Genomic DNA, 72,089 nt, shown 5'->3' on the forward strand with positions numbered 1-72,089 from the left:
CAACAGAATTCTTCTAGCTGGCTGGAAATTACAGCACATTGGCATTGCTCAAGAGAACAGTAGGCCTAACGCAAGTGGCGCTGACAGACAGACACGTGTTTTTGAAGCGGTTTCGCAGGTAAATGGTTGGATGACAGTCAGATTTTTATCACAGAATACCTCAACCTGGAGCAGTCGGAAGTCCCGGGGTTTTCGTTGTTACGAGGTAGAAATATTTGGTTTGTGCAGTTTGAGCGCAGTTATAATCAACCCCCGATAATAAAAGGGTGGTTGAGATGAGTTGTTGATATTCAGATTTTGCCTAAAGATTTTGACTCCAATTTCGTGGTGTCAGAGTTTGAGTAAAACATGTTTAAGAGCAATAATCCCGCAATTACATGCAGATGCAGTTTTTAAGAAGATAGCCTACATCTAAGCAAACTGATTTTGGTGAACAGAAGGATTGATAAAAACAGGTTTAAAAGAGGAATTGTGCCAACATTCAGAGGTCATTAATTTTGATATTCTTTTTTTTTCATATTGAGGAACTCAATCATGAGTTTCCGATTGGATAGGGAATAATGTCAACTGGCTATGATTGCCATTATATTCCAAAATGTATTGTTTTATTTCTAATGTTTCAGAGATCGAGCTAAAGAGCAAGATTTTAGCTTTCGATAAGTATTCAGATGTCGGTTCAAAATGTATAAAGAAACAAATAAGCGCAAGTGCGTGAAATGCCAAATCTTTTAAGATCGTTTACTTGATTCATTTCATTTTCTCGAGCTTAAAGTGGTCAATGTATTAATATTGATTACAAGCAGGGTAGTCGTCTAGTCTTGTCAGCAAGACTTCAGGCTTTATCATAAACATAATGACATCTACGGACCCGATCAGATAATGTCATAAAGATAAATAAAGATTACTGAGTTACAGTTACTGGAAATAGGTTGTAGTCATTTTTTAGAATAAGCTTCCAAAATATGCAATTTGTTTTGTCGGGTTATCAGAATTCCGTCACATTGGCATAAAGTCTCAATATTAACAGTTATTGAGTTTTAATGAGAATCTTTAAGCTCAATAAGTTATGTATCATTCTTTTTATATTGATTTGATAAAATTGATAGCATTGCGAATATAATATCAGGCTTCTTTATGTTAACGGTTTTTGTTTGGGATCTCATATCTGCATAAATTACGTTTGTCAAAGTTATCATCATTGGTTAAGTTCCGGAGAATTTAAGGATTGCTCCTCGAGTTTGGTGGAGCCCCGTATAGATTACTTCTCCACTGGGAAGAGTTCAAAATGTTGAGATTGTTAAGATTATATGTTTCTTTGTTTTTCTAAATTCCCCGCGAAGAGATTGTAGATGGATATAAACGAGACGTAGGATTTAGGTAATTGAGCATTGAACAGCTAGTGGTGAGTTTTCTTTCGCGTAAGGATTCTGATTTTGGTTTTCACAGGGTAGAGTAGATTCAATGTTCTTCTATGAAGATGAGAATTATGCTTGTCGTATTCTTTTACGTCAAGAGGGAGTAAGGCTGAGTTACATTCCTTCAGGTGCATTCCCTGGTTTCCAGAGCTGGTGAGTGTAGGCGATGCCTGCATAGCTATCTGGTAATCTGTTACAATTAGGCTTTTCAGTCTAGTTTGCATAGCATAGCCTAATATCTGTGCTTTGGGCTAAGTGCGGTCCCGTCATTAATGTCATACATAAGTTAAGGGCAATCTTGGTTAAGGGAGAAATGGAAGTTTTTTCTTTCAAGCGCAGTTACGCGGTGGCCCGTTTCCGTTTAGTATAGCACATAATGTAGTAGTTCGGATTAAGACAGAACGGACAATGATGCTGTTTTCACTGGATATAAATATCACGAATGTGTTTCTAAGAGGAAACATGAGCGCAAAATCAGAATTATTGAAAAGGTGTTCACGTATGCCTTTCCAGGTATATTCGGTAATGGTTCTCTTTTTGAGACTGCCTATATTAATATAATATGAATGAAACATCGGGTTTTCTGAAGTTAATTGAGTTCCAGAAAGGAGTTGGAGTGAAATAATGATTTTTTTAGGAAAATTCGGTAATTAGTTATTATGGAACGAGAAGCGTTGATAATGGTAACCAAGTTGAGGTCTTAAGAGGAGCCAGAGAAATGGGTCGGGCATACTTGATAATATGCAAGGGTAAAGTTAATTGTCAACGAAACAGGGAGCTAGCGGACAGTGTAATTATGTCCACTGAATTTAAATTTGAATTTAAATGCTATGAAGCTGAACCAGAGGGTAGAACATGATTCGAAAGCGGATTTAAAAGTTCATTGGCAGAATATTGGCTGTAAATGCCATGAGTGCGACCCAAAAGGAAACAGAGGGTATTATAAGAGTCTGAATGGACAGCGGGATTAATAGTCCATTGGCTGTACACGCCATGATTGTGTTCCTAAGAGGAACCAGAGCGTAATTATGAGTTATGGAAAGTACATTGGACTTATAAAAACTGGCACTGAACGCCACGTATAGTAGTGCCTAAGAGGAAATAGAGCGTAAATATGAGATTCTGGTAGTTTCATCCACTGGCTGAGAATGCCCCGAATACGTGTGTTCCTAAGAGGAACCAGAGCGCAATGAGTACTTAAATGGAAAGAGGAATTTCCATTGCTGAGGTATGAATGAATGAGTTCCTAAGAGGAACCAGAGCTTAATCATGAGTAATGATTTTCTGATCAGACAGCATAATTAAGTTTATTGGCTACGAATGGCATGAATGTGTTCATGAGATGAACCAAAGCTTAATCGTGAGTTACTGATTGGTAAGCGCAATTATGTCTATTGGCTACGAAGGTCATGAACGAGTTCCTAAGAGGAACCACGGTGTAACGGTCTTTATAAATTCGTTACAAAATGGAAATAGTTATTGTTCGGGATATTTTCTAAGAGACGTCTACAGAGCATGTATACTTATCGTAATCGATATATAAGGAATAATGAAATTTATACTCCGAGTGAGAGTAGATAGAGCAAAGTAAAAGCCAGAAATATTTAAAATTTGCTTATGTTATAGCAAGCGTTTTTAATCAAAGACGTGTTCCAAAGAGGAGCCAGAGCTTAACACAGGAATTTGATAATTAGTGATCATTCTGCGTTTTTTCTTTAAAAAGAAACAAGATATAAAAATATCATTTTGTAAGCGCACAAAGATGCCTAGTGTTGAGAAGATAATCATAAATACGCCTAATATCAGCTGAAGGCCGGTCATATTATATATAGGCCTATACATTATTAGCAAGTCAAGGCGAAATCCAAAATTGATATAGCAGCAGGAGGTTTAAGATTGTCGGCCAGAAATCTAACGATTCAGAGATCAATAGATATTTAAAGACGAATATACTGGCATTCAGGCATCAATATGCACGCTGTGATTTCAACTAGTCAACAAATCCGCTACTAAGCTGTTCCCCATTTCGGTTTCGTATTCTGTTGCAGCTATTCGCAATGACTTCACCTAGCTGTGCGAATTTCGAAAAAAAAAAAATTATTATTCTCTTGAGTAGACTGATCGTGTCTTTCCTTTTTTTGTCGTTACCGTTCCGGCCATCCGAGTCATATTAATAACACTTCGAGAACTTAGGCCTAAATCATCAGTGTTCTACGCATTAAAATATGGGAATTGGCATTATGATGTTGATATCTTTAATACTAAGCTTTTAATAAGCCATGAGATTTCAAGCAGTGTTTTTGGCTTGGAAATTGGTTTGCTAAAGAGCATCCGGCAAAAAATTTCATGGAGATGAATAGCATTCGTATAATGCCTTCGGACGTTTTGATTTTAGCAGGTTTCTTCAGCGGAATTTAAGCTTTGAAGAGATGCGGTATTCAGATTTTTAATGATGCTATTCACAATTGCAGAGAGTAGCAAATAAGGTTTTAAGTAGGCAAGGATTTAATTCTTCAGATCAATTAAGCTTTTGCGGGTTCTCATTCATAAATATATTTTTGAGGTAGTAATGTTATATAAAGGAACACACGTGTAGGCCTATTTAGAAAGCTATAGGCTAGTTGCTATATATATATACATTATTGCATGCTGCATGCCCACGCTGGAATTTTGAAGGATTTTTTCCTATAGTAATAGCTCAAGATCTGGAGGAATATGATTATGCGGCGGCCCAGTCAGGTTGTGAAGTAGCAAAGTGTTTGCTTTCACAATATGCCAAAGATACGGTTGTGTTGAAGATATTCTTCAAGCTCGTATACGTGATTAGGCCTACATGGATTAATGTCTTGTATCAGATCATGTAGAAGTTTTCTCTTTAAAATGAGACCAGTTGCGATTTCACTATTTGCTTTAACATTTAGAGAATTGTTTAATCGGTTTCACGGTTCAATGTAGGGCCTTTGCATATTTATAGTAAATTGAGCCCTTTTCTCGATAAGCCCGTTCTTTGGTCTTTACGGGAGGAGCTGCTGCGACAAGGCGTCATATCCCATGTGAATGTTGTTTTTGTGTGTATTTATTATGTTTAGGGAAACAGCGGCAGCGCGTATGAAAATGTTTTATTCGCGTTTAAGCGTAGCGCATTTAGCGAATAAATGTATTTTCTTACGGAGCTATCAGCTGTTGAACAAAAGTTGTTCAGCGATTGTATAACAATATCGCATTGATCGATTGGTTATTCAGGCGTTTCATTGAAGAATGAAAGTGATCACTTTTGATTCACTTTACGCTTGGCGGTCGCCCTGGACAGACCTGTAAATTGTCAAGATTTCAAGAGAAAAGGTTAGATTTTGTTTTTTAAGAATGCTTTTTCCTAATTTGGAGTTTGTTGGTAAATTGATCTAATTTTTCTCTTGGTCTGGTAAGTAGGCTTAAGAGTAGGTTTTTTCCTGGAATTAGTACAGCCAGGACATACCGGTAGATTTTCCAGATCCCAACAGAACGAGGTTCGGTTTTGTTTTTAACATGTTTAAGAACGCGTTTCTCAATGTCGTGTTCGTCGGTTAAGCTAGCATAATTTTATCTTTGGTCCGGTACCGTACGCAGGCCTAAGGATAGGCTTTTAGCATGTATCACGTAATTCAGCACAACACCAAGTCCAGAGCTGCTGCGACAAGGCGTCATATCCCATGTGAATGTTGTTTTTGTGTGTATTTATTATGTTTAGGGAAACAGCGGCAGCGCGTATGAAAATGTTTTATTCGCGTTTAAGCGTAGCGCATTTAGCGAATAAAACATGTAGAAAGCGATTGGAAGGAAAATGATGTTACGCAGATTAGATTTGCTCTAAATTTGAACCTTTATTTATACTTCAGTCGTTAGTCATACACCTGTGGCCTGTGCACTTTAATAAATAATTATTGTTAACTGTTGTAGGCCTATACTTACTTTCAGCTTTTGGTAGACATTGATTGACAGTACATTGCGTTCTCCTGCTTTAAATCCACCCACGTTTTGAGGATTAAATTTAGCTTTGAGTACAGTTTTTGCGTCGAGCAATTACTCATGTTACTGGCTGCTAATGCTAAAATATTCGAACCCATTTCGTTACAAACTTAAAAAAGTCGGTGATGTCAAAACTATAACTATGCCCTATCCCGAAATAGCATTATACTACACACAAATCAAAATTAAACGCTTCGCCATTTTGTACATTTTTAGTGCATATCAACATTTGATGGAACCCAAAAGCTGTTTACTCCCCTGGGTTTTTTTCCTTTTGACGAGGTTATTTTTGGCAACAATAGAAGTATTTTTTTTTCATCATAATATAAATAAAATAGCTGTAGGAATACAACCGCGAATGTCACATTAATAAAGCATGCAGTAGAAACGATTAGAAAAATGTGTGAGTGATTTCAAGTGAAATAATGAAGTTATATTGTACTTTTATACACGTTTTGAACCTTTTTGACACTTAATGTGTGTTTTTATTGTTTCATTATTGTCATAACGAATAGTCGGGCACGAGGAAATCTATTTCTCTCATAGTACTATTATATAAAAAGCTGGAATTGAATTTGAATTCCAGTATTCCAGAATTCAAATAAATGTACATGTCTTCCATAGGACATTCGAGATTGTGATCATAAGTAAAGATCCTGTCGGAATTGGAGCATTTGTGGCCATTTTCCAGCCGGAATATCAACAAATGTCTTCTAAAGCACCTCGTGGACTTTTACAAATGATTTTCATGTTTAGTCTTTTACATGGTATTTAAGTACATTGTTGGGAATTACGATCATGCAAAGAGTAGATATTTGATCAAGATTGACGCCGTTGCTATGAGCAAAGCACACATTATGGCATTAAGGAAAATAAACATTTAAGCGGCAGTTTGGAATAAATTTTTGTTTGAAAAGGCTGAATTTATTGTCAAAGTACGATTTGAAATAAAAAATTTCTATTAATAATTATATTTCTAATTCATTTAAAACTTGCAAAGCAATATCGGGATATGCCAATCAAAACTGTTCAAACTTTTCTAAAGTGAACACGTCTTGTGCTTCTGAATCCGAAAACCGGTTTCAAATAAAACAACCCCAAGTTTATAAAATAAATAATCCAACAATCACTTAAAATAACAAGGACTATATCATTTCATTGCGTTGATTACTTGTATAATCACCAATGTGCAAAATGGTTTTTACTTTTCTATGTCGACATTTGATAGCCATTGATGAAATACGAGTTTAGATATCGATAACCTTACTATTCCAGTATCAAAGATATACTTTCCTATTTATGACTATTATGCTCTGTCATATGCGGATTGCATACGTATCAGCGAACTATATAATAAATGATAACATTAAACGAAAAACACTCTATGAATATCAAGTTCAAAACACATCGGCGTCTTTTTAACTATTTGGGTAGTATCAATTAATGATATCAAGTCACATACACACATGTGAAGTTATGTGCATCAATTACACCTCACAAATGAATTGGTAATTGAATTTCAAGTTAATTAGGTGGTTCTATATATTAAAATCTAATTGAATGAAACACTCAAGTAACAGGTTTAATTATACATGAATAACTAACACCTTTTAACTAAAGAAAGAAAAATTTAAACAGAAAAAACATAAATAATAGATTCAAGATATGGAAGACTACACTTACGTATTGATATTACAAAATATTTCATTTCATGAGTAGTACTTAGTTACGGTATATATTTCAGATGCAATATTATATGGAATTGTCAAGATCTTCTATAATCCATTTAGTATATACTATCCTATAACAATTCCAAATCAAAAATAGCTCGCATTTATGCATTTTACTTTACCATGTCTCTTAGATGTACAATAATGCTTGTCATAAATGATTTTATAAAATACATTTGGAAATAAACAAACTGCTATTAGATGAGCCATGTGCTTGGGTTTGCAATATGTGAGCAACAGTCCAACAGACCACTTATTCATGTAATTTATCACTTCGTGGGTTAATTAGAACATGTAGAAAGCGACTGGAAGGAAAGTGATGTTATTCAGATTAGACTTGCTCTGAATTTGAACCTTTATTTACTTCAGTCGTTAGTCATACACATGTAGCCATAATTCTATATTGCTCACGAGGATGCAAATAAAGTCTGCACAAAAAGTAACGCAGCTGTTATAAATACGCCTATAGCTTCAGAACTAATAATTGTTTCCACAATATTTCTACATAGAAAGAAGGATGATTTATTTACGCGCATTTGTCAAATGCCGTTCAATATTTAACCACAGTAGTGCTTTTAAAGAAAAATACCGGAATTTAAAAGTTCAATCAGTGGTTATTACGCAAGCATTGTGGCACGTAAAACCCCTCATTAATGTTCAATGTTTAATGTTCAATTTATCTTCGCTCGCGCTGACTTCATATCAATACAAATAGCTGCAACTTGTAAATGCGGGCATTAAAAAAAACACTGCGGTATTATTAATATTGAACGAAAATGGGCAAATGGGGTTTCAAAATGTGCATAAATATAAAATCATCCTTATTTCTATGTTGAAAAATTGTGAACACAGTTATTAATTCTGACGCTATGGGCGTATTTATAACAGCTGCGTTACTTTTTGTGGAGTCTTAAGGACTTTCTTGAAGATATTCATCAGGACTGTTCATAGCAGATTATTTTTTGTAAATTCATACAACTAGTTCAATAAATTCCACTTACAGGCAGACGTTTTGTAAACTACCAATTTACTTTTTCGATGCTATTGTTGCACTGACGATCTGTGTACAGCTGATGTTTTCTGCTGCTGAATATCTTGATAGAACATCTGGCCATTAATACTGCTCCATTGGAATGCTCCATTGGAATGCAAACCAAAACTGTGGAAAAGATATGTGAATGATATCTTGGAAATCGTGGCTAAAGACGAAGTCAACAATCTCACCGACCATTTGAACCGCGTAGACGACACCAACTCGATCAAATTCACCTTTGAAAAGGAGGAACACGGCAAGATACCGTGAAAATTATTGGTCTATCGTAAGTCAACTTACACTGACCAACACTTGAACTTCAATTCACACCAACAGTGAAACTCGGGGTCGTGCGCACTCTCTTAGATAGAAAGAATAAACTTGTCACCGAAGATCAGGACAAAGAGGAAGAGGAAAAACACATCAAAGACACGCTTCAAAAATGTGGCTATCCAGCGTGGAGTGTTGAGAAAGTTATTCATCAGATGGCTAAGCCTAAACCTAAGAAAGAAAGGACTAAGAAAGATGATGCTAAAAAGTCGAAAGGTTTGGTTGTCATCCCATATGTGGAAGGGGTGTCGGAGCGGGTTTCCAGAGTTTTCAAATCGTACAATATCGCCACACCCATTAAACCATAATGTACCTTGTGCAATCTTCTAGTCCATCCTAAGGATAAGCCTAAGGGAACCCCATAACTCAACAGACGTCATCTATTCTATTCTATTCTATTCCGTGCAAAAACTGTGATTTGTCATATATCGGGGAGACGGGCAGAAAGTTCGGAAAGCGTTTGGATGAGCATAAAACTGAGGCAGAGAAAATCGGTGACAATATAAAAACTAGAGCCACTAGAAAGGCATCCCAGTCTGTTGTCTTCAAATCTGCCATTACAGATCATGTGGTAAAAAACAACCATGTCATCGACTGGGAGGAGGCTAGGATCGTAGACAAAGAGAGTAACAAATAATGGATCAAGGAAGCAATCGCCATTAGAAAGCAGGGCAACACCATGAACAGAGACGAGGGGCAATACAAGTCACGTATTTGACGATCTGATTTCTGAAGGAAAACCAACTGGCAACTCTGTTGCTAAGCAACAGAAAACATCAGCTGTACATAGATCATCAGTGCAACAATAGCATCGAAAAAGTAAACGTCTGCATGTAAGTGGAATTTATTGGACTAGTTGCATTTACAAAAGTACTATTGCTCCATTTTCGGTCGCCTGAAGGCGACTGAAACATTGTTCCAGCTACAACGAAGAAAACATTGTTGGCATAATCTGGCACACTAAATGTAAATCATCACCCTTCTCCGTGATTTCAATATTAATGAAAGAATTTTTAACACTGAGCTCTCCAGTCTCCTTAACATTGATTGAAAGAAAACATATTGTCAAAGGACATCATGTGTGCTACTTTATTTCATTGATTGTAGATTTTACAATGGATTTATAAAAAAAAAACCCGATACTATTTTATTCAAATTTAAATAGCATTTTTTTTTCAATCATTTTGATCAAAAGCAATGTAAAATAGTATCACAAATGATCAGTAGCTTCTGACAATTAAAGCAGGTCACGTGACTAAAGAGCTATAACTGAGACAGTCATGTAATACACATAAATAGTGAAAATAAAACCACTTTTGATAACAAGTTCAAAGGTTTATCCATCTTTCATTGCATCCAATTTTTCTGGGTGTTTTTGAAAAATAAAACAAAAAGTTCAAACAATCGGGCCAAGCGAGAAGAGAAGCTGCACCCATAGTTCAAGCTTGTATACGACAGTGAGCCGTTTAACATTTATTGCAAGCGGCATTCAATTTATTGTCTCAATTGTGTATCTGAAATGAAGTTTGCATTTTTTACTCCAGTTTAAAATTTTAATAACATTAAATGTTTTCGTTTAAAACGTTTTAGTTTTGGCGCACGTTTGTATTAAATTGCTTTAATCTGCAATATGTTGATACAGAAAGTGTCTAATATTGATCAAGTATTTTATGTTTAATAACACCATGTTACTGATTATAATTACCCTCAACACACAAAGAAGAAGGAAGAAGACGTATCAGGCACAAGAGCCTCCTAAGCTAGTAGTACAAACCTTGAGAACACCCAGACAAGCTCTGGAGTGACGTCTGCTTTTTTTTAATTATAAAGGAAATGAAACATGTAAAATTGCAAGGTATTCGAGTATTGTTGAAGCAGCATTTCTATATGAGGTGACACCAATGAGGTCCTATCGATTTTCTAAAAACAACTTTGATTTAAAACCTCACATACAATCTGTATCCAAAACATGTGGAAACCAGATTCCATTAATAATAGACAAATATACAAATGCAACATGTAACATTAGATCCATTACTAGAAATTAGTAACTTAGCGTATGTGCATGTATTGATTCTCTGAATCCATTACGATTAGCAAATACCTCGATCATCATGCCGTATTGATGTGCTTATGGTAAGGTAAGATATATGAGGTTAAGGTCTGCTCACACGTAGCCATCTTTATTCTCCTTGCCGTATAGGCCAGACGCCCCAGAATTAACTTGTAGGAGGTTCGTCACTCCTCCTAGTTCAACGAGTAGGACCTTTCGTTTTTCTTAGTTACCAGACTATACTCAGCTAAGACTATAATCACTATCTCACATGGCTAAAGAACGACTCCTCCCGCACGGTACTTTGTTTTACTTTGTTTTACTTTGTTTTAAGTGTGGTGGTGAGAGGTATGTTTCGGTGTGCGTTTGATTGTTTGTTTCAAATATTTTAACATGCATAAAATTCAACCGTGTTTGAAAATTCTGATCCTTCTACATTTGGTGCAAAAGGAAAGGTGCCAGATGTTGGGATATGTGAAACTAAAATAGCAGCAGAACATCTATCCATCTAAACTGTCAGTGCCAAAGATATTATTAGAAAATTGTCGTGCATTTTGATTGGTTAGAAAGAAACTCAACGGAAAGCCACTAATCCCTTCAGTGTCCCTTGTATTTGTCTCTATATAAAAGATATTATGAAAGCCTATACAATTTTAAAAGGCCCAGACCTCCCCAAAGATCATACTGATATGTTGTATAGGCTACAACATTTATTCATCTTTTGAATAGATTGCTCAATCCCCAAAAGGGAGAGCGTATAAATATATAGGTTAAATATAAAAACATGTTACAGACGTATTCACCGAAATTGAACAGCAAATCACCTGTGGACCATTTAACAATCAAAAATAAATATGCCACTTGATCAAAAACATTTTGCTGAAGAGCATCATCTTGAAAGAAAAGAATTAGAGCACACGCCAGCCATGTTCTGTCATGTTCGTGAATTGAAATTAACTTTTGTATGAATCCTGTTTCAACCTCAACACGGTTTTGTTAATCAATAACATATATAACATATTCAACCGCCCTGCATCGTGTTACAAGTTTCGCCTTACAGGTTCCTCAACAAGCTATTCGGAACGCAAACAATATCAAGAGTGAGACCATACGCATTCCGTTCAAATGTGTGGAACCTTCAGGCGAGGAAAGTACTTGTAACGGTCTATCAGGATGCCTCGAGGGCAGACAGTGACATGAGAAGAGGAGATCGCTAGGAACTATTTTGTCGTGTATGTTTAAAGCTAGGGCGATAGGTGAGATGAAGTAAATACATGCAAATATTTCATAATGTATAGAGAAATTGGTCCTTTGAATAACAAATGCACCAAGTATACAATAATATATACAAATGTCTTACTAAGTCGAAACTCGAAATATTAGCTAGATTCAAATAACATATTAACTGGCATTACAGTCCTATTAAATAACCTAAATGACCAATTAACAAAATGATTAAACTTTACGCAGTGAGCTATGATTTTTGATTACAATCTTAATGGCGTACAAGGTGGAGTAACAATTACGATAATTGCATTAACCAATATATTTGATAATATAGACATAAACAATGAGACTTAAAAAGCGCATTTTACAAACTAGGCAAAGCACTAAAAAGACAGGACAAGAAAGGCTACACAGTGGGAAAAAGGTGGGTCTTTCAGAAGGTTCTGGAAGATGCTGATATTTTCTTGATCTCGGACTACAGTTCAAAGTTAAAGTTAAATAAGAGTTATTTTGTTTTTGATGTGCTGATAGCATTTATTTATTTACTTATTTATTTGGTTTATATATTTATTTATTTATATATTTATATATTTATTCAACATGGGGTGTCCAATCAATGCACTGCCACTCTTCTCTCTTGGTTCCCAGGTAGCATCAACGAAGTATTGTACATAAGAAAATTGCTTATCTTGCATGAGATAAATTCTCCTATTACTGTACGCGTAACACAAAGCTGTCAATATCGCCAGTGCGTAATACATGCAGGCAAGCCAATGCACACCACTAGACTCCCACGTGGAAGTATTTGATTCTATTTTGAAACACATACAATTGATATCCAGCATGTATAGGTGTGACCTTATGTATTAACAGATGTGTGAGGATTCCTTCTGAACTTTATCAAATGGCATTTCAAAATAATATAGAGTATCAACCGTATTACATGATCATAGCGTTTAATGATTTGCATGTACCATATTCCAAAATAATTGAGGCTCATCTTTCCAAGCGTCGATTCATGTGAACATACCTGTTCACACCTTGATAAGTGGAATCGTTCAAGTCAATCTGATACTCTGGTTTTTGGTTCCTGCATTATGGGTAGGTACTGTTGGTCGAAGCAACCAAAAAAAGTTTTTCATTATCTAAATCAATATATTATTGAAAAATAACACTTTGATGTATTTGCAAAAGTTCATTCTACAAATCATATGCCTTGAAAACTTGTTTGATTTATTGTTGTTAATGAGTTATGTACGTTTTACAAAAGTGTTATTGTTTCAGCCCTCTTTACTACATAACTCAAGAACCAAAGGACCTTCAAAATATATCTGTGATATTTGAATTCTTCTACACGCTCGCTATGAAATGACCAATGCAATTTTTGCAAAAGCTCAGTACTATTCGCAAGATGCTGTAAACTACCAAATTGCAACAGTTTAAAATAGTTGCTAACCATAAGGCCACAAAAGGCATTTTGGAATTTCCATAATTATTTTATATTTCACAAAACGCAAGACATTATTGACAATTACTTGACCGTAGCGGCTGCATTGAGAGGATGTAGTATATTAATCAATATTAAAATACATTTCAATCCTGAGTTTGTTTGTTTTTTCTCTTAATATTGCCATATAATTCCTCGAGCCCCCAAAACGTCATAATAACTTTAACTTAAACTACTCAAATAGCTGCTGTCAAGTAATGTTGGCATTTTGACACCCGAAACATACATCCCGGGCAACACATCTTTGTCAAGCATAATCGAGTGGCCCAATATAAAAGCGGACTGTACCACATTTGGGTGAAAATAGAGGGCGCTGCTGAAAATGTAAATTTCAGTAAAGGTCATTATAACACACATGAAAGATCATGAATGTACCTTATTAAACTTATAAAATCAACATTTTAAGAGGTGAAATTGTTATGTATTGTATTGAAAATTAGCACACAAAAGTCCAGTTTTTTCAAAATTACCCTAATGTGGGATATTGAGCCACTCTTAATTTATCATCAAGACCACCGACATCCCTGCCAACTTTCCCCTTTGATGGCCTTTTCATCAACCCAAAACTGGGACAAAGGTGAGAAGCTCAAGGTAAACATTACGTTGCCGATCCCTTAAGGAATTCGTCCGACTTTTAACCCAAATAAAGGGATGGATACTAACTCATTTAACCATTTACTTACTTACCCCATACTTGACGGCAGCCTACAACTGTCGTCAAGTAATATTCTTTGTCAAACATAATCACACAAGCAATCGCTATCCTTGCCAACCCTAGTATAATATCATTCCAGCGCGCATTTCCTTATAGCCGTAACATCGCAAAATGGGAATAAAGGTAAGCAGCTCAAGGCTAACATTGTGTTACAGGTCCCTTAAGGAATTCGTCCGACTTTTTAACTGAATAAAGGGATGGATAATAACTCATTTAACCATTATCTGACCACTGATGCAACTAGTTCCTCAGGCGAAGGCCACTTTCTTGGAACCTGTACTACCACTGAGTGGACTGACACAGATGCCTAATGTAACTAAACACATATCTGTCACGTACTGCCCTGGCCTGGCTATGTGTTAAATTGTGAATTGGTCAGACAGATAAAGAGTTTTTGACCTGAAGTATTAATTTGTCAAAAGAAATTGTTTGAACTTTTAAGGGCGTCGTAAAGCAAATACCTTTCGATCGGTGTGAATTTGTCAACTCCTTGTTTAAAATAAATGTTAGTCAGTGGCTCCATTTTAAGCACAACTTACTCTCGGTCATTAAACAATCCTGATAAAACTGAAAGATCCAACTTGAACTATTCTCTTTTCTATTGACCTCATTACTTTTATTTGCCACGTACAAATTAAGTAAAATAATCGAATTAAAATGACATTTATTCACATTAAAGCTTAATACCCATAAGCATATAAAACAGGTACTACTCGGGTTTTGACTGCGAACTTTTCAGAATTGTACATATGTATAACCGAATGGCCATACCATGCCGGTCAAGCTTTCCGTGTCATAATATATGCTTTCGCATGATGACGCAATCGCATCATTGCTATAATTTATATACCTATTTCCTTGACCTAGTTAATGGAACTTTGTCTTTATTAGCGTCTTAATATCTTACTCTTACGCAGCTGATGGGAATGTAATTAAAGCAAAGACTAAAGAAGTCGCAAACCACTGTTTGTGCTGTGTATGATTATCACATGTATTAGTACAGAGTTCAAAATTGGCAAAATAGTAAGCATTGATTTTCATACCCCTTGTCTCTAATTGTTTGCTATAGGTATGGTAAAATATTATTTGTTTAACTTTGCATCACTGAACCTTGGAAGGCCATATTTCATGTCTGAACAGGCTATATGATTGCTACTAAGACTTCCTCTTCATTGACCTCATTTTATGATATTCTAGACCGATCACCACTAATGTAAAGGATTGCGACATGACTCGTTACAGATATTTCAAGACATGCAACAATTAAGTCGGATACTAATGATATTAATGTTAAACCTGTTGTATCGTATTTACATGTCATACATGGGCACACACTTCACCCAAACTACTTTGTTATACAGGGTGTATCAAAATGATTGACCCATCAATATCCAATGACTATGGACAAGACTGCCACATCAAAATGCAGCATAACATCTACCTTATTTGTAGATTTATATGATAACGGGTCATAATGAAGCTATATGAATTGAAGTTTTTTGAAGCTGATATAATGTTGAATTGGGAAGAAGCAGGTGTTTCATTAGGCCCTAAAGCTAATGGGTACCAATCATTTAGAAAATATCCTGTAGACGAAGCATTACATAAGAAAGACGTTGGACACATTTTGTCGCCCAGTGCCATCCCGGGAATGCCATATCTGTCACTTTCACGGTAGTCATTGTTGACATCACATTGACAGATGTCTAAATGCACGCAGCAAGTCAATCACAATTGGAAGTGACAAACAGAAATATATGTAGTCTCCACCTCCTAAAACTCAGTCAACATTGTTGATAAGAATATCAAGCTAACACTCATGTAAGCGTATATCGTTCATAGTGAGGGAGCTTATACCAAAATTTGAAACAGCAGTCAGATATGAATATTACAATATTAATTGACTGATTGAAGTCCATTTGATCTTGCCGCTACTTCATCGGCATTACTTAAATGACATGAAAACACCCCGGTACTCAATTTTTTTAAATACTTTCTATCTTCTTCTTTCAATCTGTTCAACTGTTTGAATTAAATACATATAACTGTTGGCATTTATAAAGCACCATTTCTACAAGAGCATTGCGCATGACAGCAAATTACAAAAGCATCACATGCAAATATACAAATAAACAATTATAAAACAAGCTAAATATCGTGCTGTTTTCAATTTTGTAACAACCAAGACGTAAATATTTACGCCGACAGACGATATAGCTATGTAAATTCCAAAAATAATTAGATTGCATTTCCTTTACATGAAGGTAGATTACGTTTGATTATGTTGCGTTTTTGACATACTTCGCTACTAATATGTTTTGTAGTCGGCTTTTTTCCGTTTCAATTGGACTTGTGGTGCATCAAAATCTACAGTACTTGTTGCCTCGAGTGGAAGATATGAAGAGCTTTGTTGCAAAACCCCTTACATTCACTTTTGACTTTTTGAGAAAAACAGCTTTTTTTAATTGTGCAAGTATTACTTGTTCGATTTGATTCAATTTGGGTTTGGATAAAGTGTTGATGAATAGAAACTAAAAGAATATGTTTGGTACAATTTTCAAGCCTTCCTATTTATTTTATTATTCCTTTTATATCGCACCTTTTGTGGATGTAAGGGGTTTTGCAACAAAATAAAATTAACCCTTTTCTAGAAACCACCTTTGCAATCAAATTTGAGCCCATTTGTTTGCACTACATTATGTAACTTGACTAATGCTTTGAAATTCAAAAAGAAAAATTGAAATATCTCATTTACTTTTTTAATTATGAATTTTTAATTAAATTCGGGAAAATAGCATTTTTTGGGTATTTCCGAAGCTACACATTTTGTTAATTAAAATGAATTTTTCAAACATAGTGACCCAAAAACAGTTCCTTTTGGTTTTAATAGGTAAATAACATTCCAGGCTACTATTATGCATCAAAAATATTAGCACAAAACAATTCTATATTCATTTTAAGTTCAGATTTCCGGAAATTCCCTGAGATTTCCGAAACGGGAAATATAGGATACCTCCGGAAGGAAGGTAGTATGAAGGTCAAACAACCACCAAAATGTGTATTTTTACCCACACTATAATACCATGCCAATAACTCAATTTCAGCCAAAAGTGGATGTAAGGGGTTTTGAAACAAAGCTCTTCATATCAAAAGCATACTTTAGCAATGCATTTGGGGTGGGGTGGGGTGCGGTGCGGTGCGTTGTTTACGTAGGTTTAGTAACGACGAGCACTCGACCAGCCTGGTAACACCATGCTTTGTTCGTATGATTTGTCCAAGTCGTTTTTAAAAATGTTTAAAATAAAATTACATGAAGAATAATATTCATCCGTAACCTAAATCTAGCATAAGCAAATACACGTATTGATTTTCACCTCGATGTATCGCGAGATCCAGATCGTGTACTTACCATTTACACCGCTGTTTGTCAAGATGAAAGGGTTAAGTATTCCAAAAATCTCGGTCAATAGATATCAAATAAACTCGACGTGGCTTCCGTAAATCCTTCCGATTGACATATTGGTATCATCATTAGCAGATCTGACACAGCCCCACTTCTTTCCGTGTGATCTATGGCTAACAGTTGCATCTCACAAACGATGTATTCAATGTCACAAGAGAGAACGTCTGGAGAAGGCCGGAAGATGATATCACATGAGTTCCCATAATGCATCGCGCTGTATCAGCTTACGTTTAAATATAGTACACAAGACCTGGTGACCACAAGACTAGATTTAATATTCTCATTTTTCAGGGTCAATTGTTCTCCAAACCGGTGGTTTGTTTTTGTGTCAAAATATTAAATACAATTTCAACTTTCTTATTCTATTTATTTTTAAGCAAAATAAACACGTGTCCATTAGTGCTTAAAGGAAACCGTTATACAATAGGAAACAATCTATATATAAATAAATTTAGTATAAACGCAATTTGTCGCTCATGGTAGCAACGGCTATAATCCTACTTTAAAAAGCAATGAAATGTCCTTACTTTCCAATAAATAGCAAATGCAATAATGTATTAGCATTTTCAACATCAAAAGAACACTATTTTAAGAGCTTTTACTTAATCACGATAAGTTGAAGGCAAATACCATTAACAAGTGTGCTAATTACGTTCTGTTTCGCTGTGTTTGCCTTAATGCCCAAATTACACACAATCGTACAATGGTCCCTTTATGTCTATAGATCACGGCATCATACGTTTCGATATTAATATCCTTTCTCATATCTTGTCTTTACCTTACTGTTACGTGATATAAAACACGGTAAATCGATATCTTGCAATTTTTCAACAGCAATCCCTATCTGTTTATGTGCTTATCAATTTCAATTTTGGCGTGGATTACTATAACGAAACGTTATATTCTATGTTAGTACAAAAATGAATTGTAGCATATTTCCAGCAGCAAAGAAGGACACCTTTATGAAATTTCAATGAATAATAGTGATTTTTGTTTTGATGAAATTCTAGTCTCGTAAGTAAGCAACAGATACAATGTATGTAAACAGATCTTACAAAAAGCGCCCATGGCCGAGATTTTATTACCAAAGTATTTTAATTTTTGTCAAGATTTTACCTGTATCTGTTCCTCTTGTTTTCTTTAACATGTTTGGAAGCTTTTACGCAAACTGTCAGAATATACTGTTCACTTCGTATTAATAAAATGATACCCTTTCTAGCAGTAATTCTAGCATTTTCTACGTTAGCTACTTGTATTTGCAACACGAAGACACCCCTCGGGTTATACTTTCCGGAATATCACTCTTTAGGGTACGATTTGCCTACAAAAGGCACTTCTTTCAAATTTAGATTTATGAAAAACATGGAACAGCTATTTAAACGAAATAGTTTGTTATATGACACAATTATTAACTTTATTTGATAACAAAATCTGATATTGAATACACTTTTGGTTGAAGTAGTGCAATAGACAATAATATGGCAACGATGCAACAAATTTATTTGCATTTTGTTTATTATAAAAGCTCATAATTGACAACAGCTTTCCAATTTACGCAAGGTACTATTTGCCTTTTGATTCGTTTATTGTTGCCTGGTTAATTTTCTTTTTTTAAATAATTCCTGGACTAAATTCAGCTCAGCTCAGTTCTGTTCAGTATTATTTGTCACATATCAAGCCATGTAGTACAGCACGGTATACCATCGATACAGAGTATAATAACGTACAAGATAACTCACTCAAAAAAGCTTTTGGAGTGAAATTCAGTAAGTTCTAATTTTCATTGGGGTTGTAGTCTAGAATTGCACTAATGTCCTCAGTATATGGTACACTTTCAAGAATGAATAAAACGAAACGCATCTCAATAATCATACACCTGTATGAAATCAAAAGTTATATCAAATGAGTTCATTACAAAATAGATTTCTTGTACTAATAAACTTAATTCACTGTATAATCGAAAAGCTCGTTAAGAGGGATGAGTAATCCAGCAATACTATTCAAAATCAAATTTTCTATTCATAATAATATTTCTTATTCTTCTAAAACTTACAACGCAATATCGGGATATGTTAATTCAAAACTTTTCAAACTTTTCTAATTTGAACATTTGTTTTGTTCATCTGAAACCGTAAACCTTTCTCTTATGTAACAGCACGCTTATAAAATGAGGTGTTAAAATGTGATGCGATCAAGCAAAATCAGTCGGAACTCGGAAATATTGATTTTGAGATATAGCCAAACAAAGGAAATATTTCCTTTTGTTTCCTCTTGTTTTGGAAACTCTTAAATTGCTCATATCTTTGGAACTGGTTGTTCAATTTCAATTGGGTTTTCTGCAAAATCCAGCTTTGTAAATGCTTTTTACTATCCTATAAGAAACTGAAAATTTATTATTGCCGAGTTCCGACTGATTTTGCTTGATCGCATCACAAATAATCCCGCTTTGGATTCGTTACAAATATCTGAAATAACAAGGACAATATCGTATCATTTCCATTGCGTTAATTACTTGTGTAGCCACCAATGTGCAAATGCAATAATGCAATGTTGACATATTATAGCTATTGATGATATACGACTTCAGATATCGATAACCTTACTATTCCAGTATCAAAGATATAGTTTCCTATTTATGAATATGCTCTGTCATATGCGGATTGCTTACGTATCAGCGAACATTACTTACAAATCGGTGGTAACATTAAACGAGGGCTGACAACACTCTATGAATATTAAGTTCAAAGCACATTGGTGTCTTTGACTATTTGGTTCTATTAAAGATATCAAGTCACATACACACCTATGTAATTGTGTGCATCAATTACATATCACATATGAATTGGTAATTGAATTTCTAGATAATTAGGTGCTATCTAATCTGATTAAATGGAACATTCAAGTAGCAGGTACTTATTGTAATAATATCTTTTCCTATCACGTTTCATCTTACTGCAGAAAGTTTACAAGAAAAATATATTTAAATTCAAGTTCGTTGAAACAGGTATACATCAGAACACTTCACTTACGCATTGAAATTACAAAATATTTCCTTTAGATGGCGCTTTCTCCCCGCTTTTTTGAATGATAAATTAATATGTTAGCGACCTTTAATGAGTAGACGAGGGTATCATTTTCATGTTATCTGTCAAACTGTCTTGTGTGTAATGTAATTCTCAACCAAATATAGCACGCAATAATGCCTTGTACTTGGTACTCTGTCACCTAGGTGCAGAGGAATGCTTGTCATAAATGATTATATAAATGCATTTGGGAGTGGAGTAACTGCATTAAATGAGCCGTGTGCGTCGATTTGTAATGGTGATAACTGTCATGAGCAACAGACCATTAATTCATGTGATTTATCACTTCGTGGGTTAATTAGAACATGTAGAAAGCGATTGGAAGGAAAATGATGTTACGCAGATTAGACTGCTCTGAATTTGAACCTTTATTTATACTTCAGTCGTTAGTCATAAACCTGTGGTCATGATGCTGTATTGCTCATGAGGATGCAACTAGGATTATCGTTTGATTATCGGTCGCTCTTTATAAGGCGACTGAAGTATGGTTCCAGCTACAATGACGAATAATATTGCTTGCACAATCTGGCATACCAAAATGTAAATCGTCACCCCTCTCCTCATTTCAATATTAATGAAAGCACTTTTAACATTGGGCTCTCCAGTGTCCTTAACATTGATTAAAGGAAAACTTATTCTAACTACTAGTATTTGTTTTCTCGATTGTAAAATTTAAAATAAATTGCTAGGAAAAAGAAAAAATATTGTTTTTGGTCAAATTTATATATCATCTTTTCAATAATTTGATCAATTCACCTGTATTCACCTGTATTCACCTGTCTTCTCGGGCTCTGATGGAGGCTATAAAAAGCCTATAAAATGCCCACCTTAAACATCTAAATTACACTGCATAGCCTAATAAATGAGTAGGAGTTAGAAAACTGACTGCCAATCGGGTCCATTTCCATATGTGCACTTGTTGTACCACTTGGAGAGAATCAAAGCATTGTAAAATATCATCAAAATGATGAGAAACTTCTGACAATTGCAGACGGTCATATGACTGAAGAGCGATGATTGAGACAGTCATGTGATGCACATAAATGTTGATAAATATTAACCACTTATGTCATCAAGTAACGATGTATGAAACAGTTCAAAGGTTTATCGATCTTTCATAACATAAAATTATTACAGTGAGTCGTTTAATATTTGCTGCCATTTAATTTATTGCCTCACTTGTGTATCAGAAATGAAATGCATTTGTACTTCTATTAGGCTTAATTTTATAGTTTGTTTTAAAGCCAAGTTAAAACACTTTCTTGAAGATGTTCATCAGGACTGTTCATGTTAAACTGGTATTTGTAATTTCATACAACTAGTCCAAAAATGTCCACTTACTTGCAGACGTTTCGGAAACTCACAGTTTCCTTTATCGATGCTATTGTTGCAGTGACGATCTGTGTACAGCAGATGATTTTTGCTGCTTAGCAACCGAGTTGCCAGTTGATTTCTCAGCTATCAGATCGTCAAAGACGTGACTCAAGTTGTATTGCCCCTCGTCTCGGTTCATGGTTTTCCCCCGCTTTCTGATGGTGATTGCCTCCTTAATCCATCTCTTATATCTATCACTCTCTTTGCCTACGATTCTGGCCTCCTCCCAATTGATGACGTGGTTGTTGTCTACTACGTGGTCGGTGATGGCTGATTTGTGAACTACCGATTGGGATGCCTTTCTAGTGGCTCTGGTCTTTATATTGTCACCAATTTTTTCAGCCTCAGTTTTATGCTCTTCCCAGCGTTTACCGAACTTTCTTCCTGTCTCCCCAATGTATGACAAGTCACAATTTTTACATGGGATTGAATATATCACGTCCGTGGAATGATGGGGATCTCGCTTGTCCTTAGGATGAACCAGGAGATTCCGCAGCGTACAATTGGGTTTCATGGCGGTTGAGATATTGTAAGATTTAAAAACTCTCGAGATGCGCTCTGAAACACCCTCCACGTACGGTATAACAACTAAGCCTTTAGACTTGGTGGAATCGTCTTTCTTTGGTCTGTCTTTCTTAGGTTTAGGCTTAGCCATCTGGTCTTTCACTTTTTCAATACTCCATTCTGGGTAACCACAATTTTGGAGAGCCCCTTTGATATGCGTTTCCTCCTCTACTTTGTCTTGCTCTTCCGTGACTATTTTGTTCTTTCTGTCAAGAAGGGTACGCACGACGCCAAGTTTCTGGTGGAGAGGGTGATGTGACCTAAAGTTCAAGTATTGGTCGGTGTGTGTTGCCTTCCGATATACCATTAACTTAACTGACCCATCATCGCGGCGAACAATCAATGTGTCCAAAATGGGATCTTACCATCCGCTTCCTTCTCAAAAGTGAATTTAATGGAGTCAGTGTCGTCAGCTTGATTCAGGTGGTCAGTGAGATTATTAACTTCATCCTTGCAAACAATTTCTAAGATATCATCCACATATCTCTTCCATAACTTAGGTTTACATTCCAAAGGAGCAGTGGCGATAGCAATGTCTTCCAGGTGTTCCATAAAAATATTGGCGGCCAAAGGTGAAACGGGGCTGCCCATCGCTGCGCCGAAAAGCTGCCTGTAAATATTCCCACGAAACGTAAAATAAGTGGTAGAGAGGATGAAATCAAGCAATTGCACTACATCTTCTGTTGTTAAGTTGAAGCCGTGAGATTTATTATACTCTTTCAACCAACCCTCCTTCTGTAGCCTTTCTTTAACAATGTCCAGAACTTTATTGATGGGCGTGCACGTAAACAAGGAAACCACATCATGGGAGTTTAATATGTCCCCTTCCTCTATCACTACATCCACTAACTCCTCAGCTAAAGACTTCGAGTTTAACACATGGTGAGTGGAATTTCCTACCATGGGGGCCAGGATGTCAGCGAGCCACCGAGACGTTTCATATCCTATGGTGGAGGTGTAATCAACTATGGGTCTAAGCGGCGCGTTAGGTTTGTGTATCTTCGGAGTACAGTAAAGTCTAGGGACATTCTCCGCTGTCGGATATAACTGTTTATACTTTGTCTTACTGATTTTCTCCTCATTGGTCAACCTAGTCAAGATGGCCACCAGTTTCCTCTTGTATTTTTGCGTGGGGTCAGACGGTAACTCTTCGTACGTTTTCTTATCGCTTAACAAGATTTCAGCCTTCTCATTGTACTCCTGTTTATCCAGGACTACCGTAGCCTTCCCCTTATCCGCAGGTAAGATAACAATACTGTCTTCTGTTTTGAGAACATTAATTGCTTTTCTTTCATGGATACTCACATTAGACTTCGGAGGTTTCGATGACCTAAGAGTGCTGGCAACTTTCGATCTCAGTTGAACGGCTTCAGGATACGGTAAGTTCTTACATGCTAATTCAGTAGCGAGCACAAATTCGTCGGGGCACACATCCACGGGAGACACGGCATAATTCAGACCTTTCGCAAGCACCTTGGTCTGAGTGTCATTGAGCTTGTATTTTGACAAATTAATCACCCATTTTTTCAACTGTGTACCGGTGAGATCAGGTTCCGATTCAGCGATCGGGTTTCTGTGCAAATGACCTTTGTTTTGATTCTTGTCTGCCAAATTCTGCAGCTTGCACACTTGACGACTTTTCGTTTTCACAAACGTGTTCTCGCGAACTCTCGCAAGATGGGACGAGATTTCACTTTCCAGAGGGGAGTCCGCGGGTATTACCGATTTTAGTTCACGTTCGAGAGATGATTTGTTATTCTTTAAACAATCCAATTTATTATTAATAACTCTTACTCGTTCGCGTAAAGTCCACGATGTGCTTGATTTATAATGTCCCTGGCTTTCTTGGTGTTGATCGGACACTTGAGTTTGAGGCTAGGAGGCGTGAGGTTTAAATCGCGGCATCTGAGAGTGTAGACAAGATGGTTACGGTGACGGGCAATTTTCTTTTCACAGTTCTCTAAGTCACGAAGATGTTTCACTGTGTTTTTACCATAATCATCACGTAAATTCTTGAAGATGTTCATCAGGAAAAAATTGGTGACAATATAAAGACCAGAGCCACTAGAAAGGCATCCCAATCGGTAGTTCACAAATCAGCCATCACCGACCACGTAGTAGACAACAACCACGTCATCAATTGGGAGGAGGCCAGAATCGTAGGCAAAGAGAGTGATAGATATAAGAGATGGATTAAGGAGGCAATCACCATCAGAAAGCGGGGGAAAACCATGAACCGAGACGAGGGCAATACAACTTGAGTCACGTCTTTGACGATCTGATAGCTGAGAAATCAACTGGCAACTCGGTTGCTAAGCAGCAAAAATCATCTGCTGTACACAGATCGTCACTGCAACAATAGCATCGATAAAGGAAACTGTGAGTTTCCGAAACGTCTGCAAGTAAGTGGAAATTTTTGGACTAGTTGTATGAAATTACAAATACCAAGTTAAAACACTAATATAATGTGGAATGCGGTTTTTTACTTTAATTGCGTTATCAAACTGTGGGTCAAGGAGGTTTTACTGTGGCCAAGATGTAGAATGGTATTGCGATTTACGACAACCTTAAAACATCCAGCAAGTCAAAAGATGTTCACGGCCTTAAGGGAGGTGTAATGAGCGAACCGTGGTTTGGATTCCAGAGGGAGGGTGTCTGTAAGAGGCACAGCCATCAGAAAATGAATAACTGAGATCGCGCGCCAAATAAACTTACTGCAGAAATTTTCCAAAAAAATAGGCATAGGTGGGAATCGAACCCGGCACCTTCCGTTTCTGAATCAACGGATAGTATCACTAAGCCAACTTTCTATCTGCACTAAAACCTCTGATATTAATTCTTGATAATGCTAATACTAATGTATACGCGATGTCATTCAAAATCAAATAGAAATCCCACAAGTAGCAATCGATAAATCTGCTCACTCAATCATCAAATAATCAATCGAAAAATAAATAAATAAATAAATAAATAAATAAATAAATAAATAAATATGTCCGTTCTCTTGAGCCCCAAAATGTCATTAAATAAATAAATAAACTAACTAACTAACTAACTAAATAAATAAATAAATAAATAAATAAATAAATAAATAAATAAATGTGTCCGTTCTCTCGAGCTCCAAAACGTCATTTAATAAAATAAATAAATAAATAAATAAATAAATAAATAAATAAATAAATAAATAAATAAAAGAAATTATAAATTAGTTTTTCTAGGCCCTAACGTTGGAAAAATAAAGCAGCATAAGAAAAGTGACAGACGCACGGTTTCGAACAAGCGACGTCCAGAATAGCAACTAGAAACCGCAACGCCTTAGACCGCTAGGCCATAGAATCACACAGTTTTTTCGAAGTGAAAGAAATGTTTGCGGGTAAAGATACTGCATGATAGAAAGGCGCATAAATAGTATAAGGGTCTATCCCTGAAGTTAATGGTCATTGACATGTAGCCAATTCTTTGTATACCAATGTATATACCAGCTACAGTCAACATATAAAAAGAAGTATATTGTTAGGCGTAGACGCAAACATCAATGCGGGAAGTATAAAACCATAGTCGCCACTCGTGCACTTGTTTGAGTCCACGTGCATTCAGAAAACAGCCTTCAACCCTGAAATCAGAGGTCGGTTTTGGGTTGTTACATGCAAATACAAACTAAATATATCATGAAAAAACCCACCAAGAGGACTACGAGACTTATTCAGAGCCAATCTACATTCTGTTATTTACAAAAGCCGACGATCAACGTGAAATTATAAAAGGAGCAAGACCAGATATCAACGTTAAATCACGGTAAGCCTAAAATCGCATCGAAAACGCCAAAATGCAGTCACAAAATTTATAATATTACTAAATCACCAAAACGAATTGTAACGTAGGTACGCAGAAAAGAGTTGTATTAGCAATAACAAAGTATGTGCAAAAGATTTGTCTTTGGCATGTCGCTTTTTGAAATATCACCAAAAATATCAAATTTTGGAAAAACGCCCCAAAATTTAAAACAAACACGAACCTTCAAAAATAAATATATATTAACACTCGGCGGCCAAGTCACTACCTGTCGCTGTGATTTGGGGTAACTCGTTGCTTCCCTTCTCCAGATACCTGTACTTCAAGGTCGCTCATACCCCACGCCTTAAATTTGCCAGCCCAACAATAATCAGCTTCTGCTACACATGACAAAACAAACAGGGATGTTAATCTCATAACAATAGGAGAAACGAAATCAGAAACAAAATATTAATACTGATATGAAACCCAGCAAACACAAAACGTTTTCGACATCAATCGCAAAAGGTTATAAAAGGTTGTCAGAAAACGTTTAAATGTCGGGTTATATAAAGGGTATATTAAGGGTATAAAACGTTTTCATAACATTAAAAAACATTTTTGATAATCTACTGCCCAGCAAACACAAAATGTTTTACAGAAAACGTTTAATGTCGGGTTATATGAAGGGTATAAAAACGTTTTAATAACATTCCAAAAACATTTTTGAAAACTTGATAAAAAACATTCTAAACAGAATGTTATTTTGCGGTTGAAAAAATATTTTGCGAAAAATGTTTGCCCAAAATATTTGCAATAACGTTCTAAAAATGTTTTCATGACCTTTATATAACCCGACATTTGCTGGGTGCAAATATTTTAACATAATGTTATTTAAGTGTTGACAACATATTTGGCAAAAAATGTTTGCAAAAATAGTTTACAATAGCATTTTGAAAACATTTTAAAAATATTGCTGTAGTGTGTTTTCATACAAAACGTTTTAAATCGTTTTCATGACCTTTATATAACCCGACATTTTAATGTTATTAAAACGTTTTTACCTAAACCAAAAGCCAAAAAATAACTTAATTAAAACGTTTTTAAAACGTTTTTGTGTTTGCTGGGAAGATTAAAAAAAAACGGTTTATTTTTTATTACAAATCATATAGTTGTGTTTGTATCTAAACCTACAAATATCATATCTTTGTTTCTTTAGCAGCATAACAAAACATCACTTTTATCTCTTCAATTGTCTATTCACTAAATTTGCGAATCCGCAGGATCGTAACAATCATAAAAAAAAATCAGATTTTGGCGCCTTCATTAGTGTCACGTGATGTGCTAACATAGCCTGCTATTTGTTAAACCGAAAGGCGTGTATTAAAGACAAAATAAGACATTTTACATGAATTTGCAATTTCTCTACTTAAAGGCCCATTCAGTGATTTGCTCATCTGGACGATCGTAAAAATCATCAAAATTTCGATTTTGGTACCTTTGTCATTGTCATAGATGTGCTAACATAGCCTGCGAGTGGTTAAGCCGAAAGCCGTGTATTTAAGAAAAAATAAGACATCTTACATGAATCTGCAATTTCTCTACTTAAGTAGAGAAATTAGCTACATGTATTTGAATGGGGCTTCAACTTTGTCAATACTGCTGTTTTCCTGCTTTTTTTTTGTTTGTTTGTTTTGCCAAATTTTTTTTTCAAAAATACCTTAAATAATTTTTTTTACACTTTTGCTAGGATCACTGAATACGCCTTTAATGAATATGTTGTTAACTTTTGTAGGCCTATACTAACTGTAGTTTTCATATACATTGATTGACAGTGCATCGCGTCCTCCTTCTTTTAAACTGGCCCACGTTTTGAGGATTAAATTTAGCTTTGAGTACAGTTCTTGCGTCGAGCAATTACTCATGTTACTAGTTGCTAATGCTAGAATATTCGTACCCATTGCGTTACAAACATTAAAAGTCTTCAAATAAGTTACTGCTTATTTACTGACGAGACATGCGTATTTGAATAGGTCTGCTCATAAAGTTAAGTGTATGAGAAGTTATTCACTGGTAGATCATAAGCGCTGTCACCTTCAGAACCTTATTTCACCCTTTTTATGATGAGCACTCCGTTGTATTAATTTCCTCTTATAAAGGTGGCTTGTGAATTGTTCCTTGAACTGTGTTTTCTTCTCTATATGCTTACTTACAAAAATCATAGCTTTTACTTTCAGCCTTTGAATGACAAGTCTGACCAAATTTAACCCCGAAATAACTTTATATCACACAAGAATTCAAAATCAACCGATAATAAACGTTTTCCCATTTTGCACATTTTTAGTGCATATCAAAATTTTAATGCATAATATGGAACCTGGAAGCTATTTACTTCCCTGGGGATTTTTCCTTTTGACGAGTTTATTTTTGGCAAGAATACTAGTATTTTATTTCATTATAATAAAAACTAAAATAGCTGTAGGAATACAACTGCGAATGTCACATTAATAAAGCATGCAGTAGAAACGATTATAAATATTTGTAAGCTGTCTCAAGTCAAATAATGCAGTTATATTGTACTTTCATAAACGTTTGGAACCTTTTTGGCACTAATGTGTGTGTTTTTTTGTTTTATTATTGTATACAACGATTAGGCGAGCGCAAGGAAAATATATTTCTTTCATAGTGATATTGCATAAAAAAGCTGGCATTCAAATTCAATAACTTAAAATAAAGAATAATCTTTTAAACATGACAAGTGAATAAACTAGTTAACTAGATATTCGTGATATATTTAATTCCTTTCTTTCTATTATGTTTCCTTTTGGATGTTTTATATAATACTATATTAGCATTACCATAATTATTAGTAAAAGTAGTTGAGAGGGGAAGCGGTTCAAAAGTAAAAGTACAATATTATGACAGGAAAAAGAAAGGAAATGTGATTTGAATGCTAGTGAAAAAGCAAGAAGGGCACAGTAACGAATTGAATAATATATTCGGGTTTATTATAAAATCTTAAGTTTACTGAAATTAAAGAATATCAGGTTTATAGTCTTTCACATGGTATTAAAGTACATTGTTGGGTATTACAATCGTGCAAAGAGTAGATATTCGATCAAGATTGACGCCGTTGCTATGAGCAAATCACACATGACTTTAATGCTCTGCGTGCTAGCCATGCGCTTCAATGGAAAAAGTTCAAGTTTTGAAATATTTTCACAAAATATCAAGAGCTATCTTAAGAACTACTGAACCCATACTAGGCTTGTTTGTACTCATTTGAATGCATTTTTCATGCTGATTCCAAATATGGTTATGAAAATTTACATTTCTGAAATTTTTGAATTAAAAAAAAAAATTGAAACATGTCGTCTGCAGTCGACACCCGCGTGAAGAGAGTCAAGGAAAATGAACATTCAAGCGGCAGTTTGGAATAAAAATTTTTGTTTGAAAAGACTAAACTGTCAAAGTACGATTTCAAATCATGACTTCTATTTATGATTATATTTCTAATTCATTTAAAACTTGCAGCGCAATATCGGGATATGGCAATTAAATACTTTTCAAACTTTTCTAATTTGAATGAACATACGTCTTGTGCTTCTGAATCCGTAAACCGGTATCAAATGTAACACAGTTTATAAAATAAATAATACCACAATCGCTTAAAATAACAAGATCTATATCATATCATTTCCATTGCGTTGATTAATTATATAATCACTGACGTGCAAATGCCAAAATGGTTTTTACTTTTCTATGTCGACATTTGATAGTCATTGATTCAATACGATTCAGATATCGATAACCTTTCAAACTTTTCTAATTTGCGTATTAGTTTTGTGCATCTGAAACCGTAAACTTTTCTCTTATGTAACAGCAGGTTTATAAAATGAGGTGTTAAAATAATAACAAGGGCAATTCCATTGCGTTGATTACTTGTTTAGCCACCAATGTGATGAAATACGAGTTCAGATATCGATAACCTTACTATTTCAGTATCAAAGATATAGTTTCCTATTTATGACTATGTTCTGTCATATGCGGATTGCTTACGTATCAGCGAATATCACTTTCAAATCTGTAACTATGTAATATATGGTAACATTAAACGAGGGCTGACAACACTATATGAATATCAAGTTTACAAAACACAACATCGTCTTTAACTATTTGTGTCGTATCAATTAGAGATATCAAGTCACATACACACGTGTGAAGTTATATGCATCAATTACATCTTACAAATGAATTGGTAATTGAATTTCAAGTTAATTGGGTTCTATCTAATCTGATTTAAATGAAACATTTAAAAGGGCATTTCGTGATCCACAGCCTCATCCCCCCCCCCCACTTTTCTCCAAAAAAATTGAGATTTTTATATCACTGGAAACCTCTGGCTACATAATGTTTATGTACAAAATATTTCTTGCAGATTAATTCGTTTAGCAAAGATATCGTGAAATTTGAATTTCGTTCTGGTGCACCAGAACGAAATTACAACGTATTGTCAATGGAGCAGTGTAATACACATAATCATGCATTACTCGCAAACGCAATATCGGAATCAACTGAAATTTTGGGAATATGCCTTTGTCGTGGATATGTACTGAAAAATATCATAAAAAGAGGATGCTAGGATCACGAAATACTCCTTTAAGCAACAGGTACTAATTATATAACTTTGAAATAACATCTAACTAAAGAAAGACAAATTAAACAGAAAGAATATTGAATATATTCAAGGCCGTTTAAAGAGGTTGTTTATGGAAGACTGTACTTACGCATTAAAATAAGGAAACGTTTCCTTTCAAGAGTAGTGAGTGCTTAGTTACGGTATATATTTCATATGTCTCTTTCTTATGTGGAATTGTCAAGATCTTCTATAATCCATTTAGTATACCACCCTTTAACCATAATCATTCCAAATCATTAATAGCTCGCATTTATGCCTTTTACGCGGTACCATGTCGCTTAGATGCACAAGAATGCTTGTCATAAATGATTTTATAAAACGCATTTGGGAGTGAACTAAACTGCTATTAAATGAGCCGTATGCGCCGATTTGCAATATGGTGCAACAGCCCAACAGACCATTAATTCATGTGATTTATCACTTCGTGATTAATTAGAACATGTAGAAAGCGATTGGAAGGAAAGTGATGTTACGCAGATTAGATTTGCTCTGAATTTGAACCTTTATTTATACTTCAGTCGTAAGAGTCGTTGCTCAAGAAGATGAGATATAAGTGAGATTTACCGCTCGATTGGCGAACGTTCCTGAGACATTTCGGAAAGAACAAGTTAATGCCATATTTTATATGATTTGTACGCAAAAATGATATAAAATATCATCAGAATGATCACCTTAATCCTCTCCAGGTGCCGACTGCAGACGCTAAGTTCCAAATTTAGTTTAAAAAAATAGATAGCCAAAAATTACCAATTCCAAGGCCCACAGAAGTGTTAAACCTGCAGTTTATCTGCTCGAAACGTCGGTTGTTTTGTTGTTGTCTGTTTGGTCTGCTTATGTGCACAGTGATTTTCATTATTGTACACTTTTGTATTGTTTTCCTGACACTTCTGTGGGCTAATTGGCAATTTTTGGCCATCGAACTTTGCCTGTACCTACATTGGTTGTTTGGTTCTCTATGTCTGCTTAAGTGCATAGTGATTTTCATCACTTGTTCCAGTGCACTTTTATATTCGTATTGATCCCTGTTGTTTTTGCAGGTTTAACACTTCTGTGGGCTTTGGAATTGGTAATTTTTGGCTATCGAACTTTACCCACTTCTATGCCTACATTTGTTGTTTTTTGTCCACCTCTGCATACCGTCTAGTCTGTATTTTATTTCCCCACATCAAATTGGTATACTTTGCATTATTTCACATACACAAAAAAATCAACCAATAATATATTCTCCACAATATAGTTTACAAAATAAATCTAATATACTTTGATTGATTTTGACTTTGAACTTCGTACATATGGAACTTGGAATATGGAACCTGGGATCTACCCTCAGTACTTTATACTGGCTGGCTTTGGCAAAAAGTCGAGTGGCACGCATGCCCAGTGTGTTAAAACGATGTAGCTTTTGTACACTGAACGTAACTGCGATTCACTTTTCAGCTTTATCATTGCTTTTTACTAGTTTATTTTTGGCAACAATAGCTCTAGGACTACAAGTACAAAATGTCATATCAAAAAGACAATAAAATGGAAACGATTAGAACAAGGAACGACTACCTGGCAAGTAAAAATTTGAAGTCACGTCATGTGTTTTTTTTTATTAATGCATACAACGAATATGCTGACATGAAGAAAATATATTTCATAGTGTTAGTAATATGGTAATCTCACATATATTTGTGTTATATTCCCCTTTATATTTTATGTTTGGGGATATGTATTACCATTGAAAACCAATAAATCGTAAAAGTGGGACATTTGCAGAACTCACTTTTCTGTTCTATTTTAAATGACATGAAACATACCATGTTAAATTATGAGAGCCTATGGCAAAGTTTACGATTTGGGACATATCCTCCTATGCAAAACAAATCTGAGATATTGTTAAAAGCAACTTACCTTTGAGAGGCGCTGCTATCAAATAAAATGATAATTGTATCGCCGTATTTCCTGGTCTCCCACTCCTATAAATAATGTCTGTCTGAAAGTATAGAAGCAAAGTAACAAAATCAAAAGCTTATCCATGATATCCTTGTTCAGAAGTTTACCCATTTACTCTCTTGCCTTCTGTCAATTTGCATAAAATTCGGTTCCCAAGTTTCTTCATAACACTGTCATTGCCGAAAATAAATCATTTTAATAAGTATTTAAAAATACATTACTACAAAATACGATTAAAGGAAACGACTAAATTAATTCTCTTATATTAAACTTATTAGATAAATTAACTAATTTTGAGAACAGAGAATCTTTTTACCGATCATTCATATCATACATGTAAGTGTTCAATGACAAACTAGCGCTGGTGTTACACTTGTGCTTTTTTGCGAGAGAGTGCGGAGAGAGATTCAAAAGGAAAAGGAAAATATTATGGAAGGAAGAAGAATAGGGAAACAGACGGGAAGGGAAGTGAGGAAGACAAAGAAGGAAGGATGTGGATACTAACGAAAGAGAATAGCGTTGTAACTCTATACGACTATTCCCATACATTCAGGCTAAACATCAGCTGGTGCAAGACAAATTGCTGAGAGAATTATTTGCTCCTTTGAAACGAGATAGTCTACTGGTATTGGTGGACTGTTGTAAATCATAACATTGATCTCCCTAGCTATTATCGTCTGCCTCAGATAATACTTGGCGGTGTATAAAGTGACAACAATCACCCTTGTGGCTGTAAATTAATACGTTCAAGCCTGTGGTCTTTTCTATAAGCATATTGTTGCCTTAAGTTTGAGAAATATTTTATGATTTAAAAACATGAAGAAACCAAAGTTTCTAGACAAACAAACCCGCCATGTTTTGTGTTCATTTGATAGCAGACGACACCTCAGTGCGCATATGGTTACGCAATTACCTTAGGAATTAGGGTAAATAATTGATGTAGGTGCCAAGGGGCGTATCAAAAAGCAACTTCACTCTACTTGGCTGCCGACCTAGGGTCCTTACCCGCATTAATACGGTATCACAATCCGATTAGTGATACTGTTATGAGCCCGAGGTAAATTGCCCGGGTAAATTGACAGTCTAGGTCGCATAAGGCGACAAAATTGTTTAGCTATGGCTGAAATATGAGTGTATTTTGCTATCACAGTGGTGAAGGGTAGTACATAAATATTGTCTTGTTTGCAGGGTAGTAAATAGGAAGGAATATCAAAATATGGGGTTATTAGAAAGAAACATACATTGAGGCAAACTGTACAATATAAACAAATTATGTGTGTGTTAATGTTGTCATATTAAGTGCTCATAAAATAGGCTACATTAGAAGCATCCAGCTTATGTATGGATTCTATGTCTGACACACGACTGGACAGTTTTGGATTGCTCTCAGATAGCGAAATTCTTGCCCTGCTGATCGACTACCTACTTCCATCACCAAGGATACCTTTACTAACTTGTTGCGTACTATTACAGCTATTGTCAGCTCGTCTTTTTGACTGTACTTTCCATGGCAGATGGTGGTGGCACCATGGGCGGCATTGCGGGCGGCAAATACCCCCGTCAGGACTCTTACCCCCACAGTAAAAACAGTAAAAAATTACGAAAATTATAATTTGTTGATTTTGCCCCAACTTTAATTCACCTCCCCCTTTCCCACAATGCCTTCCTCCGCCGCAAAATCCTGGCGCCGCCACTGAGGTCTGGCTTTCTTGAGCAGGCGCTTATTACACTTTTCTTGAGGAAGCAAAGCCTCAGATAATATGAAGAACTTTCGTCCGAACCTTCAATTGATGGGCGAGATCATATAATGTGCAGCCATCGCTCAATTTCAGGTGTACATGAGTGATAACAACCTGTGCACACAGTGATTCAGTCAGCTCATCGACGCTTCCACTGCATTGAAACAACACTAGGCAGAATGAACAACAACTTACTGGTTGATGGTCATGGAGAAGCTATTTTGATGCTGCTTGATGTGTCAGCAGCATTCGACACTGTGGATCATGAGATCTTTCTGGGTAGGTTGAAAGATGACAAGCACAGCTCGTAAATAGTTTACTTTGTACCTTGAAAGCACGACACAGATAGTTATCATTGCACGGCCGTTTTAACGTCCACTTTTATTGAAAACAACGAAAACTGAGGGGGTAAACTATTGGTCTCGTATATACGTTTGTGGCGTGTCAGACGCCAACACAGCGAATGCCCACCGTAACTGATGAGTACCTTGAAGATATGGACACGTAATACCTATTACGCTTTAAGCTTACTGAAAGTTAAGTTTTTAAGCTTACTGAAAGTTAAGTTTTTAGCTTCCTTAAAATCCCATTAGATCATGGTTATATAATAGTTAAAGTGTCCAATACCTTCAATTTAACAATAATTTTGTCTCTAAGCTAAAGCAATTAATGTAAGTTTAATTGAATCTATTCCAAAGTGAAAGTCCGATTCTTGAAGACCCGGTCAGTGGCCCGAATGTAGACGGGTGGAAAAATTCACCAATTTATTTCACCAAAACATAAACTGTGACGGTGAATCTGAACATACCGGTACGCTATTTTAGCCTATTTGACATCGTAAAGAAGTACGACACAGCAAAATGTACAATTTACTCCAGATTTTAGGCCCCGTAAAAAATAAGTTACGTAGCTGATTAAAATAGACTAAAACTTATCGTGTATTGTTGCGTACATAATTGGTCTTTCGTAGGAGCTTAATGATGAAATCAGAACATACCGGTATGTTATTTCAGCATCGTAAAGTACTACGGAACCTAGTACAGAACAAAACATTAGACAATGTAGAATTTTATCGGGAATTTTGACCCGTAGCATTTAGTTACGTAGCTGGTTGAAACAATCTAAAACTCATCGCGTAGCGTTACATTTGTAACACGGACCAAATTGGTCCTTCGAAAGAGTGCGACGATGATATCGGAACATACCGATACACTATTTCAGCATCGCAAAGAACTACGGGCAACATGGAAATCTAGAATTTATCGAGATTTTAGGCCCCGCAGAAAATGTTGTAACGTGGCTGGTAAAAATAAGCGAAAACTCTTTGCGTATTGTTACGTAACTTACGCATGTGACAAAACCAATATTGGTCTTTCGTAAGAACTTGATCTTGAAATCGGAATATACCGGTATGTTATTTTAGCATTACTACGGAACCCGGTAAATTACTACGGAACCCGTAAATTACTACGGAACCCGTAAATTACTACGGAACCCGTAAATTACTACGGAACCCGTAAATTACTACGGAACCCGTAAATTGCTACGGAACCCGTAAATTGCTACGGAACCCGTAAACTGCTACGGAACCCGTAAATTGCTACGGAACCCGTAAATTGCTACGGAACCCGTAAATTGCTACGGAACCCGTAAATTGCTACGTACCCGTAAATTGCTACGGAACCCGTAAATTGCTACGGAACCCGTAAATTGCTACGGAACCCGTAAATTGCTACGGAACCCGTAAATTGCTACGGAACCCGTAAATTGCTACGGAACCCGTAAATTGCTACGGAACCCGTAAATTACTACGGAACCCGTAAATTACTACGGAACCCGTAAATTACTACGGAACCCGGTACATAAAATTATATGTAATGTAGAATTTTATCGGAAATTTTGGCCCGTAGAGCATTTAGTTACGTAGCTGGTTGAAACAAGCTAAAACTCATCGCGTAGCGTTACATTTGTAAATCGGACCAAATTGGTTCTTCTGAAGAGTGCGACGATGATATCAGAACATACCGATACACTATTTCGGCATCGTAAAGAACTACGGAAGGACAAAATATAAGAAATGGAGAATTTATCGAGATTGGTAAAAACAAGCGGAAAGTCATAGCGTATCGTTACGTATCTCACACGAACCAAATTAATGCTTCGTAAGGGTTTGACAACAAAATCGCAACTCACAATGATTTCAGTCGGCGCACACACACTACATGTTATACTTTTGGGTTTCTATGTAGAGTTTACATGTACGGTACATGTACTGTACTGTAGTACAGTATAGTGGCTATAGTGCGTGTATTATCAGTACATGTCATATCATTTCTGCAAAGTATATGGACTGTGACACTGTTAATACTCGCACAAATTATTATCATTAGCATCTGTTTTACTTGTAAATAAAGCGAGGATGATTATTAACTGTTTTTATGTTCCAATATTCTGACTAAAATACGCTATACCGTACGGTATGATTCGCATTTTGTGCAGTAAATTTAGTGATGGTGTACGGACATAAGTTGTCTATTATCAAGCATAAAGGAGTGTGAACGGTAACTCTTGGATAGCATTTTTATCTAAAGCTTCTGGTTTACTTGAAAAAATTAATAAAATATAATTGGGAGTGTTTTTGTGGGTCTATTCTAGTGATCAAAATGGGCTATTTTCAACCTCGAAAGGACATTTCGTCGCCATTATCGGCGACCGATTACATTCGGTAACTATGTAGGGTTGGGCGGTATGGGAATTTTGAGTCAACAGTACCGCTATACTTTTGTGTGCTAATTGGTATCGGTAGTTTTAAATTATAACTCTTTGTATCGCCCAACACCACTTAAACCAAATAAGACTCCTTAAGTCAAAACTGAGGGCGCTCTAGATAAAAGTGGACATCACGCATAGGCGGCGAACGGCCGTGATATTGATGGTGAAACATCAGACCCAAGGACCATGGACTGAGGCGTACCACAAGGATCATCTTTACGCTGCCCTTATGGAGCAACTGATAATACACAACTTTATGTATTATTCAAGTCAGGATTATAGACTTGTTCCATTATTACGCAGTACTTAGAATGAATCCATCTAAAGTCTAAGTTGAAAGGTCGCCTTGTACTATTGCAAACAGCTTTTACTTGTAAGAAATACCATACGTCAGTATGGAGTGAGATGGAGTGGCAGGTTAGACAGGAAAACTATCAGTCAAATGACTCGTGTTTACTGATAGGTTACTGGCGACTACCCTAGATAAACTACAAATAAAATTATCTATCCATTTAACCGCTTGAAGATGCAATGTATGTTACAAACTTTCGTCAAATTGAAAAATCTGGACATGAATTTTATGGTTTGAGAGCTAAACTGAGTTCGCTTATTATCTAAATTTCAATATCTTTAACGCCCACACCAGCAGTATAATATTTCGATGGCGTATTTGGTTATTGGTTGACAGCTTCTCTTCTCAATGTATCATTTTCATGGCTATTTGCATTCGAAGTCACAGCAATCCGAGTAAGTCTGTGTTTATTTTAGTATGCAAATATTTGGTGTTTGTTTTATCAGCAGTTTGTACTTGATCGCAACTGTTCAAGCCAATGAATTGCTGTACCTTCATGGGAATTCACTCCGAGAGAATAACGTCATCAATAATATCAATACAATGCAGTATTCGTGTGAACACATAGACATTTACTTGAAATTCAACTTAGTTGATGGTGAATGTTTTCAAACAAACGATAAACCGAAAAGAAAGATGCAGCAAGCAGAGATTAGCTTCCATCATCTATTAACATATTGGTCCATTATTGTCTGATTGATTTGTCGTGACCTTGTATAATATATCGTTAATAATTCAGCAATTACAAATAAATGTAAATAAATATATATTTGGTTGTTCGAGACGGTTCACTCGTTAAGGTTTTTTGAGTGAAATTCATTAACTCCCATTTTTATTGAGGGTTGTAGTTTAGAATTACACTAGTCTTATGTCTTCAATATAGGGTAGATTGTCAACATCTGGATTACCACGTAAAACGTAACGCTATGCTGAGAGAATCATTTGCTCCTTTGCAAAGATAGTTTACCGGCATTGGTGGTAGTATATCACAACATTGATATCCTCAGTGAATATCGTCTGTCCTCGAAAATGAATGGCGGTGTATAAAGTAACAATAATCACGCTTATGGCTGCTAATGTTCGACTTCAGCAAAATACTTACATTTCAAGAATTTAATCTTAAATTTGATTGCCTATGGTTCAAATTTTCATGAGGTACATGCACAATTTCGTTGTCTTTAATTCTGCGAAATATTTATGATTTATCTAACACATAAACCGGCCATTTTGTGGATTTCATTTAGTAGCAGACGATACCTCAGTGCGCATATGGTTACTCAATTACCTTAGGAATTAGGGTAAATAATTGATGTAGGTGCCAAAGGGTGTATCAAAAAGCAACTTCACTCTACTTGGCTGCCGACCTAGGGTCCTTACCCGCATTAATACGGTACCACCATTCGATTAGTGATACTGTTATGAGCCCGAGGTAAATTGACAGTCTAGGTCGCATAAGGCGACAAAATTGTTTAGCTATATGACTGAAATATGAGTGTATTTTGCTATCACAGTGGTGAAGGGTAGTACAAAAATATTGTCTTGTTTGCAGGGTAATAAATAGGTAGGAATATCAAAATGTGGGGTTATTAGAAAGAAACATACATTGAGGCAAATTGTACAATATAAACAAGTTATGTGTAACATCCAGCTTATGTATGGATTCTATGTCTGACACACGACTGGACAGTTTTGGATTGCTCTCAGATAGCGAAATTTTTGCCCTGCTGATCGACTTCCTACTTCCATCACCAAGGATACCTTTACTAACTTGTTGCGTACTATTACAGCTATTGTCAGCTCGTCTTTTTGACTGTACTTTCCATGGCAGATGGTGGTGGCACCATGGGCGGCATTGCGGGCGGCAAATACCCCCGTCAGGACACTTACCCCCACAGTAAAAACAGTAAAAAATTACGAAAATTATAATTTGTTGATTTTGCCCCAACTTTAATTCACCTCCCCCTTTCCCACAATGCCTTCCTCCGCCGCAAAATCCTGGCGCCGCCACTGAGGTCTGGCTTTCTTGAGCAGGCGCTTATTACACTTTTCTTGAAGAAGCAAAGCCTCAGATAATATGAAGAACTTTCGTCCGAACCTTCAATTGATGGGCAAGATCATATAATGTGCAGCCATCCCTCAATTTCAGGTGTACATGAGTGATAACAACCTGTGCACACAGTGATTCAGTCAGCTCATCGACGCTTCCACTGCATTGAAACAACACTAGGCAGAATGAACAACAACTTACTGGTTGATGGTCATGGAGAAGCTATTTTGATGCTGCTTGATGTGTCAGCAGCATTCGCCACTGTGGATCATGAGATCTTTCTGGGTAGGCTGAAAGATGACAAGCACAGCTCGTAAATAGTTTACTTTGTGCCTTGAAAGCACGACACATATAGTTATCATTGATGGTGAAACATCAGACTCAATGACCATGGACTGAGGCGTACCACAAGGATCATCTTTACGCTGCCCTTATGGAGCAACTGATAATACACAACTTTATGTATTATTCAAGTCAGGATTATAGACTTGTTCCATTATTCCGCAGTATTTAGAATGAATCCATCTAAAGTCTAAGATGAAAGGTCGCCTTGTACTATTGCAGAGAGCTTTTACTTGTAAGAAATACCATACGTCAGTATGGAGTGAGATGGAGTGGCAGGTTAGACAGGAAAACTATCAGTCAAATGACTCGTGTTTACTGATAGGTTACTGGCGACTACCCTAGATAAACTACAAATAGAATTATCTATCCATTTAACCGCTTGAAGGTGCAATGTATTTACAAACTTTTGCCCAATTGAAATATAGCTACAAATGTGTCACCGTGTTCCAAATCTCCAAATGATTTTTTTGGTTTGGGAGCTAAACTTTGCTTGCTTCTAAATTTCAATATCTTTAACGCCCACTCCAGTAATATAATATATCTGTGGCGTATTTGGTTATTGGTTGACAGCTTCTTTTCCCAAGGTATCATTTTCATGGTTATTTACATTCGAAGTCACAGCAATCCGAGTAAGTCTGCGCTTATTTTAGTATGTAAACATTTGGTGATTGTTTGATCAACAGTTTGTACTTGATCGCAACTGTTCAAGCCAATAAATTGCTGTACCTTCATGGGAATTCACTCCGAGAGAATAACGTCATCAATAATATCAATACAATGCAGTATTCGTGTGAACACATAGACATTTACTTGAAATTCAACTTAGTTGATGGTGAATGTTTTCAAACAAACGATAAACCGAAAAGAAAGATGCAGCAAGCAGAGATTAGCTTCCATCATCTATTAACATATTGGTCCATTATTGTCTGATTGATTTGTCGTGACCTTGTATAATATATCGTTAATAATTCAGCAATTACAAATAAATGTAAATAAATATATATTTGGTTGTTCGAGACGGTTCACTCGTTAAGGTTTTTTTGAGTGAAATTCATTAACTCCCATTTTTATTGAGGGTTGTAGTTTAGAATTACACTAGTCTTATGTCTTCAATATAGGGTAGATTGTCAACATCTGGATTACCACGTAAAACGTAACGCTTTTCAATAAACAAATGTTACAAAGTAAGTTCGTAGAGAACAGAACAACCCAGTACCGGTTTGGAATGAATTATTTTTTGATTAGATCGAATTGTCAAAGTATTTAAATAGTATAATTATTACGAACTAAGATTGCTATGCATAATGTTCTTTTGTATTCCTTTAAAACAGATAATGCTATATATGATTTTTTTTAAATTTTCTCATTTGAGCAAATAATAGTAAAGACACGTAAATAAGTTCAACCGGATTAGGAAATGTAATTTGCAAAAGTCTAAAAAATATTGGGTATACCTCATTAGCGCAGTACTTTCTCCAGTTGAATGCTAATCCTCCTAATGTACTTCCTATTGGAACTTGACGTTGGTGGCGTCTAAAGCCCAAAATAGCGACACCAGGGTAAACGATCAACAGGATGCAGACGAGGTGAATAAGGCGAATTGGTAATTCAATTTGAGAAAATGCTACGGTGTAGCACGAAACATCATTTAGGTATGTTTTATATCATTTTACCCAATGTTTCTTTGCACTTGTTTACAAGAACTCTTGCAAGTTGTAGAGTAAAGACATTTATATTCATAAATTCTATCAGGAACCTTCTACGACAGCGTATCATTCAAAGAGTAGGTGTTACTTATTATCTTTTACATCCCTTTGATGTAATTGTGCCAATTGTGATCTTCTATGACCCTTTTAGGATACTATAGGCACCACTATAGCCATAAACTATAATTTCAAATTAAACATACCACACATTTATACTTGGTACTTTGTCGCTTAGGCGCAAAAGAATGCTTGTCATAAATGATTAGACCCGAATATATAATGCATTCGGGAGTAAACTAACTGATATTAAATGAGCCTTATGCGTGGAGTGCAATGTGGTGATGATTGTGAGCAACAGACCATTTATTCATGTGATTTATTACGTCGTGGGTTAATTAGAACATGTAGAAAGCGATGGGAGGAAATGATGTTACGCCGATTAAATTTGCTCTTAACTTGAACTTTTATTTATACTGCAGTCGTTAGTTAAACACATTATACCAATACTGTGTTGCTCAAGAAGATGTAAGTAGTAGTATAGCGCGATTAGAGCGTTTAAAGTATGGTTTTCGGAAAATAACGTTTGCTGAATCATGTGATTATGAAACTGTCTTTGGTCAAATTTATATATCTTCTTTTAAATTAATTTACACCAAAAGAAAGTCAAACATGTCAAACATAATGAAAATAATCGTAGAGCTTCTGACAATTCCAGAAAGTCATGTGACTTAAAATCGTTGATTGAGCCAGTCATGTGGTACACATCTGACAAATTGATAAATTTGAACCATTTATGTCAACAAATAATTATTCATGGACGTATTGGACTTCTTTTTGTGTTATTAAGGATAATATATTTTTTACTGGTTTATTAATTATAAATAATCATAGATATCGTTGACCGGACATCGGATCACTGTCTCATTAACAATGTATTATCTAGGTGTTTGAGATATTACAATCCCACACCTTGTTTATAATTTCCCTCTGGGTTTTATATTTGGGGCTATGTATTAGCAATTGCATTGTTGTACGAGGGGAAAAGTAGGCACACAAGAAACCGTAAAAGTTGCGACATTTGCAAGATATTCACTGTAAAAGCGGTGAAAATTGTTAAGTCAAAAAGAAGGATTAGCATACTAACGAAATAGAAATGCGTAGTAACTCTAAACTCTATACGATTATAATTAGTACCCCATACACTTGGGCTAGATATCAGCTGGTGCAAGACAAATTGCTGAGAGAAATATTTGCCCCTTTGCAAATATAGTTTACCGGCATTGGTGGTAGTTTATCTTAACATTGATATCCTCAGTGAATATCGTCTGTCCTCGAAACTGAATGGCAGTGTATAAAGTAACAATAATCACGCTTACGGCCTCAAAATGTGTATGTTCGACTTCATTAAAATACTTCCATTTCAAGAATTTAATCTTACATTTGAAAACCTATGGGACAAATTTTGATGTCTTTAATTCTGCGAAATCTTTATGATTATCTTACACATAAACCGGCCATTTTGTGGATTTCGTTTTGTAGCAGACGACACTTCAGTGCGCATATGGTTACTCAATTACCTTAGGAATTAGGGTAAATAATTAATGTAGGTGCCAAAGGGTGTATCAAAAAGCAACTTCACTCTACTTGGCTGCCGACCTAGGGTCCTTACCCGCATTAATACGGTATCACAATCCGATTAGTGATACTGTTATGAGCCTCAGGTAAGTTGACAGTCTACGGCGACAAAATTGTTTAACTATGGCTGAAGTATGAGTGTATTTTGCTATCACCATGATCACAGTTGTGAAGGGTAGTATGATAATATTGTCTTTTTCAGGTTGAGGTAAAAAAGGAAGGAATACCAAAATATTTCAATAAATTATTAAGTGCATATTGGCATACAATGATTTGCACTTATGCTTAATTTCTGCCAATTATTCATTATTCAAAAGAACGAACACAATAGTAATACACTTTGAGTGATAGATGATCTCAACAGATATGTCAATTTATTATAAAGCCAAAATTAGTAAAATGGATGGGAGACATGAGAAATCTTGAAAGACGTTGTCGTGCATGTTATTATCCATTCATCAATTTCAAAATACCACTTTGGATCATTTGCTGCACACTTGTCGCAAACTGCAAACGACTCAATGCAATTCACCATAAGAATCAAAAGTTTAAAATAAAAGTTTGCCCTGTACTATTGCATGGTGCCGTTGCGTACACGCAATACGATACGTCAATATTTTTCCAGAGAGGCTGCGTTAATGCGAAAATATCAGTTAAACTAATGACGCGTGGTTACTGGCGTCTTCCGTAGATAAGCTTCATTGTACAGAATTATTTATCCATTTCGCTACTGAAGAGTCAACAACTTACGCCAAATAGAAATATATCTACCAGTATATTGCCGTGATTTTTGAAAGAAAATCAATTTGACAAATTTCCACCTGAAATGTATTGATTTGAAAGGTAAACTTAGTTTGCTTTTGATCTGATATTCAATATTTCAAACGCCCACTCCAGCAGTATAATATTTCTATGACGTATTTGGTCATTGGCTGACAACTCTCATCTCCAAAGTATCATATTCATGGCTATTTACATTCGAAGTCACACCAATTCGACTATGTCTGCACTTTTGCACCCCGGTTTTGCACATTTAAGTATGCAAGTAGTTGATGACTGTTTGGTCAATAGTTTTATTCCAGCCAATGAATTGCTGTACTATCATGGAAATTCACTCGGAGAGAATAACATCATCAATGTAGCACTCGAGTGACCTCATATATATTTACATTTACTCATTAGTTGTTAAGTCTAAATTAACCCAAACAAAGTCTGAAAGTGTAAGAAAGATGCAACAGGCAGAGACTACAATGGTGGCCATGCAGGCCTCGAAATAAGCCAGAATTTCCGAGGGCCATTTGGGCCCTTGATCTTGAATGTTTGAGGGCCCTCACTAATTTGTGTGGGTCCAAATTAACATGGTGGTGTACTGTGTAATCCCGGAAACACACAATATTGCAGATTTTATGTGAAAAAACAACTGTCATTACACCTACATCATAACTATCTAATATCATTTAAGATTTAGGTAACAATGTTTTTGGCCTTGAATTTGTTTAAAAATTCTCCTGAAATGTGAATCTAGAATGCGATATAGTCTGGTAATTGAGTGTTGCATGACTGCTGAATTCTGCAGTATAAGCTTACTACCGTAAGTGATAAAAATTGCCACAAATTGTGTGGGCCATTTGGGCCCGCCGGGTGTATCTTTTTGAGACTACAATGGTGGTCATCAGGCAATGGGACGGTTTGATAGGGTAAAAGCCACCCACTCCCCGATCAATGTTGAATCCTACGTTATTGGTCACGCGCGCCTAGCGGCACCCAATATTGACTGGTATGGAAGAAGTTAGACTGTCCCACAGTCTCAGTTCCATCTCTGGGTAAGTAATTAGAGCTAAAACCAGCTTCTCCTTCACTCAACAGAATAATACCAACACACCACTAAGCCCTAACTGCCAGCAACAAAGTTATAGTGCTCCTGGAGCACTGTGTGTCGACGAAAACTCAATTAATCTAAATGACCAACTTGTTTATTTTTTATAATAGCTCCGAATCATTTAATGTTATATAATCTACATTACCAGTCGTTCTCCATGGACCCGAGGGAGGGTCTAGGAAGAAGTAGGATTGAGTGGTAGGATTTGACACCAAAGAAACCTCCATTTCATCACGTTAAAACTTACGGAAATAAGGCTATAATATAGTGTACGTGTTCCATAAGTTTCCCAACACAGTTTGACCGTGGTTGTAGCTTCCATCATCTCTCTTCACGGTAGTAACTATTTCCCATCAAAGAATGGCCCATTGTTGTCTGGTTAATGCTGTAGTCCAAAAGTAACTTTTTGTGTCGTGACCTTGAAAAATGAGCTTTTTATTTTCATTGCCATCTGAATTCCAGTTGCACCTTATGTTCAATTCAGCTGACTTTTTGCCAATTATATGCTAAACTCCGGTTAAGAATTGTTAAATTGATAAAATCAAGTTAAAATTTGTAGAATCTCACCTAAGATTAGACAGTTTGAAATTGGAATCCAAACACTTTTACACTTTTTACACTTTTTACGGGTAAAATGGTTGGAGCTGGATTAATTTTCATCTGTGCAATTTGGTTGGAAATGTTCAAAAGTGGGGTGAGTTTTAAAATGTAAATATCCAATGTGTGATGTAAACAAGCCATTACAAATAAATGTAAATACAATTATTCAATTATGAGGGACCTGGACTGGGTTAAACTTAGCTGTAGATGGGAGCATCAATTACTTATATTGAGTATCTTTCTTCTAATTTTACCTTCACTCATTCTACACATTCTAAATGTACAAGGGGTCAATCTCAAAACAGCTTGGTTGTTCCAATATGGAAAACCTCTTCTGGCAAGAAAACTTTCCTTTACAGATCTTCAGTTGCTTGGAACAAGCTTCCTCCCAATCTTCGTATCAATTTTAATTCAATGAGTTTGGGTGACTTCAAACATGCAATTGGTCTGTAAGTTTTGTATAATAATTTGAGCTCAACATTGCTGCATTTTGTTTTGTATCATGTTTGGTTCTTTCATTCTGTATAATATATATTTCTATCTTGTTATTATCATGTTCATGTATATAGAATTATAATCAGGTCTTCCAGGGAGACCAGTACATTTGTATTGATGGAATTTCCTGAATAAATAACGAATAAATAAATAATATTCAAGTCAGTAAAAGTTTTTCAAAGCTCATTAGTCATTGAGATTGCAGTCTAGAATTAATGGCACCAAATGACCTCAATGTAAGGTACACGTTCAACATCAACAATCGAATTACTATGAAACACGAACCGTGTCTATAAATCATGAACATGTATGGCACCAAATGTTATATGATTAAGTACACAGAACAAATTAAGACCATTGAATTATTAAAAGGCTCACTTAACAATCCAGCGGATGTTTGCAATGATTTGTTATTTGTCAAAATAGTTACAATTTTACATAGACAACTATTGTAATTTTTATTTTTTAATAAATATTTCTATCCATAATTTCTTATTCTTCTAAGACTTGAAACGCAATATTGGATACGTCATTTTTTTTTCTAATTTCAGCATACATTTTGTGCTTCTGAATCTGAAGTCTTCCTATGTACAACCCACACGTTCAGAAAATGAGGTGTTAGGGTATATCTCTGTATATCGTTACAAAGGCTTGAAATAACAAAGACAATAGCCAATCATTTATATTCAGATTGTATAGATTATTTGAATAAATTAGTTATCAATGAAAGAATGCAAACGAATGTGTACATCCGGATGCACTTATCGGCTGCTACATGTATCTCTTTTTACATTAATATCTAGGAATAAATACCAGACTCATCTCAAGTGGAGGTCACTTCAAATCATCTCAAGTCACATGGTTTATGAATACAGAGAACATTCAAGTACACAGGTATAACTTCCTATTTGTGACTCGTTGAACATCACCTATTAATTCTGCAACTATATAATAAATGACAACATTAAGTAATGCTGACAACAGTTGATGAATATCAAGTTCATAAAACACTGCGGCGTCTTTGACTATTTTATTTGTGTAGTATCAATTAAAGCTATCAAGTCACATACACAAGTGTGAAATTGTGTGCATCAATTACATTTCACAAACGCATGTAATTGAATTTCAAGTTAATTAGGTTTTAAATAATCTGATTGAAGTACACAATCAAGTCATTTATTATACACGTAATGTGTATCACACCATCACGGATCATCGTACTAAATAAAGAATGATTAAAAAGATTTATATCCAAGGTCGTTGAGAGATATATCAACCAAAATATATCACTTAGGGAACAAACCAAAAGATCGATGACGTCCTATAAACGTAACTGGTTTCGTTTCTCAGCCGACCCCCTCCCTCCCTGCCAGAAACGTAATAATGAAATGTTGAAAATTTTGACATAATAATAATGACACATTCTTCAGACCGATGTTTTTGTACAAACGTAATCGAGTATTTTTACCCCCTCCCCCCTAAACGAAACTAGTTTCGTTTATAGGACGTCATCGATCTTTTGGTGTGTTCCCTTACAATGGTTAAGCATTGAAATTAGGAATGTTTCATTTACATGGCGGTGTTTGTTTATCGGTTTTTCTTCAGTTTTTTGATTGATAAATTAATATGTTATCAACCTTTTACGAGTAGGCCAGGATATAAATTCATCATTTTTCATGATGTAGGACTTAGTAAGGACTTGCCATTCAAATTTGTCTTATATGGTATTGTCAAGATCTTCTATAATCCTTTTAGTATTCCACCCCATAACCATGAAAACAAAATAGTATGCATTTATCATACGTGTTATTAGGTACAATGTCGCTTAGGTGCACAGGAATGCTTGTCATAAATGATTATATAAAACGCATTCGGGAGTGAATTGTCTGCTATTAAATGAGCGGTATGCGGGGGTTTGCGTATAAATGGTGATAATTACGAGCAACATACCATTTATTCATGTGATTTATCACTTGGTGGGTTAATTAGAACATGTAGAAAACCGAATGGGGAAAAATCATGTTACGCCGATTAGGTTTACTCTTAATTTGAATCATTATTTATACTTTAGTCGTTACTCATACATCTGTGACCATAATACTCTGTTGCTCACGAGGATGCAACCAGGATTATTGCTCGGTTATTGGTCGCTCTTAATACTGCGACTGAAGTATGGTTCAGGGAGGAAAATAAGGATAATTTACTCGGTGGGTAATTTAATTTATTTTTAACTAATGGAAAATAATTTACTGGGTGGGCAGCGATAATTAATGGCATCCAGGCATTTGGATTTTCGGAAATGTAGACCTGTTCGTTTTGCGTATAATTTGGCTTTGATGTAAAAAGTTGACATTTCCCTCCCCTAAATGCATCTTCTGCTAATTTTTAGCATATTCATGTAGCAACTTTCAAACTGTATACCATATTATATTTCACTTTGGGTATTTAGAAATATACTAATTATCACTCACCATTACTCCTACGTAGAAAAAAAAAAGTAGTAAAGTTATATGGTAATTATTGTATGGTGCTAAATTTTTTGTGGGCAAAATAATTTACTGGGTGGGCACATTTGGGCAATGGGCAAGTTGAATTTACTGGGTGGGCAAAATAATTTACTGGGTGGGCAAATGAAGGAAAATAGTGTTGGGACAATTAGGCATCCTAAATGTAAATCACCACTCATCTCCACCTATTCAATATTAAGGGGGTACTACACCCCTAGCCAATTTTTTGCATATTTTTGCGTTTTTCTCAAACATTATAGCGCATTGGTGACAAGTAAGATATGTATATTATAGGCGGAAGGACTACAACTACTGCACTGAAAATTCAGCAACTCAAGGCAAGTAGTTATTGATTTATTGATCAAATATTGGTTTTCCCTCATTTTTGACTGTAACTCCACAACTGTTGTCTGTGCTGAAATAAAATTTCCAGTGCAGTAGTTGGGTGTAGTACCCCCTTAATGAAAGCACTTTTGATATTGGGCTATCGAGTGTCCTTAATATTGATTGAAGGAAAACATATTGTCAAAGTGTACTGAACTCACGTGATTACAATATCGTTTTTAGTCAAATTTTGATACCATCTTTTCAAGAATTGTCCACGAACAGAATGTCGATCAGTAGCTTCTAACAATTCCAGAAGGTCAAAGGCGATGAATTGAGACAGTCATGTGATACACATAAATGGTTATAAATATTAACCACTTATGTCAACAAGTCATGATGTACTAAACAGTTCAAAGGTTCATGTATAATTTTTCTTGATGCTTTTTACTGTTAACATTGAATTCTTTCATTTCGGATGTAATTTTATCCAGTTTTTTTTTAAACTTCAAAGAAATTCACTTTGTTTGGCAATTATGATTTTGAATTTCCAAATCATACACATACGCACAAACATCTCCAGTACATTTTACTAGTAATGTTTAAACGCCCAAAACGCATTGCGCATTATACGCATACTATTCAAAATCCGATACGTGTGCGAACACAGTACGCGTATATGACAAACAAGTGTGCCTACACACAAACATGCGTAGTACATAATTAGCCTCTCGTTATAAAAAGTCAGCAGACCTTGCTCGTCCTTCAACATGTTTGAGGGGAGTATGCCGATTTAATTTGGTTACGTAAGGTATCCTTTCAAAGCAAACACTATGGACCACAAGATCCTCGTTCAATGGCACAGTCCAATAACCTCAATTACATAATCATAGTGCAAAATTTGACCTCAAGTTGCAGAGTATGAGTTTTTGTACCCAAATCTTCAAAGGTCATTCAATGAATGTACACATGTATTGGGGTATAAGAACTTCCCCTGATAGATGAGAATGTTGTGGATCTTAATGAAATGAACTGGGAATTGTTTCATTGTAAAAGTTCTAATGTTGTCCTCGAGAGAGACAGTTATATATGCTTCGCTATGCATCTGTGTGTTAAAACAGGCTACCATTGCAAAATATTATGAAGCGAGAAAAACGTGCGTCTGGTTGTACATAACACGCGGGCAAGACAGGCAAAACAATAATGTAACATTAATGTTTCACATTCCTTCCCCCTCCATATCAATGTTTAAGCAAACACTTGACTAAACGTCGTTTAATTTGAAGGTTACTACTTGTTTATAAAGAATGTAAATGAAGTGCTCAAACCTAAACATTTTCCTAACACCGCATCCCTCCCCCTCCCCCTTCCCCACCAATCAATGTTGGGTTCTATTAGGCTCCCATGACCAAACAAATTAGGATTCAAAATTGCAGAGTCCGAACACGGAGGCTATTCATAAGACCCAAATCAACATTGTTACGGGGGAGGAGGGGGTCGAATATGGTGCGTGGTCCTCAAGTGTCCCAAGGCTAGTTTCCGTACTTTGCGTTTTGTTTACAATTTCCTTTCCGATGGTAATGACATTAAAAAAAAAATTGACAGTGATTCGTCGTCATCATTAACATTATCACCATCATCATCATCATCATTATCATCACCATCATCACCATAATCATCATCATCATCACTACCATTGTCAAAGGAATACATTTCTTAAATCACGTTTTTAAACTTCGGGACTAGTTTGCCACCAAAAAATATCAACTACCAGATAAGGCTCAAATAAAAATAAAGTGAACTATTTACAGTCCATTTAAAAACAAACTTGTTTTAGATAATGATTTGGAAATTCAAAATCATATTTCCAACACAAAGTGAATTTCTTTGAAGTTTAAAAAAAAGTGGATTTAATTACATCCGAAATGAAAGAATTCGGTGTTTGTTGATGTTTGAAGGAGGCTAGCAGCATCGGAGGGAAACTTCAGCCATACATGTAGATGCAACTGTTTAGTTGTCATTCAATTCATCGTAATATTTATCTTAATATCGGAGAATTTATGCATCAAATTGCTCGCATTTGTATCTTTTTGGAGTCATTTGGGAGCAGGTCAGCAGAATGACTTGTAATTTGTTATGTTTTCCTCTTAGAAATTGTGCCCAGTATCCCACTGTTTGTACGACGACCGTACACCGTCACAAGATATCTACGCCCTTAAACTCACCAGCCCAATATTATTGGTATCCTTTGAAGGATTATAAGAATAGCACAATATAACGTCAAGTGAAGGGAGTTAGTTCAAATCATCATTAAAACACTTGCCAGCATTCTGAACAAGCATCCACTTTGAGTATCAGAAAATACACGGCATACTGTTCAACATCTCAGTGGTAAAATCATGCAAGCGTATCCTCTCTTCTTCTAGAGGACAGTATTACACCTGATCCTCACGTATGTGCATGGAAAACACTGTGACAATACGTAGTGTATTGTCACGGTGAAGACCGTGCTTAGAAGAGTATGCTGTATGCTAGCATACGTATGGTCACGGTGTATACCGTCAAAATACCACGTACTTTAGTACAGTAATAATGCCCTCTGTTGGTCATAATTACGTATTTTCAACGTAGTGAAGAAATATTTGACGTAATATGCGACCCCATAGAATATAAAAAGCAGATGGTATGTTAAAAATCAAAATGAAGTATGGGGCTGGCTGGGGGTGGCTACGGGCGTTATCTCAAAAGACAATATTGCTAAGACAATATTGTTCAAGGTTGCGCCGCAGGCTTATAAAGAAACAATGTTGCTCCAAAAACAATAGCAAACAAGCTTAAACTATAAATTAGCCCCCGATAGAGGGCAGGGCCTGAAGAATGAGGGAAATTATGGGGTAAAGAGTAAAAAAAAATGTAAAAGTAGGCCTATGAAATGGGTGACGAGCTGTCCGTAAATATAACAGAATTTTCGTCATCAGTTCGTCATTCTTAAGGTTAATCTTGCTTTCTTGCCCTGCGGGGCCCTTATATTGGGGTCCCACTTGGAGTGTTTAGTCGTCGTATGGGAGTCTCCGGCCTCGGGCCTGCCGGCCCTGCGGCCTTGATGGTTTTGGTTGATACTGGGCCCCAGCATCAACAAACAACAATGAGTAACCTTAAGGGTGACGGGCTGTCTCTAATTGAAGAAAAAAAACTTAATGTTAAAACCTTGAGTAACCTTAATGTAACGACCTTGAAATGTAACTTCTAAAAATACTAGTTTTTATATTCTATAGTATTATATTACCTAAAATATTTCTTCACTACGTTGAAAATACGTTTTAAAGTGAATTATGACCAACAGAGGGCGCTATTACTGTACTAAAGTACGTGGTATTTTGACAACGTTATACACCGTGACCATACGTATGCTCTAGCATACAGCATACTTTCCAAGCACGGTTTCACCGTGACAATACACTACGTATTGTCACAGTGTTTTCCATGTACAATATGTGTGTATTGGGTCATGTATCCCATGTATATTAAATTTAGTGCATACTTGACGTTTTACACCAAATAATTATATAAACTAGTAATTTGATAGTAAAATGTCATAATGATGTATGAGGAAGTTTAGGAAGGTATCGGTCGTAAAAACAATACATTCATTAACAATATTGTTGAAGGCTACAAAGAAATAGTTAGAGCTCAAAAACAATAGTGATCTAGCTTAAACTATACATTAGCTCCCAATAGAGGGCAGGACCTAAAGAATGAGGATAATTAAGGGGTAAAAAGAAGAAGATAGAAAAAGGGTACAAAGAAAAAAGGGACTGGCTGTCGAACTTAAGATTACGCATTGCTTTCTTGTTGTTAATACTGGGCCCAACCCAGCCCAAAAAATCATCAAGGCCGCAAGCCCGGTAGGGCTGAGGCCGGAAACTCCATAGTGAGGACTTGCAACTAATAGAGCTCTAATATATAATGGCCCCGCAGAACAATGCGTAACCTTAAGTAATCGACAACCCGTCACCCGTTTTTTCTTTTTAAGCAATGCGTTAGTACTCTTTACTGACAATAATTAAGGAGGCCATCAGTTATAATGCTAAAAAGCAGCGGTCCAAAGACCAAACTTTGAGACACACCTGAGAAATCCAGAACAAAATCAAGGACTTTTGACCACGAAAATTACATTTTTTCGGATTGGAAAATTGATAGTTTAAATGTAGGCCTCTAGAGCCGTAAGGGCGATGCAGTGTTTTAAAAAAATGAACAACCTGGGAAATGGAATGACAGATTCGACTATGTAGTTAATCGAAATTATATAAATTCAATGTGTCGGGGATGTACCACGATACAGAATGTTGTTCTTTTCACAAAATACTTTATTTATAGTATACAGGATTTCCCCGGAGAAAAATTATATACTGAACAGTTACACTGGTTGCTCGCTTGTACTAGTAATCGTTCTCCATTGTGTTTATTTGTTCTTGTGCAGGATGTGTACCCCCATTACCTACTTCATTTTCTTTCATGCCGGGATAACGATTAAGCATCCATTATTGATATAATACCCCACGTAATATTCCATGGAGGATTTTTTAAACATGGCGATAAAATATATAAGGTTACGCATTGTTCCTTTGATGCCGTATTGCCAAGCTATTTATAAAGTTGTACCTTTTATTTAAGAAAAAAGGTCACGCCATTAATTTGGTAACTGACCTGACTGCGTATTTTACGCTTTACAAGGCAGACAGGCTACTGACTGTCAATAAGCATGACAGTGATCAAAACTTTGAAGCCACGTGAAAGCGCATACTTGAGAAAGTACTTTTTTTCCTCATACAGCCAAAGGTGTGTTTGAGTCGTCGCAAGCAAAAAAGCACACTTTAGCCATCAACGTGTAATTTACCGCCCACATTATTTTTGGCGTATCATTTTAACAAATGGAATAGAGTCGCTGATTATAAAACAATGTGACAATGCTACCACGTAAAGGTCCATGTCTATCTATGTGGTTTTATATCGACTAAATATTTCGCATTATATTAATTATCAAATGTTTTTTGTTTGTTTGTTTGTTTGTTTGTTTGTTTCCATTTTAAAGCCAGGTGAAAGGGAGTGCGTAAACGATGGGGGGAGGGACAGTGGAGGGGGTGGGAGGAAGACAAGAAAGGTAAGGGCGGAAAGAAGAGAGAGAAGGCAGGATACGAAGAAAAGGATAGCAGGAGTAATAAACTGCTGGCCTAAGAAAGAATAAGAGTAGAGAAAGGAATGGCACAGATGTGTTTATGAATATCTATGCCCGTGAATCCCAGCCTAACACCCTTTAACCAACACCACTATGCCAGTCATGGCCGGCCCTTTGTTGTAGAATTAGGGGCCCTGGGGCCCATAATAGTGTTCCGTTTGGACCAATATATCTAAGTATGGGTATACATGGCAATGTGATCCAGTGCTACCAATATACCACCTCAGTGCGTTGTGGCAGCTTTATTTACTGAGGAAAAATCGGCCCTTTTTTTAAAACATTTTGGGCCCGATAGCCCATAATATTTGACCTATGGGGCTCATGTACACACGTTAATGCACAATGTTCCAATGCTATCAGTTAACTTAATTTGCTCAAAACTCTCGATTCGTCACTCTACCGAATCCGTAACGATGATAAAACAGTATCCTCGAATAAGGAGAATATTCCCACAAACAATGCTCTCTAACATTTTGACAACAATAATAATGTAAAATAAGTGTAATCGAGCAATAATAAAAATACTCCGATAACATTTTTTTACATAAATGAAATACACTTTTACTTTTAGTTTGTTAAATTTTCATTAATGCCGGTACGTTACTTATTGCCTTGTGCCATTATCAATACACTGACTCCATCAAATAAATTATTAAGTGCAAATTGCCACAATACACTGAAATAGTTTTCATTTATGCCAGTTTTATTATTCATAATTAAGACTTAATGTAATATTATAACCCTTGGAGTTATAGAGGCAGCTGATTTCAATTTATTATAAAGTCAAAATTAAATATGAAGGGAAGACGTCACTTTGCCTTAATTAGAAAGGTAAATCTCAACAGTTTCAGACGTTGTTGTGCCTTAATCTTAACCAATAATTCATCCAAGATGCCATTGCGTATCATTTCAAAGTTTCATAACACACTTGCCACAACTTGCAAACGACTCAATATAACAATTCACTATGGAAAATCAGAAGTCTGAAATGAAAGGTCGCCTTGTGCTAATACAGGAAGCTGTTACTTATAAGAAATACAATACATCGATATGTTTGCACAGAGGGTTGAGTGCATGGGAAGGCGGGGAGGATATCAGTCAAATGACGCGTGTTAAACGATAGGTTACTGGCGTCTTCTGCAGATAAGATGCAATATATAGAATTATACTGCTGAAAAGGCAGAAAAATCGAAATATAGCTACAAATAGTACAGATTTGTTCTTGAAAGGAAGTAAATTTTACGAATCTCTACATGAATGTAACGATTTCAAAGCTAAACTGAGTTTGCTTATTATTTGAAATTCAATATTGTAAACGCCCACTCCAGCAGTGTAATATTACTCTGGCGTATTTGGTTATTGGTTGACAGCTTCTCTTCCTAAAGTATCATTTTCATGGTTATTTACATTCAAAGTCGCATCAATCCAAGTATCAGTCTGCGCTTATTTTAGTATGTAAACATTTGGTGATTGTTTGATCAACAGTTTGTACTTGATCGCAACTGTTCAAGCCAATGAATCGCTGTACCTTTATGAGCATTCACTCAGAGATAATAACGTCATTAATAACATCAATAAATAGCAGTAGCCATGTGAACGCAGTCGTGAGAATTGTTACTACAAAATCCAACAAACTTGCATCATGGGTTGCAGCTTTGAAATATAATGGATCATTTTGGTATATCCTTTGCGATCCCCCTGAGCACTACCTGCCGATCTAACATTGCCTCTGATTGGTCAATTACATTATATCTTCACTTTAATCACCAATCAGAATGGAGTTTTGCAAATAATTCATCCCAATTTTTTGCGTCGTGAAGTTATTGTAACAATGTTGCTGATTGGTCCAATTGATAATGAAACTTCTTTTTGGCCAATAGGCAGGTAGTTCTCATGGGGTTAACCCTAAATACGTCAAACTGAAGCCCTTATCCTTAGCGCATCACGTTGACGTACATGATTAAATTGCTTTGCTTTTTACCGACATGGTAATTAAACAAAGCAGGTGAGACTTAGAGAACAAACTGTGCCAGTCAACTATATAATATCAAGTTTGGCCACAGACCCATTGTTTCAAACGAATAATTGTGAATTGTGCATCGTGATGTTCTCCAGGGATGCATTTAATTGGGTATAATTATTATCCCTTATGTTACACCCAAATGACTTACGCTACTCGTAGATTCAGCCTTTGAGCTTATTGTTGTCATACAACTGTTACCCCAAAACCCGGAGGTAAGGTCAACCATCCACGTCAGTATAGTCTACCCAGACTTGGTATATAAACTACTCACATAAAGAAAGTCCGAACTTATGTAACCCGTCCTACACCAAAACCTGATCTTGTTTTGACAATTTGATTGATAAGGTTGTGTGCAAAATCCTGTTAGCTCCAATTTGATACCAAATTTGCTACCAAACACTCTAAATTAACAGAGATTGATAGTAGTATATGAAGACCTGAGCGCAAGAAGACCGTAAGTCCATATTTTGCATTTTGATCGTTTAAACTGGTTAAAATAAGATAATTTGGAAACGAAAACAGCCATATTGATACTTCTCAGGTACATGGGTATAGGCAAGAAGAATCATTTTGTATATCAACCAAGTAAATATCTGTAATATTGATCGATATTGATCGATTTATCATTTTTGGACTTACGGTCTTCTTGCGCTCGGATTGAAACAAAAGCTTATAACTCAAAACCCGAATGCAGATGTTGGAAATTTTGTAATCTATGTGCAAAGACAAGCAATTTGACACCTTGTTTGTTGAATTTGGAGGTTGTTTTAAAATTTGACCTCAGGTGATCTTTAACCGGAAGTGACCCTCTAAATCATTAACCGAGCTCAAAATGTATGATAAATTATATATTTTCGTAATCGTTGTGATGAGACGAGTAACTTGACATGTCTCTAGACAACATTAGACAATTTTTCATTTTTGACCCCTGTTGACCCCTCCGTGACCTCTATGGCGAGGCGCCAAATGTCAAAAAATTGTTAAATTTTTTTATCTTCATCCAATAACTTCAAAACCACCTGTAACTCAATTTCGTCAAAAGTGGACTCACAGTCTTCTTGCGCTCAGGTCTTCATATGAATTTTGGTGCATTTTTAAAAGTCAATTTTTGGTAGCAAATTCGGTATCAAATTGGAGCTAACATGATCAGGTTTGACGGTGTATGACGGGTTACATAAGTGCGGACTTTCTTTATTTGAGTAGTTTAGTTAGTTTAGTCATTTCCTTTCATATTTAGCAAAAAATCAGTCTTGGAGAGTCCAAGCCAATCTTCGATCAATTTCGAATTATAGTGGATTGTGGGAAGGCAGTCATTCACCCTCAGGTAACAAGGTGTATAAGGACAATGCAGGTAAAGAGCACAAGCCACAACTGATACACCCAATAAGCTGCTCTAATACAAAAAGCTTATGTCAAAGGATATATACTCGGACAGAAGACTACACATCTTTGGCAATAAGAGACGAATACAGCAAAAACATGAAATAATGCACAAAGTCTCGAGTGGGATATCGAGCAGTGGAATATTGATCAATGACGTTGAATTTTGACTTTAATTAGGAATTACACTTTGCTTTCGTATTCTCTTTGAATGTTATATAAGAATAATACGGCATTTCCCAGACAGTTTAATGCTTTCTTTTAATTTGCAAACTAATGTTAGTATCCTCAAAGGATAAGACAATTTCTCCTCCTAAGACATCCATTAATATCAAATTTAAACAAAACTGAACCACTAAAGATTCAAATTCAAAATCGTCATGAAAAGACTGCACTGCTATATAAGCACACGCCCTGATGTGAATCTCTCGGATTAGATACATCAACAGTTGCGTGATTACCCAATAATTCCGATCCTTTTCGTGTTATCATCTGCTCTGATCAATTGTGATTGGCAAAGATCTGCAAGATTACTTTTAAATCAATGTAAAGACGCGTGAAGAATCAAATAACACGTCATTAAATCAAGGGGAATGTTCTGTTATCAGTCCGACTACGCTACGCAGAATTTTGCAGACCACAAATGGGAATTTTATACAAATTTATAGGCGAACATAAAGTGACGATTTTTAAACCTTTTGCATTACCATGGATATAACTTGTTGAGTGATCATTTACCATTATTAGTTCATTTTCTAATCAAAGAGGATTATCGGAAGGTGTTCATTTATCCTCTGGTAATAGCCATGAAGGTCAATGCCCCTGTCAGAATGTCAATGCAAGGATGACAGATCAGCCAATGACAAGCTGCATTACAGTAAGAAAATACCATTAAAGGATATTGTAGGTGAAAAGCACAATCCACTGATACACCCTGAGTTACCTTAATATGTAAAGCTTATGTCAAAGTAAACTTGGGATATCAAAACAAACTTAACAGGGAACATAACATGTCAAACATCAACTCACTGTCTAACAAAAGAAACGACATTATGACACAAAGAATACCAAGCCATCAAATTACCAAAAGATATTTACAATTAAAACATTTTAAAAATAATCCATAAACAAACGTTCCGGGACGCGTGTTTATTTTCTTCAGGCATACGAATATGCAGCAATACGCTAACCCTAATCTCATGTTGTCCTTGACCGATGCAGAATCTTTCCTTAGGATAGATGTCATTAACTTCTTGTAATTAGCCGGCAAAACATTGACATTATCAATTATTCAGGGTAATGCAACGATTTATCATGCATCTTGTTATGTTGATCATGTTTGCTTAAGGGTTGTGTAAAGCTATATCAGGTTGGTAGGGGTAAAAGTAAGATTATTGCCATTTTGACCAAAACACGTACGCATTTATGATTTGCCAAACAGAAACTAACAGAATAACACCTAAAAGTATTATTGAAGAGATTCATCAGGATCGTTCAAAGTCAAGTTAAATTATCAAGATTCTGGTAACAGATCCAAGAAAATGAAGTACTCACTCGATATATTTCAGTTCCTATCAGGAACCTTGTTCACTCTGCAATGACTGTAAAAAGTGTTTCTAGTTGTCAGCAGACCCAAGTGGCTGTGATGACGTCGCCACTTTTGTTGGTTGCTGTTGTGAGATGATCTGGTCATAGATTCTGTCCAATTTGTATGCCCCCTCGTCCTTGTTCATAGTGTTTTTGCCCCTGCTCCTGATTCCTTTTCTAGACACTCAAATCACCAGAAAACCAGATGGCAACACAAAGTTGTCTATCTACAGGAAGCCTACGCATACAAACCAATACTTACAATTCCAGTCGCACCACCCTCTACACCAGAAATTGGGAGTGGTAAGGACTCTCCTAGACAGAAAGGATGCTATCGTCACAGAGGAGGCTGACAAAGTTGAAGAAGAAAGCAAGATCAAGGACGCTCTCTCTCAATGTGGATACCCCGGTTGGGCCATCGACAAGGTTAAGGAAGACAAACAACATCCAAAGACCAAGAAAAGGGAGAAGAAAGACGACAAAGACAAAGCTAAGGGGTCAGTCGTTGTACCCTACGTCGAGGGCCTTTCAGAGAGAGTGTCTAGAGTGTTCAAGAAACATGGTTTTTCAACCGCCATGAAGCCGCACTGCACTTTGCGTAATTTACTGGTACATCCCAAAGACAAACGGGATCCCCTCCAAACAGCTGAATCCATATATGAAATACCATGCAATAGCTGCCCTAAGACGTACATCGGAGAAACGGGCCGTTTGTTCAAAACAAGTCTGCATGAACACAAAACTGAAGCTGAAAAAATAAGTGCCAAAAATTTCACCAGGTCTCAAAGAAAATCCTCCACATCCCAAATCCATAAATCGGCAATAACTGAGCACGTCGCAGCTAGCAACCATGTAATCAGCTGGGACGAGGCTAAAATCATCGATCAAGAAGCAGACAAAACCACGCGTTGGCTTAAGGAAGCTATTTGGATCAGGAGCAGGGGCAAAAACACTATGAACAAGGACGAGGGGGCATACAAATTGGACAGAATCTATGACCAGATCATCTCACAACAGCAACCAACAAAAGTGGCGACGTCATCACAGCCACTTGGGTCTGCTGACAACTAGAAACACTTTTTACAGTCATTGCAGAGTGAACAAGGTTCCTGATAGGAACTGAAATATATCGAGTGAGTACTTCATTTTCTTGGATCTGTTACCAGAATCTTGATAATTTAACCTAAAAGTATCATTTTTTGATCATTTTGCATAAATACGACTTTCCACGATTTACAAAATGTTTGTACCGGGTATGCCTGTTGTCAAGTCGATGACAGACACGCGTACCAACCTTGAATAAGTATACTGAATTGTGATGTAACATTCCGTACAGAGGGTATTCAATACGGCGTGACAGAGCCATTATCATTCAAATAAAAGTCTGGCCTCCATAAGGTAACAATAAAACAGGTAATAGGTATGGCTGGTCGTGAAATCGATCTTGAAACCTGTCTCGCTGTCATCTTAAGCTACAGGGTGTCACTTGCATTTATTATGGAGTGCAGAATTAACCATCCATTTGTTGCCGAAATGAGTAACATGTAATTGTGGACATAGCTAGTTCTTGCTCTGAGCCCTCGTAATATTGAAAACACATGAAAAGGTCACTTAATCCAATATCAAGAATTATTCAGTGTTTCACGCTCTACATCTGTGCCAAATTTGGTGTATCTCCTATGACAACTGTATGATGTCTACACATAATTGCAAAGTAGGCCTATGCGATAGTGATAAAGCAGCAATGTCTTGTGCTTATGAAGCCTTTGCGCTGTAAGTTACACACATGCAATTTTTACACGTGCAAAACATCCAGTTTTAAGAATATCAATATCACGCCAAAACGAATGAAGTTTTTGCAATGAAAGTTACACAATAAGTAGGTGACATTTATGCCATTGTATTTCACGTACCGTACTCAAATTAAATACAATGTTGATTAATGTTTTCAAACACGGATATAGATCATTCTGGAACACCCTGTATCTTAGAACCGTCCTTCAACACAGGTGACAGTATAATTGTTATATTGTTCCGGTCCATTTACGACATAGCCTTCCTGATTTTAATACACGATGATACAATAAAACATGAGCTCGGTTTGAATGGTTGTGGAATCAAACTAGAGACCTGTTCCTTTGTCACATTAATAGACCTGATAAATCAAGCAGAACGATTTCATCACAAATCCTTTCACAGAATTGACCGTGTTTCCAGCGCTGCAGTGTTGGTATTAACTTTGGGCTTCTTATGAATTGATTGTCAATACATTACAGGTATATACATTAAAACTCAAACGGGAGAAATAATCGCGCATACGCACGTTAGAACATTTTAAACATTGTTTTAAAATTGTATATTACAATTTATTTACATTAACATTGTACCCTAAATAACATGGACATTTGGGTGATATATTGATGTAGTTACGGGCCATATTTAGTGCCGATTTGTCCCAATTTGCTTTTGACTTGCCTGGCAACACATGGCTTGTCGTGTGAAGAAGCTTGAAGACAAAGTTGGAGACCCATAAGGAATTATATTTGTTCTCAAACGGAATCATGATAAAAATCGTAAGTAAAAGTAATTAAATAACATAGCGCTATTAGCTCGCCTATGAACCTTGGTATTCGTTAGTTAACCGGATAAATAACTTTGGCAAAACTGACAAATTTGTACCAAAATTGGCGTTAACTCGTTACTGTCGAAAATGCACAAAATATGGCTTCCGTGAATCTAAACAAATTGATATTTAAAATTGGTTAATTGTATTACCATAAATCGAACATGGACATGCAGGATGGTATCTCTAGAAGTCTTTTTGCCTAAAAAATTGGAATTTTGTTGAATTTAAAGTAACAAAATAACATGCGCCAGACAGTGGTCGACGAGAGTGTAAAATCAGGTAGTATTTTGTGTATTGACGAGCTTCGAACATGCCTTCGTTGCATTCCGAAGTCGCAAATATCTATCATAATTCTTATTTCAAGGTCCTGTAAATACCTCAGCAAAAAGATAGGGTCATCGTCCAACACGGACTGCTCGAAAAGAGTTCACCTATAAAAAAACTGCGTGGGCTGTTATGCGTCGTTATATGTACAGGCATATTTGAAGAATTTCCTATCAACTAATAATATTAAGATTGCTAAAATATTAATCTAAAGACTTCAATCTTAAATGTGCACCATACATTTTGCACCTGAGATAGATATTGCTAGGCAAAATTTCACAGCAAACATGGCAGTTTTCTCCCATTTCGGAGATATTTGAGACAATACAGCTCGACCCCTTAAGTATGCAATTTATCTCAAAAGATGACAGTATTCTAGCACATGTAGAAAACAACAATATGAATGGAAACATAATGAATGAATGACAGTTGCTTTTACTATCAACAGAGATTGGACATTACTAACTGTTTATCTTGTCATAATGGCAATCAGTACAATATTATCTCAAATTGCAAACGAATGACAAGATTACTTCAACAAATTGAACATAAATATTATGTAAAAAAAACTTATTACCCAATGTCATTATACCTTCGTTTTATAATAAAGGGGTGCCCTTTCCCCCTTTTGCAACACTGTCGGGTTTGTTATCCAGTGTGGCTAATCATGCTAATGCTATATGCAACGTTCGTCCTTGGCGTTCCTTGTTTTCAAACAATATCAAATAACCTAACCAGGCGCAAATTTGATCATCGTTATTTGCTTCTTGCACTTTTTACCAATTGATAAAGACTCTGTACTTAAACTCTGTGTTGAATTTAAACTTCTTTTATTTATTCACCAACAATTGCAATATATGACTGGATGACCAAAACAATAATAGCTTAGATTTTATGTACTTAGAAGCTTCTTTGATGCCATGCTGAGTGATCACACCTGGTATCAACTGAGATAGTTGTATACATTGGTACCAAAAATAACAACAAAGGAAAGACTAGACTCTTGGCTACACAATATTATACAAATATAATCAAGTGGTAAGACGAGTATTATACTCATTTCTTATTTGGTAACCAATCATCATCCGGACTTATTAATGTTGAATTAAAACTTATTTACAATTAATATTTACTGTAATACATAATTGATAACGCTAAATGCATTGGCAAAAACTAAGATCATGTGATGTTAATATGGTCACATATTTAACGAAAAGTGCACATGTCAACCACAAAAAAAGTTAATGTTTCCAAATTATTCGGGAGGTATTACGCAAACAAGACGGTAGTTGAGGAAATATATTTGAGTGTTATTATTCACGTACAAAACGGTATCTGATCAAATCGTTGGAAGCAATACATAGAAGCCCGTATACAACAATTTGTAGTTAAGATATCTTGTGCTTGTGTTTGGCAGATTGGGAACGAAAGACGAAACTTTCTTATCTTTGTTCTCTACATGACATTATCCCAAGGTATCCCGCGATTTAAACAGAGAAACCTTACCATGGTAAAGTTCTATATCGTTTAAACTTTAAAGGCCAATGTAAAATTAGGTTACAAATAACATTGAATCTGCCCCAAGAGATGAGACTTGGGATCATTGCTATACAACTGGCAAAATATTGGAGATATACTAGTGTAAACACTTTAGATGGGGACAGGTGATGGTGATAGAATATTAAAAGCTTATTATCGATATAGCTTAGGTATCATTTAATCATGATCATAATTGGAAGTTTTGTGGACGTAAACAAGAAAGGCAAATCTGTTTGATTTCATTTATTCATTAATATAACGGATTAGGAGTACTATAAGATACTAATTGCTTTAGATGTACCTGCTATGACACATCTAAAAGAGAATCTGAAAAACTAAAATATCACTTCAGAAGAACCCAGAATTAGTGGCGTTTGAGACTGAAATTCCGTTTGTTCTTTCTATTCCGGTTAGTAGGACTTGTTTTTGTCTCATTAGTTACCAACTGTACCAACTATACTCTGAGCAGTGCTCTGACTCTGATCGCTCAAGAAAGATTAACCACAAAAATCCACTAACCGCCCCTCCTTCGGGCGGCGCGGTCACTGGATTTCGCGATTCGTCTTTCTTGCGCCATGTGAGATAGTGATCACAATGTGAAATGAGTATAGTCTGGTAACTTAGAAAAAAGGTCCTACTCGTCGGACTAGTTCTTTCTTGTCACCCGAAAAGCTAGAAAAACTACGTTCCGTCCAAAGGGATTTGTATCAAATGACATTTCTAGATATAAAAATTAGTAGAACCTAGCTGGCAACTAATTCGGATTTGCTTGTAGGCCTCATTTAGTTGAGAAAGTTATCTTGGTGTAGCCTCTGTCACAAACGCCACGTGAACACTGAACACCGGATGCTCGAGACGAGCGATGTGTGTCTGTGGGACATCGAGTGCTTTCAAAGCGGAGACCAGTTTCCTGTCGCGATGGCACTATTCGTAATTCTGTGTATTACTGATACAATGGTTTTCATGGGAAGTTAACCAGCAGACCTTTTATAATGCTAAGCTTAGCGTGAACCCTGGCCAACCCACATCGAGTTGTTGCCGAGTTCCTTCCGGATGATCATTAATGTAAGATTGTCCAAGTCAAGACAGTTGGGTGGTTGGTACTAGCGACCACATTCGTCCCTTTCATATACCATAAATCCTATATGCTTTGGTACATAAAATACGGTAATGATATCGTTATGAATTCGGCAGACGGCCGAATCCGGATTCGGTTTTTGGTAAATTCATTTTACGCATGTATTACTTTTGAATTAGAGAACAAGGGATCAATGCTGTACATAATAGAGGGCAGCATATCAATATTTTAACGGAGATCAGATGATAACAGCATAATAAGTAATCAAAAGAGGGCGACATAGAGGGTTAGCTAACGGTGCATCGCAGCACGGTCAACGGCGATAACCGTTAAAAAATCGATATGCTGCCATCTATAGGTAAAGCATAGATACCGTTTTCTCTAATTCAAAAATAATGCATTCGTAAAATGAATTTACCAAAAGCCGAATCCAGATTCGGCCGTCTGCCGAATTCATAACGATATTAACATTACTCCCGATCGCGAAAGGTTACAATATTTAATTTAAAGCACAAAGGACTATCCGACTCTACTTACATTACAATAAATTCAATATGATTATCCTACTATAAACACGAAGAGGGAATGCCAGAATATAAATATAAATATTTTGGATAAATTGGGTGCCCAGATTACACAAATATGATTCAACCACGAACGACAAATGAAGACCGTAACTCCATTTGGCCCCTCAACATGTATACACTAAAGTTGCGTATAGTTTGGTAATATTTTATACATGTTCAGGGGCCAAAACAAATCTTTCACAACTTTTCATGATGTTTTCACCCTGGAATGTATTAAACATTATAAAACCCTACGAAACTATACGTAACTCTAGTGTATAAATGTTGAGGGGCCAAGTGGACTTACGGTCTTCTTGCGCTCAGGTCTTCAAATGGCACACAGTCATATTTGTGTTGATTGTACAAGGAAACCGACAATTATTCGAAATAAAGACGAAAGTTCTGAAAACATTAATCAAAATTACTCTGGAATCATAATCTTTTGGAACAAGGAATTTTAGCAGTTACGGGAAAACTTGGCAAAAAAAAATTCACCAAACGCTGTTTTATTATTGTATCTAGTTAAAAACTTCTGGGACTAGAGACTAATATAAACATATTTGACAATAAGCGACGAATCCAGCATTTGTTGAGGTAACAAAATACATGAAATAAGCCACAAAGTCTCACGTGGGATTTTGAGCAATAGAATATTGATTAATGACGTTGAATTTGACTTGACTTGACTACTATACTAGGAATTACCCTTTCTGTCATATCCTCTCTGAATGTTACATATATTACAATACGGCAGTTATTCCCAGACAGTTTAAGCTTGCATTAATTTGCAAACTCATTATTTTATTATCCTCAAAGGGTAAGACAATTCCTCCTCCTAAGATTTCCACTAATATCAAATTTAAACCGAAGCTCTAAAATCGTCAGGAAAAGACAGCACACTCTTGATGTAAATCTGTGGATTAGATGAGCCAACGATTGTGTAATTACCCAATAATTCCATTTTTACTTGTTATCATCTGCTCTGATCAATTGTGATTGGCGAAGGTATGCATGATTACTTTTAAATCAATTTTAAGTCGCGTGAAGAATCAAATAACACGTCATTAAATCAAGGGGAATGCTCTGTTAATGTTATATCAGTCGAACAGTGCTACCTAGAATTTTTTTTTTTTTTTTTTTTTTTTTTTTTTTTAGAGGAAAAAACATTTATTCGAGTTTAACTTTAAACAGAGGTAAACATTAATCATACACATGATACGCAATGATATTACATGATACACATGATAAAATATAATTTCATACATACAGAGAAGCTCTCACACAACGCTATGTAAGTACAGAACCTCACATAACGAGGTTCTGCCACTACACATCGCCATGCAAAAACCTCTCCGCGTGTACGAGGGTCTAAATCTTATTCTCTACAGAGTAAATTGAAAATACCCCATCTTTTATAAAATAAACCAATATTATTGTTACATATGTAAATATATTTTTCTAATTTATAATGATTTTGCAATTCTTTCTTGAAAATGTGGATCGAAGGGTTATTTTCTTTCATTTTCATTTTATATATATGAAATCTACATAAAACTAGAATCAAATCCAAAACAATATAGCTAGGACCAACGCCAAAAAGCAGATTATCTTTTTCCAAGAGATATTTATATTAACTTTGTTTTCGATCCACCTTTTCACATCATCCCAAAATTTCTTAACCACATGGCAATCACAAAACATATGAATCAAAGTTTCACTCTCCTCCAGACAGAAGGTACACAGACCGGAATCTTTTATCCCAATTTTAAATAAAAATGCGTTTGTACCAAGGATTCTGTGAATTATTCTGAATTGAAACCACCTGAGTTTAGTACTTATTGTACATTTGAAGGGTGTATTAAAAATAACAGGCCATCTTGAAGGATCAAATGTAGCTTCAAGCTTTTCTTCCTATTTTTATACATATTTACGAACAATTGGTTTTCTCGAAACGAGAATATTGTATATTCTTCTGGAACCCTTTTTATCTTTAAAGAGAACATCAAAGTGAAATGGAATAGTGGGATAAACAAGGGTATCACCAGGCTTGTCAAAGAATTTTGGAAATGACTTTTTGATCGCCAATATTACACCACCGTATTCAACAAAATTTGTGCGAACATGAAATATACGCATAAAATCCTCCAGCAAGAGGAATTCCCCTCTCTCATTTAAAAGATCATTTACAAGATCAACACCATTACGAACCCAATGCTGGTAGTACAAACTTTGTTTACCCACTTTAATGTTTTCATTGTACCAAAGTGAACTTTTCAGTATCTCCTGTCTGGTAGTTGGTTGATGACAGTTAGAAAAACTAAACCATGCCAAAAAACATCTTTCCAAAATTTATTCGGTTTATCATTGTTGTTATTCATGAAATTCATAATATTAGTAGATCCACCCTCAATGTCCTGGATACGGTTTATACCTGTTGTCTGAAGAAAAAGCTTTACCCACTCTGTCTCCGCATTTTTAATGATTCTACGGATCCAGGTTATTTTTAGTGCATGTATATATGACTGGACATCAACCATTCTCACACCTCCTTGACCATAATCTTGGATCATTTGATTTCTTGTAACCTTATCAATACCTTTCCATATAAATTTATATATTATTTGGTTTAAATCTTTTATTAACTCGTATTGTGGATTAGGCAAAGTTAAAATCAGAAAGGTAAGCTTAGATAAAATAAGTGATTTAACTATTGTTACACGGCCCAGAACTGTAAGATTACGTCTTGACCATTGGTGAATTAATTCATGAATTGACTCCATTGTTTTTACATAATTAATCTGCACCATTCTTTCAAGTGACACAGTGAAGTCAATACCAAGTGCTCTAAAACATTTATTATTATGAATCCATTTAACGTTCAAATGATCACAAATTGTTTCATTGCTACCCTTTTTTGACCCAATCCACACAACATTAGTTTTGTCTATATTTACCCGTAAACCACACATGTTTTCAAACGAATCGAGGATTTTAAAAGCTTCGTTCATTGACTTTTCTGTGCCATCAAGCAAAAGAACAGTATCATCAGCATATTGAGATATGCGATATTCTGCATCCCCTATTCTAATACCTTTAATATTCTGATTTTTTCGAACCATCATACCTAGGACCTCCGCACAAAGGATGAATAAATAAGGACTTAGTCCGTCGCCTTGTCTGCATCCTCTACCAACCTTAAAAGATTCCGAAAGAAATCCATTAACTAGGACTGATGATGAAGCTTGATTATAAAAACACGAATCCATTTTTTAATCGAATTGCCAAAATTGAATTTATCTAATATTTTCATTATGAATGTATGTGATACCGAATCGAATGCCTTTTCGAAATCAATCATGAGAAAAAGGCCAGGAATATTTTTATTCTCTGCCAAACTCATCAGGTCGTACATTAAACGTATGTTTTCTCCAATATATCGACCCGCGACAAAACCTTTTTGGTGTTCGTGTATAATATCGGACAGGTAGGATTTTAATCTGGTTGCGATGCACGACGAGGCGAGTTTATAAGATACATTTAGGAGGGAAATAGGCCGCCAGTTCTTCAAATATTGACGTGGTTTATCTCCTTTGGGTAATAAAGTGATTATACCATATTTTTGAGTCACAGAAAGTTGTCTACCTAGAATTTTGCAGGCTACAAATGGAAACTTTATGCAAATGTAGCGTAGCTATAAAGGCGGATATAAAGTACATGTTTTTGGCATTAAAATGAATTAGAAGCGTAATAGCAATTTTGTTGTGTCAAGTGGTATTATGTCAACTTATTCGCTTATCGTGTTGAGTGATAATGAACCATTTTGAATTAAGTTTCTAATCAAACAGGATTGTCGAAATATTCAATTATTCATTTATCGATGGTAATATCCATAAAGGTCAATACATGGCAAACGGCATGACATATATCAGCCAATAATAAGTCTTGATTTTTTTCCGGTTTTCTGTAATTCACATGCTTCTGGCCTCTTAGCGGCATGTAGCACGACAACATGGACAATATGAAACCAACATTCGAAGTAAATAGCACACCCACTACTGATACACCGTTAAGCTACCCTAATACGGAAAGCTTATGTCAAATTAACCTCGAGAAACATAAAAGTAAACGTAACGTTGAACTTGTCTAACTCCAATTCATTAGTCTATCAAACGAAACGGCATTATGACACAAAGAATACCAAATCATCAAATTGCCAACAGATATTTACAAATAAAACATTTTGAAAGGTATCCACAAATATTATAATATTGTTCGTCCAGGGACAGATAAGGATAAATATTGTATTACGTTAGTTATATTTTATTTGACATTAATGTGATGCTTTTGCTATCCACAGGAAAAAACCCACGATAAATGCAAACATAATAACAGACCATTTGCCTTTACTACATTATTAGCGAAAGTTGAACAGAATATGTGCTAGAATACTCTCCTCAACTTTTGAGTTAATATGCATACATTAACAATCATGATGATGATGACAAGAGGCATAATAAATCGTTACATTACCATAAATAATTGATAAAAATGATGTCAATGTATTGCCGGCTTATTATAAGACGATAAGACGATAAAAGATTCTGCAACGGTCAAGGACAACATGAGATCACTAACTGTTTACTTTAATCATATCAATCAGTACAATATTATCTAATATAACAAATGAACGACAATATTAACTTCAACAAATTAAACATAATAATATGCCCATTTTGCAACAATAATGTGTCCGACATCCAAATAATTGAAGCAATACAGCGCAGTGCAGCTCGATTTGTATCCAACAATTACCAAAGAACAGAGGGCACGATTAATCAACTACCTTCGACTAAATACGTATTTATAAATACGCAGAGGACCCATGGACACGACATACCAAGACCAACAAGCGTGACCAGACTTACTGTCTACAAGCTGTTATGGAAGAGCGGAGGTGGTCACGTGCCTACTTATAAACACGTTATAGTCGAAGCATACTGCTAATATCCTTCAAACTCTGGAGTGGCCTTCTATGGAGTAACGAAGAAGACAACGTAGATTAAAAACAATGTATATAATTCAAAATGGTGAAATGGCAATACCCATTCCTGAATATGTTCAAACACAGACAGGTAAAACTCGTCAATACCATCCTCAAAGGTTGATTGTTATGACACCTCAGATAAACACCTACAAAATAGTTTCTTCCCCTGGACAATCATAGACTAGAACTCCCTACCTCCTTCCGTGTATGTTGCCAAATCAGCTGACTACTTCAAAAGTTGTGTTAGCCATGTTGATTGACCGATGCAATACATTGACATCATCAATTATTTATATTAATGTAACGATTTATCATACTTCTTATCATCATCATCATCATTGTTAAAGTATGCAATTTAACTCAAAAGTTGAAAGTATTCTAGCGCATATTGATGTTCAATCTTTGCTATAAATAGTAAAAGCAATATAATTATATCCTTATATGTCCCGGAACGAACAATAATATAATATTTTGTGGATACCTTTCAAAATGTTTCAATTGTAAATGTCTTTTGACGATTTGATGATTTGGTATTCTTTCTATTCTTGCATAGTTACGGAAGAGTAGGATATGAATTAGGAAGAACAAAAGATCAAGCGAGCTCTTGGGCGCTGTGCCTATCCAGGGTGGACTTTCAAACAAGTTAGAGACAAAATGGTACAAAAACAGAACAAGCATAAAATCAAGAAAGACAGAAAGAATCAGAAAAAAGGACTTGTTGTGATCCGTATGTAGAGGGACTCGCAGAGAAAGCCAACGGAATCTTCCTCCAACCGGAAGTAAGGCTCAACAACCATCATTCTGATGATGCCTACCGACCATGATAGTCGAAATCGTCAAGAGTGAGTCAAGTTTTTGGGGTTTTTTTTAATGAAATCATTATAATGGTATTCTTTGTGTCATAATGTCGTGTTTTTTGTTAGACCAGTGAGTTTATGGATCAAGGTTATGTTTCCTTTTATGTTTCTTTTAATATCCCTAGGTTACTTTGACAAAAGCTTTCAATATTAGCCGCTGAGAGGCCAGACGCAAGCGAATTACAGAAAACCGGAAAAAAAGATGATATGTCATGCCGTTTGCCATATATTGACCTTTATGGATGTTATCATAGATAAATAAATAATTTAAACCTTTCGACAATCCTGTTTGATTAGAAAATTAATTAATTAATCAATTAATGGTTGATTATCACTCAATACGATAGGCGAATAAGTTGACATGATACCACTTGACACAACCAAATTGATATTACGCTTCCAAGTTTAATTCATTTCAATGCCAAAAAACATGTACTTTGTATCCGCCTTTATAGCTAAGCTACATTTGCATAAAATTCCCATTTGTTGCCTGCAAAATTCTGGATAGCGCAGAGGGGCTG

At 35.8% G+C, this 72,089-nt stretch overlaps 2 protein-coding genes across 2 annotated transcripts; both read right to left on the reverse strand.

The window, feature by feature from the left end:
• Nucleotides 1–19,251: 19,251 nt before the first annotated feature.
• Nucleotides 19,252–22,806, reverse strand: LOC140143601 (uncharacterized). The gene is made up of 2 exons (XM_072165414.1): nucleotides 22,088–22,806; nucleotides 19,252–19,354 (listed from the first exon to the last, which is right to left on the reverse strand). The coding sequence occupies exons 1-2, from the start codon at nucleotides 22,804–22,806 to the stop codon at nucleotides 19,252–19,254; spliced, it is 822 nt and encodes a 273-aa protein (XP_072021515.1).
• A 32-nt stretch (nucleotides 22,807–22,838) lies between these two features.
• Nucleotides 22,839–24,501, reverse strand: LOC140143602 (uncharacterized). Its single transcript, XM_072165415.1, has 2 exons — nucleotides 24,493–24,501; nucleotides 22,839–23,993 (listed from the first exon to the last, which is right to left on the reverse strand). The coding sequence occupies exons 1-2, from the start codon at nucleotides 24,499–24,501 to the stop codon at nucleotides 22,839–22,841; spliced, it is 1,164 nt and encodes a 387-aa protein (XP_072021516.1).
• Nucleotides 24,502–72,089: the final 47,588 nt, after the last annotated feature.

This window comes from Amphiura filiformis, unplaced genomic scaffold (genome assembly GCF_039555335.1).
Source record: "Amphiura filiformis unplaced genomic scaffold, Afil_fr2py scaffold_24, whole genome shotgun sequence".
Classification (NCBI taxonomy): domain Eukaryota; kingdom Metazoa; phylum Echinodermata; class Ophiuroidea; order Amphilepidida; family Amphiuridae; genus Amphiura; species Amphiura filiformis.

Bases quoted from the DNA above. Each gene is read 5' to 3' on its own strand.
- LOC140143601 (XM_072165414.1), bottom strand. From the start codon at position 22,806: ATGGTATATCGGAAGGCAACACACACCGACCAATACTTGAACTTTAGG. The intron at 19,355-22,087 runs GCGGGGGAAAAC...GATTTCATACAG, and splicing joins GAGGCAATCACCATCAGAAA to GTGTATGATTATTGAGATGC.